The sequence below is a fragment of the Capsicum annuum genome, unplaced genomic scaffold, assembly GCF_002878395.1.
Source record: "Capsicum annuum cultivar UCD-10X-F1 unplaced genomic scaffold, UCD10Xv1.1 ctg4331, whole genome shotgun sequence".
Classification (NCBI taxonomy): Eukaryota; Viridiplantae; Streptophyta; class Magnoliopsida; order Solanales; family Solanaceae; genus Capsicum; species Capsicum annuum.
The window spans coordinates 525,242-597,330 of record NW_025850773.1 but is presented as its reverse complement, the minus strand read 5'-3'; the positions used below and the strand labels follow the sequence as shown (position 1 = coordinate 597,330).

The 72,089-nt window shown below is 32.8% G+C and overlaps 1 long non-coding RNA gene across 1 annotated transcript; it reads right to left on the bottom strand.

The window, feature by feature from the left end:
- Positions 1–39,594: 39,594 nt before the first annotated feature.
- Positions 39,595–51,506, bottom strand: LOC107874916. The gene is made up of 4 exons (XR_001675644.2): positions 51,411–51,506; positions 51,140–51,236; positions 40,617–40,718; positions 39,595–39,659 (listed from the first exon to the last, which is right to left on the bottom strand). It is a non-coding gene; the product is annotated as an uncharacterized LOC107874916 (long non-coding RNA).
- Between the last annotated feature and the right edge of the window lie 20,583 nt (positions 51,507–72,089).

The window sequence follows — 72,089 nt, the reverse complement described above, 5'->3', positions numbered from 1 at the left end:
TTGGCTTCTTTGATCCTTTGAAGTATGGACTTTACTAGTAATTAATTTGCTTTTCTACAAGTAAGAAAAGGTAGAATGAAAATTGAAGCTCAAGACTGAAGTCATATTTTTTTTCCCTCTTTCAGTTATAATTGTCGAGTGATATATAAGTTAAATAAAGTCGAAGTGTCATGATTTGAATTGAAATAAAATCAGCTTGTTGAGGAAGATGAATTGATGCAATGTATAAATATTGTATAAATAGTGTATATTGACATATATAAATCTTATACAAAGTTATATATCACATATACACAATTATATAGTATTTATACAATATTGATAAATTACATATAGGAAAAAGACATGGCTAACCTTTTTCAAAATAATTGGTCCATCTTTGGGTCACTGGACATTCATGAACAGTCGGTCCAAATAAATTTCATATTATGACCATTTCATAATTTTGGTCATTTTTGCCTATGTAGTTCAAATAGAGTTCATATACTATATTGAATACAATCTATATACCATACTAATACAGTTCGTGAAAAAATAGAGCAGTAAATTTATGGGTAAAAATTATATCATTGTTATATAGAATATGCATTTCTTAATATGATGTGCATAGAATTTGCATCATTGTTGTATAAAATTTATAGATACGTATAAGATGCATGAGTTAATAACTCAAATGGTCACTCAACTTATGACTTTTCTCTCAGAAAGTCACTCAACTTTGTTTCTTACTTCAAAACTCACTCAACTAATGGTTTATTCTCTCAGAAAGTCACTCAACTTTGATTTCTACTTTAAAAGTTACTTAACTATAGGTGTTTCACTTACAAAGTCACTCAACAAATTTAATTAATTTTTTCATTAAAATTTGCTAACATGAAATTTTATTTAAAACCAAAATTCTAAAAAAAGGAAATCATTTTTACCATATAATGACATATTCTCATGTTTACTTTACATTTAATCCTCTGAAAATTTAAAATATCCTAAATAGTTTATATCAATTCACTTACAATGTTAATACTAATTTTTAAGATTTTCAGAATCATATTCATTTAACTAATTATGTTTAATTAGCTTCCAATGTGACACTTATTTACTGAATGAATTTTTCTATCATAATGCAATTTTTTATATTACCACTTGCATAATATACACATGCATCACATAAATATAGTGAATTTTATTCCAAATAAGTTGATAAAAGGGAAAGTTAAAGATTTTAAACTAAAATGATATGGCACAAAACATTAGCAAATATTATTAAACATTAGTAACATTATAATATATATACTACAACGAGGTAAAATTAGTAGCAAAAATTATACAATCAAATAATTATGATTTTAGGATATTAATTGATAATCTATATGACTATATAGTATAATAATTGATGATCTATATGACTATATATACTTTAAATTATAGAGTAATCATTGGACAAGAAAAATTACAAAAAAAATAGTTGTTTAACCAAAATTTAAGAAATAAAAAAAAATATTTGTCTAAACCATTTAAATGAAATTTGGATATGGACGGGTCATTAAATTGATTTTTTAAATCAAAGTCTATTTTATTTCTTAAAATTTTTGTATTAAATAAAATTACATTTTAGCAATGCTTGAGTGACTTTGTAAGTAAGACACTCATTGTTGAGTGACTTTGTAAGTAAGACTCTCATAATTGAGTGAGTTGTGGAGTAAAAACTAAAGTTGAGTGACTTTCTGAGAAAAGAAATCTGTTGAGTGACTTTTGGAATAAAAATCAAAGTTGAGTGACTTTCTGAGAGAAAATCATAAGTTGAGTGACCATTTGGTTTATTAACTCTAAGATGCATATAGAAATTGTATCTTTATTGTATAGAATACATATTTGTGTAAGATATGTATCAAATTTGAATCAGTACTGTATAAAGTTATCAGTAAATGGCTAGAAAAGATAATTAAATTTAATGATCATTTTCATATCGATAGTTTCATCTAAAATATTATTTATGCCCTTCCCCTTACATATACATATGGTCATTCAGCTGAAATTCTTTTTGGTCACCTGCACAATTTTATAAGCATCCCTTAATTAAAGAAATGTCCCTACGCCCATTTAATTTAGAGAAATTAGCCTAATTTTCATTTTGTTACCCAAACTAGCCAAATCTACATATATTGGTGGCCTGATAAGTTTGGTAGTTGTTAGACTTCGCCTTTTTGCCATAATTTTAGAAACACCAAACCCCTCAACCCCCACCTCCACCTCCCCAAGGCCTATTCTTTTGATTTATTTATTTATTTATTTATTTTTTAAATGGGGGTTAGGAGAAGGAGAAATGAGGAGGAAACTATAAGGTGGAGAATTGAACCCTCAGTTCTTATAGGCAATTATACGTTATATAACAATTATACATTAGACTCCTTTGTCATCTTTTGCTACTGTCTGGTAGAATCCTTTGTCATCTAATTGGGAGTATATCTTACATAAACATTCTTATAATAATTATAGATTATATATACAATGCATCTACTTTGTCTAACTATGTATAATCAATGTATCTATTTGTATAACCATATATAAATAGGTTATTAAATAATGTAAATTGCATCTACTTTGTTTAACTATGTATAATCAATGTATCTATTTGTATAACCATATATAAATAGGTTATTATATAATGTGTTTATAAATAGGTTATTATATAATGTGTAATTGTTTATAAGAATTTGTATGTAATATATAACAGTGTTTTAAAAGGCAGTATTGGGATTTTCCCCGAGGCTAGGCACTGATAAAACGCCCCAGGGCTCATGTATGAGACATGATTCTGTGAGGCTTACACCTTAAGCGCCCGACTGTACACCCTAAACACGCCTAATGTCTAACGCTCGGGGCCCATCTAATAGCTCTTAAACAAATTGTGTGAAATTCCTTAGTCAATACTGTTGATCCTCTTAATTCTTTTCTAAATGAACGATGTTAAGTAGTTTTTCCATCCATAAAAATAAAAATATTGACTGTAACTAGCTTATTTTCTATTTGAGAACGTCATGAGGGTGAATATCACTTGTTGTATTCATGAAAGGGTGATGTTTCAGTTATAATATTAATAATTTATTAGATACCAAAAAAATATATTAGCAATTTAATGATAATTTCTTTTAGGAGGGGGAGGTGGTAAATTGAATAGTATGATAATCATATATTTTAAGAAATTGTGATTTTTTTTTTTGGCAAGTAAAAGATTTTATTTACCAAAAGTGATTAATTTGTACAGGGTCTGCGATGGTACAGCCACCAAATACAACAAGCATCAACACACACAACCATGCTACTAGTTCAAAGTATGACTGATTCTACCAGGCCTGTTGTCTTCAAGGATAGAAATTAAGCCTTGCAAGGTCACCTACTAGACGTGCATTTGACGAGCCTCTAAATACTACCTCTTGGATGATCCTCTTGACAATCTGCTGGGGTTCACTTTTCTTTGCCTTGAACACACTACTATTTCTTTCAATCCATGCGTAGTAGGCACAAGCCGCCAAGGTCATTTTATATATAGTATTCCTTGCTCCATTGCCTCGTATCTAATATTGTGCTCACTCCAATTCTTCTGTCCAAGTCAAAACCTGCATGTGGATATCTAACCACTGAAGGAGTTTGGACTAAATATTAGCAGCATATGGACACATAAAAAAAAGATGGTCCATACTTTCAGGGTTTTCAGTGCACAGGGGGCATGTTGAGTCATTTATAATCCTTCATTCCAATAGTCTATCCTCCTTAACGCAGCAAGCTTTGGAATAAAAAGACACTTTGCATATCCCATGTTATTTCTAAGCATATTCCACCAATCTACCACTTGAAAGTTTCCTATCAATTTAACATACATATCTTTAATAGAGAAAGCATCTAAAGCTTCAAGATCTACCTCCTGTATGCCAGCTTCCTCAAGATATTTTCTAGCTTGGAGTATCCTCTGCACCACCCCTGCTTGCTTAGGTGTCCATTTCCATATTGACCTGCCCTTAATGTAATAATAATGAACCTATTACACCAACAACTTGTCCTTCTTGCAACACAAGTTCTACTACAACTTACAGATTGTTATTTTTTTTTCTTCTAAAAATGCCACATCTAGAATATTCAATCCACCTGCTTCTCTGGGTAGGCAGACTTTGTCCCAGGCTAACAGAGCTTTCTTTGTGATTTCTACTCCCCCTATCCGTAAGAATCTTCTACGGGTAGCTTCTACGAGGCTAATCACCTTGAACGGTAGAATAAATATTTGGGACCAGTAGATTTGTATAGAACACAGGATAGACTGATTATTGTTGATTTTCGGGTTTAGTAATCTATATTTTCAACAATAACTTTAAAACATATATTAAATCTAACATATGAACTATCAAATGAAGTTTTAACTCTGTATTCACAACTTTTAATGTAATAAGTTCAACCTAGCTTATGAAGAACGAAAAATGAAGTTCAAACTATTTTCTTCAAAATAGCAAAATCAAATGATTAGAAAAAAATGGCGATTAAAAGATTCATGTCCACCTAATTCACGGTGTGTCATTTAGAAAATTATTTCCCTCAAGTACTTGAGGTTATGGAATATATCCTCCCATGATAAAATGAATCACATAAACAAAATAGCGGTACCTCAAAACTTTGTCGAACTACGAACGCACTCAACGGTAGCAAATCACAATAGAGTTTTTCAAGGAAAAAGCTTGAGGAAAAAAATAAGATATTTATAGCCATTAAGGTATTGCTTCATGAAGAAAAGCAATTTATGGTTCAAAAAGATGCACCTCTTCGGAACAAGTGCAAATCTTCAAAAAAATCACAACCCATTAGAAAAGTCATAACCATCCAAGTGATGCGATATCTTTTTAAACTTTCTATAAGTCACAACTAGCCTTTTGTCGTCTATGATTTTCACAATTTTATTTGTTTCATCCATGAAAACTTCTAGATTTCATGAGATCTTAGAGAATAGGTCTTTACTATCATTCTCCTAGAAGCGGCTTCTACTTCACCCTCACATAGGTGATTCCTAAATATTATCCTATAGATAAAACTTTTTGGTTAAATCTGTCAACTTAGAAATCATTAAAACAAACTTCAAATCACAAACTTTATCCTTATTTCCTGAACATTGTCTTCATCATGAGAATGAATTGAGTATGTTGACAGTGTTGAATTGTCAGTCACAACTTTGTTTGATCTTCTTGAACCTACCTCTTGGGATCTCCAGTCTGCTAGGTAGAGTTACCACCGTGATGACTTGTATGAGGCCTTAAACTCATTTCCTTCAATGATCTGTCAACTCCCTCTCTAGTTAGGTCTTTCATAAGTGGATCCAACACATTATACTTTGACCTTCCATAGTCAATTGTGATAATTCCACTAGAGAATAGTTCTCTAACGACACTATCTCTCCATCTTATATAACGAGATTTACTATTATCCATCATACTCCCGGCCCTACCTATTACAACTTGGCTATCACAGTGCATAGATATCAATGCCAAAGGTTTAGGTCAATAAGGAATATCTTCTAATAAATTACGGAGCCATTCAACTTCTTCACTAGCTTTATCTGATGCGATAAATTTAAATTTTATTATAGAGCAGGAAATTTATGTATATTCGGATGATTTCCAAGTGACTTCTCCTCCACATAGAGCAAATACGTATCCACTTATAAAATTTATTTCATTAGATTCAATGATCCACTTTACATCATTATATTATTTAATTACCGCAGGATATTTGTTATAATGCAAAACATAGTTTTGAGTATGTTTTAGATACCCCAAAGCTCTTATCATTGCCATCCAATAAGTTTAATTGCGATTACTCGTATGCCGACTCAATTTACTAATAGCACATGCTATGTATGATCGTGTACAATTCATGATATACATCAAACTATCCAACACTTTTGCATGCTCCAATTATGAGTCATTTTCACCTTCATTCTTTCGAAGTGTAAAACTCACATCCGATATTTTTTTTGCAAATTGAAATACCTGAACTTGTGAAGTACCTTTTTAATGCAATGATACTGATAATGCCAATCTTTATAAAGTCCTATAAATTCTTATATCTAAGATCACATCAACAACTCTAAGGTCTTTCATATCAAACTTGCACTCAAGCATTTGTTTCATAGCATTTATGTCAGAAATATCTCTACTGATGTTCAACATGTCATCCATATACAGATAACTAATGACTTTGTAATTTGTGAAATTTTTAATATAAACACATTTATCACGCTCATTTATCTTAAATTCATTTGTCAATATAGTTTGATCAAATTTTGCATATCACTGTTTGGGTGCTTGCTTCAGTCCATATAGTGACTTAAATAGTTTGCACATTTTTCTTTCCTTACTAGGCACCACAAAAGTCTCAGGTTGTTTCATGTAAATTTCTTCCTCCTTTTCATCATTTAAATGGGAAAAAACATGAATACCCCCTGAACTTGTCGCCATAACTTACTTTAGCACTTTAACTTTACGTATAATTCTTTTCCCCCTAAACTCGCTTCAGGTGAATTTAATGCCTCCATAAAAATAGAGAACCACATTTGTGGTGGGAGGTGTTCTACACGTACCTCCACCGGTTAAATCTTGTTTTTTAATTTTTTTTAACTTCTTAGCTTTTTTTCTTCCACAATTCGTGAAACTTAGTGAGTGAGAGTGCCTCACATATTCTCTATGTTCAAATACATTCATGGCAGCGTTTCTTTTACTTTGTTTAAGTACATCAAACTTAAACCTTCAATAGTCCACTGAAATAGAAAAATCCATAAAAGGGTTTACATTGAAATTTCAGCTCAAAAAAATTGAGATTTTTGTGAAGGGTTCCCACTTGTCTTTAACAGTGATTTCACCATTGATAATCGAAAAATCAAGCTTTTCCGCAAATTTTAGATTAATTTTATCTGTTACCAAAGATTTAATTTTTAACAATCTATTCGTATCTTTCTCACTTGTTGTTAAAGATCTGCACTTATGATCTTCTTCTCCACAAATTTCATAATCTTTTATTTACTGTATCATCACGTCCTTTCCTTGTGCTGCTAAAGATTTTATTTTTTCCGTAATAGAGGACAGAAAAATTGATGTAAGGTGGGAGAAATTTTTGAAAGATTAAGATGATATTAAATGGTGATTTGATTTTTAGAAGAAGAAAGCCTTCATTTTTATTTATTTTTGAAATTATGGATGAAAAAATCATAAGAAATAGAAAGCACATTAAAAACTGAGGGGTTAACCAGAAAAAATATCGGATAAAAATTTTAATCTCTGTCCATCATGAAAAACTGTTCATCGTGAAAAGTGATGCAACTCTGCACTTTGGATGAAAAGAAAGAAAGAAAATAAGGAAAAATAAAGAATGTCCCACTAAATATTAAGTTAATTAATTAATAACCTCCAATTAAATTATGACGCATGTATAGTTGAATTGATTTTTTTATAGTTACATAAACTTACTTTAAGAATAAGTCAAATAAAACTAAAATATCAAAAAAAATATTATAATTGGTGAATAAGATAGTGCCATGTGTGTGATTGAGTTAATTTATATTTTTCCTCCTCTTCTCACACACTTTTTGGAAAGTGAGTACACTCTCTCAGCTTAGGAAGATATTTAATACACTTTAAAGTTGTTAAGAGGGTATATAATTACCTGTGAAGTTAAGCCTGTAAAGTAAATTGTGCGAACAAATTTAGGGGTGAAATGATGTATTTTATCCATTTAAAAAGTTGTTTTCACATCCATTTGATGGATTTCAAGATCATATACTGCAGCTAATGCAACCAACGTCCGAATGGATGATACTGACAAGTATGTGTCAAAATAATTAAAGTTTTGTTTCTGTCTAAAACCTTTCACAACAATAATCGCCGTGTATTTGTCAATAGTACCATCAACTTTTATTTTTCTTTTGAAGATCCATTTAGAGCTTAAAGATTTATTTCCTAGAGGAAGATCAATCAACTCTTAAGTATGGTTGGTCAAGATTGAATCAATTTCACTACTGACTGACTCTTTTCAAAAGAATGAGTTTGAAGACGACACCACTTTCTTAAACGTTTGAGGCTCATTTCAAGAAGAAATGTTATAAAATTTGATCCGAAAGAAATCAACGTTCTTTGACATATACTACGCCTTGGATTCACATCATTAAGAACATTCTCCTTTGGTTCATCCGAGATCATTTAGACTCTCTACTAGACAGCTCATGTCCGACTTTATATGGATAAATGTGTTAAAAAAACTCAATATTATCTAATTTATGTACCATATTTTAATGAATATTAGGACGTTCTGATTTATGAACCAAAAATTGGAATGCTTTATGTCACGATAAAAAAATTGATATGTCATGATGACACTTGTCGCGGCGAACCTTGACAAGTAAGTCTTTCACCCAAACTGATATACACAGGAAAAAGACAGAAATGCCCCCAAGATAAGGCTACTAGAACGAAGCTGAACCACATAGATATAATAAAAGCGGAAAGAATAAAATCAACACATGTAGCCATAACTCCCAAAACCTGGTGTCAACAGTATAAGAACTACTAATACAATTTTGGATTCAAATACATCTGAAAAATAACCACACAAAAAAATATCTGTCTCCGAATACTAATAAAGACATAACTAATACAAAAAGAGAGAGGTGAACTCCGAACGCATAAATGTCCAACCGCTACCTTAGAATCTCCAACAATCGCCCGAGTCAAGCAAGTTGAGGTGCACTCAGGCTAGGACCTGGACCGAAAGAGCGCAGTAGGCATGAGTATGGTCCACTTGTACTCAATAGGCATTATAGGCCAACCGAGCAAAGTAGAAAATAAAACATACAAAATACGCACTAAGGACATGTCATCTGCAATAAAAAAATATCCCACAATGGTAGCTCACACCGCTTGCACTAATAGTCCTAATATATCACATATATTACAACAACACATAAATATAGAACACAAGTATGCATTATGCCACATATAAGTAGAACAAGAGAGAACATGCAGATACAAGATCATCAAATGGAAGCAAAGAAAGGTAAGAAAAATACATAAATAACAAGTCAATATGGAAATACATCACAACATAAACACAATAAAGTAAGTGCACTGTATATGATGTTGATGATGATGCATGAGGTCGTCGTACAACCTCCGAAATCGTCTTACAATCCCCATATATACCTACGAAAGCGAGCCTCCCAATGCAGGACCCATGGAGGACTTATCAACCTGTATACAATCCACATATATCATATCTTCTTTTTGGCACATTCCTCGAAATGGATTTTATAAAGTGTTACAATATCTCCTCCCTAGCACATCCCTTAGAGAGGGTTTTTAAAAAGGTGTTGACAGTGTTACTCAGGTGTTGCCATAATGGTACCAATATTTCATGAATGAGTATGATATGAGGGTGTAATGCTCACAAACAATCAAAATGAGTATTTCCACAAACATCCACATGATATATTTCCACAACTAACCACAATGATACATTTTCACAACCATGTGAGCAAATATCCACTCATTATTTTTTGTTTCAGCTACAAATTTCCAAATTTCTCATATGTCAATAAAGTATGAATATAATCACAATACACCTGCGGTATCATATTAAGTATTTTAATAACACAATACAATTATCCACCTGTGTTCAAGGCTATCAATATCACATAAGACCCTACACAGTCACATATATCACATAATATCTCAATTTTGATAATTACATTACATATAGGCCCCACACGGGAACAACACATAGATATCCATTTTTCATGATTAGTTCTCACCCTTAACATGCATTTTTGTATCATTATTTACTACCCAACCCAGTCTAAAAGTGTTAAGCTATAACCTACCTCAAAAGTTGAAACCGATTCGCTACACTTCGAATCATGACCTTACTTTTCATGAAAGACCCCGAACTCCTATAAAAATATTAAATATGGAATCTATGCATCAAAACAAAATCAACGACACCCATATTGACTACTTTTGGTTTAGGGTCAAAACGGACTCCCAAAATGGGTTTTCAAAAAAGAAAGGCAAAATCATAACTTTACTTCAAAAATATATTTCCTATATTTTTAGGAATCTACATCTGAAAACCTAACTCAAACTGAGTAAAAAATGAGGTCTAAGTGGAAGAAAAATTATTTTTAAGCTTTACCGGGTAAAATATTTAAAATCTGGGTTAAAATCAAGAATCGAAGTTGTTTTGAAGGTTAAATTGATGAAAAACTAGAAATTATAAGATAAAACATTATTCAAGGAAAATTGGAGTTTAAAAGCAAGCCCTAAGATTTTTGGGATTTTGAGAAATTAATCAAGAAATTATTAAGAAATGGGTGAATTCATATCTTAAATCCGTAATAGAATCAAGAAATAGATGTTAATCTAGCTTCCCAAGCTCCCACAAGCTTCACTTTTGATCTCTCGCACTATTTTGGGGTTTGACTTTCAAAAGGCAAGATGAAAAAATGAGCAAAATGGGCAAAAAGGAGGGAAAAACTGTTTTTATACCCAAAAAACTACAATTGCACCGGATTTTTCTATTTTTAAGTCCAACCCAGACTTTGATGGGGTTCCCGCAATTCGTTCGGAGTCCGATATATGCAAATAAATTATGTAACCACACTAAATTCAATGCTCCAAATCAATGACATTATCAATTTTTTTTAAAAAATATTTTCATAAAGTTGACCCCCGAAATCCGAAATCACAATTTTTTAAATCGAGTGTTGAAATGAGATTTTAAAGTCGTAAAAACACACTAAATACGTTACCACTCTAAAATCGACATTCTGAATCTGCTGGCGAAGTTGGATATTCCATCCAAGGTCGTTTCAAACAAATGTGGGTCCCAGACTCATATTTCTAATTTTTCCAACTTTTCGACCAATAAGTCAAAATGAGTTTGGGTGCACCGGAACCTGAAATAAAAGTCTACCTAGCCTAAAATCGATATTTTGAAGCTACTGGCGCATTCTATTTAGCCATCCGTCACACAGATCAAAAGATATCCACATAAGTCCAAAATAAGGCTCTCGAAGCCATAAAAAACTATAATATTGCATAAATGGTAACAAAATGCATTGAAAACTGTGTCAATCACCTCCACACTCCAAAAATACCATAATGCAGCTTCGGAGAGGGGTAAAATAGTCAAATAACATAGCTATACAAATTTCACATATTTTATCAAAAAGCTAATCGTTACATCATTCATCTCTAAAAATCTAGTTCGGCCTCAAACTAAAGGCAAAAGAAATACCTGAATCAATAAAGAGCTGGGGATAAGAACTACGCATATTATAATCAACCTCTAAAGTTGCCTTAGTTATAGGTCAATGTCACCACTTAACCTTAACCACGGGGATAACTCTAGAGCATAACCAACTAACTTCCCTAGCCAAAAATAAAGACTGGCTCCTCAACAACAGACAACCGCTCATCTAACTGAACTAACTCCCAACGAATGACATGATACTCATATGGAATATAACGGCAAAGCACAGAAACATGAATGAACAACTGATATATTAGGGGGCAAAGTTAACTCATAAGCCATATCAGCAACTTAACTCATAAGCCATATCAGCAACAGTCCAAAGAATCTCAAATAAACCAATATACCTGGGGCTAAGCTTACCCCTCCTCCCAAATCTCATCACACTCTTTATGGGTGAAACTCAAAGGAAAACACGATCCCTAACACCAAATCCCAGGCATGAAGTCTACAATCAACATAGCATTTTTTCCTATTTTGAGCTACTCTAAGTCTATCCTGAATGACTCAAACTCCATCCAAAGACTCACGAAGCAAGTCCGTACCTCGAGGTCTCACCTATGAAATACCAAACCAGCCCACAAGAGCGGCAATGCCTACTATACAATGCCTCAAAAGGAGCCATGTCGATATTGAAATGGTAGTTATTGTTATATGTAAACTCAGCTAAAGCCAAATGTTGATCCCACTGGATACCAAAATCCATCACGCATGCACGGAACATATCCTTCAAAACCTGGACAGTCCGCTCTGAATGACCATTAGTCTGGTGGTGAAGCACCATGCTAAGATCAACCCGAGTGCCCAAATAATCCTGAAAAGTCTTCTAAAAGTGAGATGTGAACACAGAACCTCGATTTGAAATAATGAACACCAGCACACCATGAAGACACACAATCTCACGAATGTAGATACGGACCAACCTCTCAACACTGAATGAGACTTGAACGGAATAAAATGAGCTGACTTGGTCAATGGATCCATGATAACACAAACACTGTCAAAACCAGGAGGTGTACGAGGAAAACCAGTCACAAAGTCTATGGTGATCCATTCCTACTTCCACTCAGGAATGGGTAGCCTCTATAGCAAACCACCAGGTCTCATATGCTCGGCCTTCACCTGCTGACAACATAGGGAAATAGCCATAAAATCCACTATATTTCGTCACATACCACCCCACCTGTAATGCTTCCTTAAATCACGATACATCTTAGTCACACCTGGATGGATGGAATACCTAGATCAACGGGCCTCCCCAAAGATTAACCTAATCTAGTCTCCCACTCTCAACACTCAAACTTGGCCTCCAATCCACAAAACTCCATCTTAGACTCCCCACTCAACACCTTATCACGAATAAACCTCTATCCAACATCATCAAACTAATAAACTCAAATCTGCTGTATCAAAGAATATCTAGCCTCCATAAATGTAAAAACATGCCCAGGTGTCAAAATATTAAGCCTAACCATCTGGTTAGCTAAAGAGTGAACTTCTAAGGCCAAAGGCCTCTCCTGGGTCAAAAAGTGTGCCAAGCTACCATGCTAGTCGACTTCCAGCTCAAGGCATCCATAACTACATTAGCCTTGCTTGGATGACAGAGAATAGTTAAGTCATAATTATTAAGTAGATTAAGCCAATGACATTGCCTTATGTTAAGATTATGCTGGGTGAAAAAATACTAAAGGCTGCGATGATCTGAGAAAATCTCACAACAGACTCCATACAAGTAGCGCCTTCACAACTTTAAAAAAAATGCAACTGCACATAACTTTAAATCATGGGTAGGATAATTCCTCTTATGAGGCTTCAACTGATGAGACGCATAGGCAATCACCTTGTTCTCCTGCATCAACATACTACCTAATCCAACACCCAAAGCATCACAAAACATGGTAAACCCCAAATCCTTCATGGGAAAAGTCAAGATAGGAGCTGAAGTCAACAAATCCTTGAGCTTTTGAAAGCTTGCCTCACAAGCATCGGACTGCTGAAAAGAAATCTTTTTCTAAGTCAACTTAGTCAAAGGAGCTTTAATAAAAGAGAAACCCTCAACAAATCATCGATAATAACTCGCCAAACCAATGAAACTTCGTTCTCGATGGGCGAAATAGGTCTAGCCCAGTTACAAACCACTGCAACCTTGGCTTGATTAACCATAATACCTTCCTTAGTCACCACAAGACCCAATAAAGAAACAAACTCCAACCAAAACCCGCACTTAGAGAACTTAGCATACAACTCCTCATCCTTCAATCTCTGAAGCACAGTCCATAAATTCTCCTCATGCTTAGCCTCACTCTTGGAATACACCAAGATATCATCTATAAATACAATAACAAATGAGTTAAGATATGGTTGAAACCCCGATTCATCAACTCCATAAACGCGACAGGGGCATTGGTCAACTAAAAAAACATGACCAAGAACTCATAATGACCATATCGAGTCCAAAAATCTATCTTTGGACTATCCAAAGATCTAATCCTCAATTGGTGATAACTGAAGCTCAAATCAATCTTTGAGAACACTGCAACACCCTGTAGCTGATTAAATAAATTATCGAAGTAAGAAAAAGGATACTTTTCTTAATCGCCACATTATTCAACTATCGATAATCAATACACATTAGTATAAACCCATCCTTTTTCTTCACAAACAAGACAGGCGTACCCAAGGTGAAATACTAGGTCAGATAAATCCCTTATCTGATAACTACTGCAACTGATCCTTCAGTTCTTTCAACTCTGTTGGGGCCATCCCATAAGGAGGAATAGAAATGGGCTTGGAGCTCGACTCAACATCAATATCAAAATCAATATCACGATCCAGAGGAATACTAGGCAAGTCATAGGGAACACATCTATAAACTTACTGAAAATGCAAACAAAATTTAGGGAAGAAAGCAAAACAACACTAGTGTCATGAATATGATCCAAGTAAGATAAACATCCCCTTATGAGCCTGAACATAAGATATAATCATCTTAGAACCCGAATCAAAGAATATTTAGTCGGGACATACCCCCGACTATAGCCAAAAACAAATGTCAAAGAAATAATAAAGTCATAAGATACACTATAACATGAAATGGGCCTTCCATAGAATGGAAACTCACCACTCCAGTTTGAATCAAGCTGTCCCTGAATCACCAAGTCACTGAGCAGGAGGTATGATAGTATAGACGGTTCCTGCATCGCATGGGGATACAACGCTCGAAAATAGTTAGCGGGTGAACGCTAACATGTACTCAGGAGTAAGGATAGAATAATGCCATTATTCAAAATCAAAGTAAATAACCATGCAATCATATACATATATACACATATACCATGCCAGGAAAGAGAATAATGTTTAGCATGCATTTAAACTATAACCTGGGTTGTGTAGCTTTACCGTCATAATGCACCTATGGGCTCTATGGGTCCAGTATTACCCCTTGAACGGGCCCTAGTACATGTAGCCACACAAACTGGAGATACCATAGGTGGAAGAGGATTTCTTTGTACCCTTTGCCCTCTATGATACATATGTACGAGTATATACTTGGGCGATTCCCTTGTACCCTATAAGTATGTGGTCATCAAGACCAATCCTTATGTCGGCAAACATGAATTTCCAGTGTCAACCTTTCATACTCACACCTTCACGGCTAGGTATCACAACCCCCATTAATGACCAATTAAAATATTTAACAGATAACCAAACCACCAATTCTTGGAGTCCATTATTAAGGCATATAATGTGGTATCCTTATACCGACTATAGCTTGAAAGCAATGTCATTAGCCAATACTTAAGGGATTTTCATGTACCCAAAACTTCATTATTAAAATCACTTAGGGGATTCTCGTGTACCCTATAAGGTTTTCATAGATTACTCACTTAGGGGATTTTATCGTACCACATAAGGTTTTCAAAACCATCTTTAACCAAAGACATGGCCACTAAGGCCTTTCCAAAAATCATTTAGAAACCATTTAAACCAATTTAGGTCCCATTACCATATTACGCAATGCAAGGTTTTCAATAATAGTCAAGCTATGTGGCAAAACCGTTCTCATGGGCATTTGAACAAACATATTGAGGGCATATAGTTTTCAAAACCAAAACCAAATATCAATTGACCATTTCCATGCAACCACATGTTCAAACCACCATTCTAACAGGAAAAACATAAGAAAAACATCGAAAAACATTATCCAACAAAGAAAAAACAAAACCCCCAACACATATTTTAAAACCCAAATATTATCAAAATAACACCACGAAAACCATCCAATAAAATATGCTTTTAGTTGACCTAACAATGAGGGAGGAGTAATATGCCTAGGTTATAAAAATTCATAGAGAGATTTTGATCTTTAAGCCTCGAGATGACTACCTTGAAGAAACCCTATCCCAATCATCTTGAGTGGTTGTTAGAGAGAGTTTAAAGAGTATTTTTAATCTTCTAAAATGAGTAATGAGAGGCCAAAATATGTTATAGGATGTGGGGTCTTAAGGGTTTAGGGTGGGAATTGTCCAGAATAACCTCAGCTTAAAAGCTGTAAAAATAACACAGGTAGGTACGGTTTGGACCCTTCACCCGTATCCAATAATATGAGTAGTACCCCTAACTCGTACCCTAGGCATAAAGTTAGACTACAATTTTGTCCAACATACGACTTCATGGTCTAACTCGTATCAATATCATACGATTGGTACTCTATAGTCATACACGAGGTAGTACATGATCAAGAATGCATACTGTTTAACATACAATTGGCCCTATTCTCTCATACTATCTCCATACTACTCGTATGGAGTCTTGGCTTACCTTGGACAAAAAATGGACTAAAACACACTGTTTATCATATGACTTGGGATCCTAAGTTGTTAGCACAATATATGACTTGTATGGTTGAGTCGTATGGTTCCCTGAGAGTTCAAAAACTCAGGAAATTTCTAAGGGTCAAAACTCAGGGTATTTCAAAACCCCCCTTCCCCCCCCCCCACATGGATCATTCGTCCTCGAATGATGGAACGAGGCATGACTAACATGATCTAAACCCCTAAAACCTCTACTGTGGCCTTTAATCAAGTTAGACAACAAGGATGCAAGAAAATCAATCTTTCCTTTAACTAAGTTAGAAAACAAAGATGTGATGAAGAACACCTACTTTAAGCAACATTATCCGGAATAAAGAGCAAAAATGGGTAGTTGGGCTCCATGTCCCCTCCAGCTCCCCAACAAAGCTCCTTTCTCCCTAACTAATGCATCTAATACCCATTAAATGCGTCTACATTATGTACCAAGCTTTCAACTATGAAAACAAAACCCCTCTATTTTAACCTCCCAACTCCCTTCCCACGATCACATAACTATGAGGGCTCGAGTATAGCCACATATCCCTCTCATGTTAAATACTAAATTTGAGGTAATGGTGCTAATGAAAGCCATGGGACCCTATACTTTACACTGCCCAGATAATACTACCTCGTCTATCACTATAATCAAGGAGCTATAGCCACATAAAACAATGGTTGGGTATTTATCAATCACCACACTCCAACCTATCTTCAATACACCCACTGTATGGATTTTCTCACCAAAACTAACACCCTTAATCACTATCACAAAGGTTTTCACCATACCTCTCCTCCGCAACTATTTCATATGACAACATTCATCTCATTCTTCCATCTACATTCATAACCTTAGCTCTAGTAGTCGCCCTCAAAATTTCACAACAAAGGACATTTACTTTCTCGTCCAACACATCACTATACTTTCAAGTATACACCATTCTAACATAAGAAGGGTCATTGGGGAACTAGAGCATAAATATCAAGAAAGGAGGGGGGGGTTACTTCCCAATTACAACTCCTATCTATCATACTACCCAAGGCAAGACTTAAAAAATGAGACACAGTACAATAGGTATGAGGTACTCCAAAGCAACCACCTAAGTTATAAATGAAGGATTAATCCGACATAAACACACCATAGTATGAGTCCTTAGGACTGGGCATCAAAAGAAACATGACTGCATATATTATCTAGTAGTGTAACGTAAAGCCGAGATTCATATTTAGGGAACAAAATGAGGATTGTCGCTTGAAACTACTATTTCTTGGAAACAGGCATAACGTGAGACCTGAATATATGGGTCATGAGTACCATGGCTTAGAGCTTGAACACTTGGAAGCTTGGATTTCTGAAGACCATTAATGCCTTTGATTCAGGGATTGGAGTATGGACATACTTCAACATATAGAATGTAGACCTTAGGCATAAGCACTATTAGAATACGTGCAACACTATTAAAGTTCCCTCTTATTTGAAATAGGAGGGAATCGCTAGAATATGAGTAAATTCACCCCGACTTTTCCTTAAAGTCCACCACTAGAAGAAAATTTATGATTAGCCCTTCGATCTCCATCTTACTACATCTACAAGCACAATATTCTGCTCTAAAGGGTATCACTATGGACCTGTACTAGGGACACTTGGCTCTTTTAAACTTAAAACCTTATCTATCCAGATTTTACCTAGGTTCCAGCATAGCCTCACAAACATCATGCCCTAACCCATTTAATAACTTAGCCCTAATCCATCAGTTCAACCTGGACCTCCGGCCTTTATATCGTAACTTTTCCCACCCCTGTATTCCCTAAGTCATCAACCGCATTTATCCGCACACCTCAGCAAGCCTGCCAATCAACCCCCATAAATTTTGTATTATTATCCTCGATCTAACATACTTAATTCACCAAAATCAATATCTAAGATTCAAACTTAGTGTCTATTAACCATCATGCACTACCTATCGAGTACCCCGTGTAAAATATATATAGAGTCTACCCTGTGAGGAGGTCACCCCAAATTCCTTATCCACCTGCCAGAAATCTATACATACCTAAAGGAAACCATCCCCTTATCCACAAACGAACGAAACCACCCCACGGGGACATACTAGGATGGATGAAACCCTTGTCTAAAAGAACCTTTAGCTTCTCCTTAAGCTCCTTAAAATCAGCTGAGGTCATTCTATATGAGGGAATAGAAATAGGACAAGTGTTCGAAATGAGATCGATCCCAAAATCAATCTCCCTATTAGGAGGGACATCGAAAAGATCATTAGGGAAGACCTCAGAAGATTCATTCACCACTGGGATGGAATACAAAGAAGGACCCTCTGAGTTAGAATCTTTAAATCGGACCATGTGATAGAGACACCCCTTGGAGATTAATCTCCAAGCTCTAAGATATTATATGAACCTCCATTTAGGAGCTAGGGAACCACCCTCCCCCTCAATAATCGGCTTATTTGGGAATTTAAAGGTAACCTTATGGGTCTGACAGTCTAGAGACACATAGCACGAGTGCAACCAATCCATCCCTAATATGACATCAAAATCCACCATATATAATTCAAAAAGATCCATTACAGTTTCTTTACTACCAATAGATACTATACACCCCCTATAGACTTGTTTAGCAATCACAGAGTCATCTATTGGGGTAGACCCAGAGACAGGATCAGAAATGAACCCAGGATTAAAACCAAAATACACAACTATAAATTGGGTTATATCAGAGAAAGTGAACCCCAGATTAAGTAATTAGTATATATCACGAAGTTTCAACATTCCAGTAACGACATCAGGTAATGTCTCAGACTCCAGTCAGGTAGTGAGGTATAATGACGATCCCGACCAGTACCTAAGCTAGAAATAGCACCCCTTGGTGTAGAAGCTAGGAAGGAGGCAATCGGGATTGTATTTGCCCAGTGACAATCATTGTGGGACACTCTCGCTGCATGTCACCGAGCTAACCATAACTAAAATACCAATTCCTCCCCTTATTAGCAATAACTATGGTGAAATAGACCACAACATCGATAGGGAGGATAGGGTGAGGCTGACTGAGCTCCACTAACCCAAAAACGATAATCACCAAAAAATTGAGGATAAGGGACACTGAAAACCACTTAGGAACTTCCTAGATTCCCTTTCTCAAACCACTTTCCACCACCTTTACCACTATTTTCCTGACCCCTCCTCCAGTCTAAATATTAGGACTTCTTGCTCCGCCTATTTCTAGATCTTGCCTTATTCTTTCTCCCACTAATAAGACTGGGTTGTCATGACAAATATGTCACTATCTGGGTCAAGAGTTGAATAGAACATCAAAACTTACGTGAGAAATGGATACAATGTCCGAAGATGAGTTAGCAAGTAAATGCTAACATGTACTCAGGAGTAAGGATAAAATAATGCTATTATTCAAAATCAAAGTAAATAACCATATGCAATCACATACATATATACACATATACCATGTTGAGAAAGGGAACTAGGTTTAGCATGTATTTAAAACTTTAACCTGGGTGGTGTATCTTTACCGTCACAATCGACCCACAGGCTATATAGGTCCAGTGTTACCCCCTGAACAAGCCCCAGTGCGTGTAGCTGCACGAACTGGAGATACCATAGGTGGCCAGGGATTTTCTTATACCATTTGCCCTCTATGATACATATGTACAAGTATATACTTGGGAGATTCCCTTGTACCCCATAAGTACATGGTCACCAAGACTAATCCTCATGTCGAAAAACATGAGTTTCCAGTGTCCACGTTGTGGACTCACACCTTCACGGTTAGCTATCACGACCCCCATTAATGCCCAATTAAAATATTTAACACATAACCAAACCACCAATTCTCGAAGTCAATTATTAAGGCATTATAATATGGTATCGTCATACCAACTATAGATTGAAAGCAATGTGATTAGCCAATACTTAGGGGATTTCCATGTACCAAAAACTTCATTATTAAAATCACTTAGGGGATTCCCGTGTACCCCACAAGGTTTACATAGACTATTCACTTAGGGGATTTCATTGTACCTTATAAGGTTTCAAAACCATTTTTAACCAAAGTCATGGGCCTTTCCAAAAATTATTTAAAAACCATTTAAACCAATTTAGTTCTCATTACCATATTATAAAATTCAAGGTTTTCAATAATAGTCAAGCTATGTGATAAAACTATTCTCATAGGCATTTTAACAAACATGTTGAGGGCATATAGTTTCCAAAACCAAGTATCAACTAACCATTCCCATGCAACTACATGTTCAATCCAACATCATAAAATAAAAATCAGAAGAAAAATATGGGAAAACATTATCCAACAAAGAACAACCAAAACCCCCAACATATATTTCAAAACCCAAACATTATTATAATAACACCATGAAAACCATCCATTAAAATATGCTATTACTTGAACTAACAATGTGGGAGGAGTAACATGCCTGGGTTACAAATATTATGGAGAGATTTTGATCCTTAAGCCTCTAGATGACCACTTTGAAGAAACCCTAGCCCAATCTTCTTGAGAAGTTGTTAGAGTGAGTTTAAAGAGTGTTTTTAATCTTCTAAAGTGAGTAATGAAATGCCAACAGTTGTTATCGGACATGGGGTCTTAAGGGTTTGGGGTGGGAAATATCCAGAATACCTTTATCTTAAAAACTATAAAAATAACACAGGTGGGTATAGTTTGGACACTTCACCCATATCCAATCATACGAGTAGTACCCCTAACTCGTACCTTAGACAGACAGTTAGACTATAATTCTGTCCAACATATGACTTCATTGTCTAACTCGTATAAATATCATACGATTGGTTCCCTATAATCAAACCCTAGGTAGTACATGATCAATAATGCACACTGTTTAACATACAATTGGCCCTACATACTATCTCTATACTACTCGTATGGAGTTTTGGCTTACCTTGGATAGAAAATGGACTAGAACACACTGTTTATCATATGACTTGGGCTCCTAAGTTGTTAGCATAATATACGACAGGTATGGTTGAGTCGTATGGTTCCCAGAGTTCAAAAACTTAGGAAATTTCTAAGGGTCAAAACTCAGGGTGTTTCCCAAAGAAACCTCTACGACCAATCTCAATAGAAGAAGGTACACCTTGTCCCTAATGGCCACCCTGAACTGCTGAACTAGAAGATTCATCACCTGAACTCTGCAAATACGCCTGCACTGGCCTCCCATGGTATCCACGAGAACCTCTAAAATTTCTACCTCAAGAGGTCTGACTTCAGAACTTACCAAAACACCATAGCTTCTTGGTGCCTCCCTAAGATGCACTAAGAATGCCCTCTATCTTCTTAGCATGATCCAAAATACTCTGGAAAGGAGCCCCAAGAACAACCATCTGAGACGTAGCCAACTGAAGGGAGATATCTAAACCCTTTACAAACTTTTGAATCTTCTCAGAATCAGTGGAAATGCTATCGTAGGAATATTTAGACAAGGCATGCAAGCATGCCTCATACTCAGTAACTGTCATGGAGCTCTACTCCAAATTATAAAATTCATCCTAAATACAGTCTCTCAAACTGAAAAGCACAAATCTCTCTAGAAAAACCTTAGAGAACTGATCCTAAGTCATCTTAGAAGAATCATGAGGTCTACAACTGACAAGAGACCTCTACCAATATCTCTCCACATCTCTCAACTGATAAGAAGTAGTATAAGCCACACCATCCAAGTAAAAAGAGCGAAACACAATTCAGAATACAAGGTATGAAAAAACTTCACTCGATAAAGAATAAAATGAGAGAAGTTTCCTAAAGACGTCCTATAGCCTCTTGAAGATAGATACAGACATCTATGTACCAATTAGCAAGACTCTATTAGACATCTCATTCTTACATTGTTGAGGATAATGAAACCTGGCTACTCTGATACAAATTTGTCATGATCCAAAAATAGATAGGCCATGATGGCACTTATCGTGACGAACCTTGACAAGTAAGCCTTTCACCCAAATTGATACACACGGAGAAAAAACAAAAATGCCCCCAAGGTAAGGCTTCTAAAACAAAGTTGAACCACATAGATATAATAAAAATGGAAAGAATAAAATCAACACAGGCAACCATAGTTCCCAAAACCTGGTATCAATAGTAAAAGAACTACTAATACAATCCCAGAGTCAAATACATCAAAAAAAATAACCATAAAGGAAAATATCTATCTCCGAACACTAATAAAGATAAAACTAATACCTAAAGATAGAGATAAACTCCAAATGCATGAATGTCTAACCGCTACCTTGGAAGCTCCAACAATCGCTCAAGTCAAGCAAGTTGAGGCACACTCGGGCTAGGACCTGCAACCAAAAGGCACAATAGTTATGAGTACGATTCACTTGTACTCAATAAGTATCATAAGTTGAATGAGAAAAATAGAAAATAAAGCATACAAATACACACTAAGGGCACATCATCTGCAATCAGAAAATGTCTGATAATGGTAGCCCACACCGCTTGCACTAATAGTTCTAATATATAACATATATTACAACAACACATAAAGATAGAAAAAAAGTATGCATTATGTCACTTATAAGTAGAACAAGGGAGAACATGTAGATATAAGATCATCAAATGGAAGCAAAGGAAGGTAAGACAAATACATAGATGACAAGTCAATATGGAAATATAACACAACATAAAAACAATAAAGTAAGTGCAATGTATATGATGATAACGATGATAATGATGCATTAGGTTGCCGCACAATCCCCGTATATACCTATGTAGGCAATCCTCCCAAAGCAGGACCCATGGGGGTTCGTCAACCTATATACAATCTATATATATCATATCTCCTTTTCAGCACATCCCTTGGAAAGGTTTTTATAAGGTTTTACAATATCTTCTCCCTAGCACATTCCTCGGGGAAGGTTCTTAAAAGATATTGCAAGTGTTACTCAGGTTTTGCCATGACGGTGCTAATGTTTCATGAATGAGTATGATATAAGTATGTAATTCTCATAACCAAATCATAATGAATATTTCCACAACCAACCACATGATATTTTTACATCCAACCACAATGATATATTTTCACAATCATGTGAGTCAATATCCACTCATTATTTTTGCTTTATCCACGAGTTTCCATATTTCTCATGTGTCAATAAAGTATGAATATAATCATAATACCCCAATGGCACTATATTAAGCATTTTAACAACACAATATAATTATTCACATGTATTTAAGGCTATCAGTATCACATAGTACCCCACACGGCCACAACACATAGATAGACATTTTTCATGATTAATTTTCACTTTTAACATGTATTTTGTATTATCATTTACTATCCATCCCAGTCTAAAAGAATTAAGCAATAACCTACCTCAAAAGCCGAAATCGGTCCACTACACTTCGAACTCATGATCTTACTTTCCACGAACGATCCCGAACTCAACTAAACATCAAATATGGAATTTATGCATCATAACAAAACCAATGACACCCATATTGACTACTTTTGGTTCGAGGCCAAAACGGATTTTTAAAAAAAGAGGACAAAATCATAACTTTACTTCAAAAATGTGTTCCCCATATTTTGTAGGAATCTACAGCTGTAAGCCCAATTCAAATTTTGTCAAAAATGAGGTTCAAATTGAAGAAAAATTATTTTTAAGCTTTATCGGATAAAGTCTTTGAAATTCGGGTTAAAATCAAGAATCAGAGTTGTTTTGAAGGTTAAATTAATGAAAAACTAGTAATTATAAGATAAAAACATTATTCAAGTGAAAAAAGGTGAAAATGAGATTTAAAATTAAGTTCAATTTATTTGGGGGTTTGAGAAATTAATTACTCCCTCATTCCCATTTTACTCGTCCCAAATTTTCTAATTTGATTTTACATTTTTTATTAATCAAGACAAGATAATTTTTTTTCTTTTTTACCCTTAGTATTAATTGTTTTATCTTCAAATTAAAATGTAAACATCATTTAATAAGGTTACTATGGTAAAGTAGTCATGTTATTAATTATTTTTCTTAATCAGTGTGCACTGTCAAATTGAGATAAGTAAAATGGGACGGAGGGAGTAAGAAATTATTAAAAAAGGGTAAATTCTTACCTTAAATTCGTAATAAAATCAAGAAATAGATGTTAATCTAGTTTTCCAAGATCCACTAGCTTCACTTTTAAACCCTCCACGATTTAACTCTTAAGAGGCAAAATAAAAAAATAGCAAAATGAACAAAAAGGAGGGAAAAAGCTATCTTTATACCCAAAAAACTACAATTGCACCTGATTTTTCTATCTTTAAGTTTAATCCGGACTTCGATAGGATGCCCGAAATTCATTTGGAGTCTGATATACACAGACGAACTATGTAACCATACTAAATTCGATGCTTCGAACTCAATGGCAATGTCAAATATTTTTAAAAACATCATTTTCACAAAGTTGACCCCCGAAATTCAAACCGAGGATCGAAATGAGATTTAAAAGATGTAAAATCACATCAAATATTTACCACCTAAAATCGATAATTCGGATCTGCTGGCGAAGTCGAATTTTTTACCTGAGGTTGTTTCGATCAAATGTGGGTTCCACACTCATAGTTCTAATTTTTTCAACTTTCTGACCAATAGGTCGAAATGAGCTCGGGTGTACTGAAGCCTGAACCAAAGGTCTACCTAGCCCAGAATCAATATTCTGGAGCTACTGGAGCAGTCCGTTCAGTCATCCGTCACACATATCAAAAGATATCTACATAAGACCAAAATAAGGCTCTCGAAGCCATCAAAAATCACAATATCACATAAATGGTACTAAAATGCATCAAACACTATGTAATCACCTCCACACCCTAGAAATACCATAATGAAACTACAGAGATCGGTAAAACAATCAAATAACACATATACACATATTTCACATATTTTATTAAAAAGTTGGTCGTTACACTTTACTTTTTGTGTCTTATCCGCTAAAAACACAGTCCACAGTCTTTAGTCCTATTTTTACCTTTTTAGGTATAGGAACTTGGAGTTTGTCTAGACATTCCCATACTTTGAAATCTTTCAAGTTCGGTTTCCTTCCTCTCTATTTTTCATATGAAATAGATTGTGTTTTATTATGAGGCACTCTATTGAGTATTCGGTTTGTTGTAAGGATAACTTCCTCCTCCTCCCCCTCCCCCTCGCAATAACTTTTGTGGTAAATATGAACTTATGAGTAACGCATTAATCGTTTATTTCAACGTTTGATTTTTTCTTTTCATAATTTCATTTGATTGAGGTGAATATAGAGCATTAGTTTGATGGACAATTATATTTTTCAAACATATCTCTGGAAAAGGAGATTCATAGTGTCCAACCCTATCACTCCTTATAAAAATAGTAAAAACATAAGATTCTTATTGTAATTAATTTTTTTCTTACCATTTAAAAACTTGATTTACACATATCACTAACTCTAAGATGTACCATCTTGTTTAAGCACACATCAAAATATTTTGTTGCTGTAGGATAATTGTTTTCCTAATTAATGTAAGCAATAAGTGTTGTTCAAAAGTATTTTTTTTTTTTTGATCAAACTCAAATTGCTAAAACTGCTTCTTACTAAAAATACTTTTTGAAAGCATTTCTAGAAAAAATACTTTTCAAAATAAATTAATTTTAGAAATCTGGTCAAACATGCTATTAATATTATTGTTCATTCCTTTCTCTTATCTCTTTTTCAATTTGGAAAATTAGAATATACCATAGTTAATGCAAAAAAAAAAGATAAAACAAAAGTATTGAACCACTTTCTATTTTATTGTGAAAAGAAAACAGAAACTCTCTAGCATCTCGCTGAATCAAAAGCTGAAGCAAAAGTTAAATATTATTTTATAGAATAAAAACGTAGTTATTTTTTATGCTATTATTTATTTCCCAATAGGTATTTATTTATTTTTAGTAATGATCTAAATATCGTCATAATTTTCTTAATGAATATGTAGTGATAATTATTTATTTATTTGGCGAAATATAATATCAAACCAAGTGCTTTAACGTCTCTTTCTCATAACATGAATTTAAAACCTTTATCAACAAGATTAATAAAACATACTAATAATTTTCTTTTGAAAATATTATCAAACATAAATTATTGTTCATTTGACAAAATATGCCTTCTCTGTAAAAGTAAAGAAAAAAAAATCAAATTTTGTCGTACATGATTGTATTTCTCAAAACACGAAGTCCGAGAAAAACCATTGAATACTATGTTGGTTGATCAAAGTATTAGGCATAAATGGTTAAGTTGAAAATTTTTAGCAACAATAGTTCGTTTCTCCTAATATATATATATATATATATATGGAAAAAAGGCATCGTTTACACCTCAAACTATATCCAAAAAGTCGAAATCACACCTAAACTATACTAGTGACCTATTACACACCTAAACTATAAAAAAGTGAAACTATTTACACCCTGTCAGGCTACCACCACTTGCATGTGGTGTAGTGTTTTACACGCGCTGCCACATCAGTACCACGTCAGTAAAAAGTATCATTTTTGTATAGTTAAGGTGCGTAATAGGTCACTTATATAATTTCGTTGTGAATTCGACTTTTTGACTATAGTTTGGGGTGAAAACGATGCCTTTTTCCTTAATATTTTTAGCCGTTTACTTTTGTTATTTAATAGGCTGGGTGCACCTAAAATAAGTGTAACACACGCGCCTTAGAATGGGGGTTCCGGGGAGGTAATAACATCACTTTTATATAGTTAAGGTGTGTAATAGATCACTTATATAATTTAGGTATGGCTTAGACTTTTCTTGTATAGTATGGGATGAAAATGGTGCCTTTTCCCTATATATATCATCAAAATAAAATTAACATCTCTTCAATCATCTTCATCAATATACATATTAAAAATATTCCTATAGACAAAATAAAATTAAATTACTAAAAGGACATGAAACAAACATAAGCATAAGCATTTGCAATCAAATTTAAATAGTAAATAAACTATCTATTTTTGCATTCAAATTATGTACAGAATCACATAGATATAATAAATATATATAAAGATCAATTGAATTTGGAAACAACAAAAAAATTTTGATTTTTCTTTTATCCTAAGTAGAATTTTTGAAGAGTCTTGTAGTACCAATCTATGTTCATGTACCTTGAATTGCACAAGTGAAATTAACATGCAAACATCTATTTTTCAAATTAAAAAAAAATCTAACTTTTCATTTCTCCTTCAAGGACTTTCCATAGTATTTTTTGAAAAAAAATTCTAAAAAACAAAAGAAGAGATTTCATATTGAATCATTAATTTAAAAATATGCATGTACATCAAATAAACTCGCTGGTTCTTGAAGAAAGAAGAGATCGATTTCATATAATCCGACATTGCATGCAAGTTTGAATCTATTTTCGTGTAGTCTATTCAACGTATTAATCTCATCATCTTCAAATGTAGTCGTAAATATATAGGAGATGTAACAAAATAAATTAACTTATCAAAATAAAATTAATTTTCTTAGAAAAGAGCTTGACAAGATAAGAATTAAAGAGATGAAATATACATAATCATCTTCCTATACCGAATAAAAGATGCAGATCGATTTCATATAATCCGACATTGCATGCAAGTTTGAATCTATTTTCGTGTAGTCTATTCAACGTATTAATCTCATCATCTTCAAATGTAGTCATAAATATATAGGAGATGTAACAAAATAAATTAACTTATCAAAATAAAATTAATTTTCTTAGAAAAGAGCTTGACAAGATAAGAATTAAAGAGATGAAATATACATAATCATCTTCCTATACCGAATAAAAGATGCAATCATCTACTATCCTACAAATAAAGTGAATGACAATACCTAAAAATCAATCGTGTCACACGTTATTTTATAATATCTTTCACTTATTGTAAAATTTGTTGGGATGTCTTGATTTTCGCAATAAGATGATTACTCTGCAAATAAAAGAAAATATTAAATATTAATATTGAGGATTCCACACAGGAACATGATTTTGGTGATACTGACTAAATATTTAACATGGAGTAGGACGAGAAGAAACCCACGAGAAGTTCACGAAAAATTGAGGTTTGTGAAGATAAATCGATTATTAGCACGAATAATTTAAAAATTATGTTTAATTTACAATAAAATCTAGGACATAAATGTTTGCAAACAAACAGAAAATTAACAAAGCAAGAAGCAAACAAAAAAGAGTAAAGCATCTAGTACCCCCTTGAATTATGATCAAATTTGTTACGACACACTCCAACTTCATAGGGATCCTATTACCCTCCTAAACTAAATTTTAGCATATTTTTGTTATCCTTTTTAGCTGACATGACACCTTTTGTCAACCTTTTTAGCTGACATGGTATCTTTAACGTGTGTCCCATTTTATGTAATAAAAGTATCACATCAGCATAAAAGAGTGACAAAAATACACTAAAATTGAATTCAGCGGTACTAGGACTCCTGTGAAGTTGGAGTGTGTTATAACAACTTTGATCATAGATCGAGGAGATACTGAATGCTTATCCCAACAAAAAAAATTGAAAGGTATTTTTCGAATTAGAAAAAGAAACGAAAGCCAAAAAGGGTTCAAGAAGAAGTGCAAATTACCCTCTTGACCAGCAGCGTCCAAAATTGACCCTGGAATAATCTTCTGATCGAAATCGCTTCCATATAATTTTGACATCTTGATGGAAAAAAAAAAACAAAGAATCCCAAAAAGAAATAAAACTGAAAAAAAATATTAGTAAAACCTGAATGATCAAACTTAAGAAAAGTCGAGTTATTAAACATATTAGTGTTATGCTTTTATTTTTATTTTTTAAACCAATTACTAATTAAAGAAGAAGAATTAAAGAATTTTATACATTTCCTGATGAAGAGTGTTGTGCAAAGAAGTTACGGACGTGGGGTGCAAGTTTACTCAAAATGTAACTTCTAAATTATCCCCAAACATAAACTTAAAGACGCATAAATACATAAAATCTCTTATATTTTAAAATTTCATAATATCTCATATTTCTCATTTTTCTCTTGACGCATATTCCCTCCGTTCCATTTTATTTGTCCCAAATTTTTTAATTTAATGTCTCATTTTACTTGTCCTTTTTTACTTATCAATATAAGATAAATTTTTTCCCCATTATACCCTTAGTGTAATTGATTACTCCTTGTTATTAGCCATCCATCAATATTGGAACTAATAACAAGACACAATTAAGAGAGGCAAAATGGTAAAGTTACATTACCAATTATTATTTTCTTAATAGTTGTGTCATCCCAATTTGGGACGGGTAAAATGGGACGGAGGGAGTATTAAATAAGAAAGTAACATATTTGCATTCATTTAGGAGAGCAAATAATGGAAGAGAATCTCTTAAATATCTTTAAAAAAAATCAAATTAGAAAATTTTCATTAGGTCTTATCATTTCCAATTTACAAATTGATTCAATTTTTTTTCATCTCTATTAATCTTTTTTTTTTCTTAAAATTTTGAAAGCTTTATTGTGTGCTTCATGTTGATAAATATTCATATTATTTTGAAGAATCTTCATATTGTAGAAGCTAAAAAATCTCATTTTTTTTGTGGAACCATGACAATGATGCTGACCACTGCAATGGTCCGTAGAATTAGATATCGAATTTAGCGTTGACACATATATTTTTGATTGATGCACTTGATACACATATAATGTTGTTAATTTATCGATATATTTTCGCATTATAAACGGTGATACATATGAGTGATAAATTTATTGTCAGTATATTGATGATAGATATGTGTGATACATTTGTTGTTAGAATACTGGTGATACATATGACAAATACTCCTTTATAGTGATTCATATTTTTGATTTATTTATAAATATTTGATACATTTAACATATATTTGACATATGTAAACTATTTATTTTTGTGTGAGATTGAATTTTGGATGGGATATTGAATAATTTAGCAGATGCATCGTTGTGATATATTTGAAACAAGATGTATCATTGTGATACATCTAAAAACAGATGTATTTATGCCACGCTTTGAGCGTGATTTACTCTCCATAATAATTAAAAATCAATTACTTTCTTATTTAACTAACCATTCAGTTACAAATGTATTGCAATGCATATGTATCAAGGCTAAAGATATGTATCACAAATACTAAAATCTGAAATATCTTGTAATTTAACAAAATTATAATAAAAAGTGTTACAACCCATTAAAAATCTAAAATTTATGCAAGTTACCCTAAATAGTTGTTATCTTTTGCATGACTTGTATATTGGTGGATTAAAGAATTTTTGTACATGTTATTGTAACTTGGAGTCACAAATATAAATCATTTAATCTATTGACATAAACGATTTGCCATCATGAAGATGTGCATATTGACTATTAGACATATGTTGAAGAAATAAAAGATTTTTCAAGAATTGTTTATGTTGCTTGTTCTCATGATAAGTTGGTTGGACCAACTAATATTGGGATTTGATCCCTTAAAATTTGAAAAGTATAAAAGGTGAGAATATAGGCCCGTTCACCAGTCATGTGATCTATTAAGATGCATCGATATAAGATGATCACATATACATTCATTGTCAACCTGCAGTTTGACATTCATAAAGTTGCTTGCTCAATAAAATTGAGTTAAGAGCATAACTTTCAGATTGTGTAATCAAGACAATCTTAATGATGATGGTTTGACATTGAATGCCTTTGATAAATAGCTAAACCATTACAAATGAAAACTAAGCTTCATGTGTTGGTCTAAAACATGATATGTTGCATACAATAACACTTGTATGCATTAGACCAATAAATTAAATTATGATTATTTCTTCCCTCTTAATTGATTCAAAGTCAAGAACCAACTATTCCATCTAATAGTTTTGATATGCGATATACAGTTAATAATATACCATGATGCACAAAGATGGACTCCTTAATGAAGATGGGTGATAAATGTTAGTTTTCCTATTATTATAAGAGGGAGATTGTAAGTAGCTATGAAATATGTTAGAAAGTATCATTAGATTCTCATTCAAAAGATAATTCAAGCCAAAATGCCGGAAGCATCTGTTGACTCAAATTTAGTATCATATTTAAGCTACAAGTGCTCTTATTTTGCATTCTTAAAGGACAAAATCTACGCATGCATGAAGTGTGGTAGACTAATCGGTTCCAAATGAAATAATCCTTGAAAAGGATAAAGAGCAAATAATCATCATAAGAAGGCAATGTGCTCTTGAAGAGCCTACGACATAACACTTCATAAAACCTTATGAAAGGTTCAGGTACCTGAAAATAATGAAGTAATGAGATCTCAAAATGTTGTGTCACACTGTGAACCGATATGAAATTATATATCATCAATGATATCTTTGATACAATATTGACGCAATATTATAAAAGATTATGAGGATCTAAATTCTATGTTTATTTAAGCATGCTGACATAGAAATATTTACCAAGTGACATGAAAGGATGCATCTTGATAAGTGTAAAACTTATTTGATTTGTAGTCCTGACACTTGAAGATGTAACATATGAAATGATGAATATTGTCACTTGACAAAATTTAAATGAAAACTTTCTAAGAATTCAAAATGTTTGAAGCATATAAAAGTTTTTGGGAAACTTATTTAGAATCCTTATATTGTATAAGCTTATAACTTGAAAATTATTGAAACTCTTGGAGAGTTTTCAAAACCAATAGAATATTTGCTTAAATAAGAAACATGTATAATTGAATGAGGAACTCCTTTGTTATGAAGTATCATATCTTAGTCAATTGATGCACTAATGTATCTTGCAAATACTACAAGGCGTGACATAGCCTTTTTCGATCAATTTGTTAGTAAGGTATAGTTTTTCTTCCACTAGGAGACATCAAAATGAGATCAAACATATGAGCTTATTTTACTCTAAATATTGTAGTCCTAATCTTGTTGGTTATACTGATGTTGGGTACTTATCTAAACCGTATAAAGCTTGATCTCAAATAAGCTATATATTTACATGTGGGGATACTACTGTATCTTGAAGATATACAAAGCAGTCTATCTATCCACTTCATTGAACCATGATGAGATAATAGTTATTCATGAAGCTAGCCGAGAATGTGTATGGTTGAGGTCCATGATACATCTCATTCGAGAAAAATATGGTTTGAAATGTGACAATGCACCCACAATTTTATACATAAATAATGCAACATGCATAGCACATTTTAATAGAGGATTCATCAAAGTAGATAGAACGACACACACTTCATCAAAGCTTTTCTATACATATGAGCTACAAAAGAAATAGTGATATTAACGTGCAACAGATTCATTCAAGTTATAATATGGCTGATTTATTCACCAAGTTTCTTCCGACTACAACTTTCAAGAAGATGGTACACAAGATCGGGATACAAAAACTCAAGGATGTTCTCATTAGGGGGAGTTAATATGCGTTGTACTCTTTTTCCCTTACGAAGTTTTATCCCACTAGATTTTTCTTGTAAGGTTTTTAATGAGGCAGCCTAAATGCGTATTTTTAGAGATGTGTACTCTTTTTCCTTCATTAGATTTTTTTTTTCACTGAATTTTTTCTATTAAGATTTTAACGAGGCACATTATCTATCAATTAGACATTCAAGGAGGAGTGTTATAAATATACCATATATAGTGAATGTTTATTTTACCATATATAGTGAATACCTACTTTACCATATATTATATATGTCTATTTATGGAAAAGTTACAAACCCCAAGGTTAGTTTTTTCCTATAAATAAAGGGGTTTTGCTTCATTGTAATTGATCCCTCAAAAGAAGAAATAAGAATTACTCTCTCTATTCTCTCTACTCTTCTTCTTTATTCTTTAGTTATTTCATAACAATAATCAAGTTTTTCTTTATTATACATTGTTCACTATCTAAAATAGTAGATTGTTAATATTCACTTTTACTAAATTAATCAACTAGTAATCAGTTGCTCCTCTTATTAATAGTGTATCCCCCCTCCCCCTCCCCTCTCCCCTCCTCAGGACAATCTAGTCATCAAATCTATATAAACAAAGATATTTATGCTCCATGTTTTTTTCATTATATTGTTCACCATCAATAATAATAAATTGTTACTATTGACTTATATTAATTTATCAACTAACGTAATTTAATTATCAATTGATCTTCTTATTAATAATATAAAATCGATATATTTAATTTGTTTAATCATATATTTTTTATTGTTGAACTTAATTTTTACCGTTCACATTAGTTCAATTTGTAATTTATGGATAGTAATACATTTATTATACAATTACTTAAGTATATTGTCAGAGTTAATTAGAAATTTTTATTCCTCACCTCCCTAACTCCCCTCCCCCCGTCCCCCGTCCCCCGTCCCCCATCCCCACGCTTTATTTGTACCTTTTTAAGTTGAACTTTAATTATTTTAATCTAATAATAGAACGTTAAATTAATTTCTTTTTGTGTAACACTTTATAAGTAATTAAATTTTCTTCTCTTATATCTCAAAGTATAAAATAGTAATTTAATTTAAGTCACATAGATTTTATATCTTAATGTTCATTTAATTCTTTATTAATCATGAATTTAATTACATGATATACAAAGTTTAAGATTTTAATCGTTATAATTAAAACAACACCTTCTCACCTAAAAGAAAATCTTGTCCCCGATTTTTTACAACATAATTTCTAACTTGTTACTTAATTATTATATTTCAATGCAATAAAAATAAATATGTATGTATTTATCTTACTCCTTAAATTTAAATTATTTCTAAACTTTTATTTCATTGCCTATAATTTTCTTAGGTTTTAAATTATTACTTCATATTAGTTATTACTACAAAATATAAATAATGAACTAGCTATTTACTTAAATTATAATTTTGTATAACTAAAAAATGAGATACTAATTTAGTATTTATCTATTACATTTTTATAATTAGTAAGTTTTGTATAATGTGAAATTAAAATTAAAATTCTTTTTTATGTCAACAGAAATAATAAGATGAAATATAGATTTAAGAAGACTCTAATATAATTAAATTTATTAGAAATGTTTATGGTTTAAAATTCAAGTTAAATATTTTCACCTCTATTGAATACACATTTATCTCATATTTCAGAACTTAATTTTTTATTTAAATTTCAAAGGATTATTAACTTTGTCCATAGAATTAAATAATGCACAAAAGTTTCTTGAATTCGAATTTAAAGAAAAATATAAAATATAAAATCCATTCTATACAAAAAAAAATGTTATGTAATATATGTACATCATGTTTAATTATACTCTAAGTTACTATTTAAAAAAGTACTTTTTTGGCAGTAATTTATATTTGTATTGGTTGATTTCTTTCATTATACTATAGAATTAAAGGACGTCCAAAATCACAAAATTAAAATAAAAGATTATAGATATAAATTTGCAAGCAAAACTGAAAAGAATAAATGGAATAAAGTGCTTGTAAATCTATTTAGAAATCTCCTATAAAGGTAAATATATGATTACAATATTAAAAACAGAAAAAATATGAAATAAAGCAACATTAAAAAGAAGAACAATAATATCAACGTAATTGAAAAACTTAAACCTATCAACTAAACGAATAATCTTCATACTTCCGCAATTATCTATTCTTCTCTTCTTTTCATTCTTTTTATCTCTTATGCAAGTCAACAATAGCAACAAAATCATCAGTAAAAAGTAAATATAACTCACAGAAAAAACTTCTCATAAATTAAATATTTGAAACAATATTAGTTTGAAACTAATTTATTTATGAATTTTTTACTTATCGAAAAACATCATTTCAATCATTACTGGATTCTTTTTTCTCCTTTTCTACCTGAAAGGTGTTACCATTGTAATGAGAGAGGAAGATACGCGAGAAGTAGATAGAGTTAACATTAATAGCCATGGATTGTTGTTCTTCTTTATCAATTTTAGCTGAGAAAGATGAAGATGAAAATGTCATATCCTTCTTGCATATAAAAAAAAATATAGAGTCTAAGAAGTCAGAACTCCATTTCAATTCAAATTTCATTAAAATTAAAATTAAAATTTAAATATCATATTAATTTGTTAAAAGAAGATTAGTTTATCTTATCCTCACTTTTTCAATTATAATGTATATTTATCTAATAAATAATATATTTGAATTAAGATAAATATTTGAAATAAATGAGATTATTATTGTTATTATTATTTGTTGGTGTAATATACCATAATTACAATAAATGATTACAGTTGAAAATAAAATGAATAAAAGTGAAGAAAATAAAATAATCTTCTTCTTGGCTGAGGAACGAATATCTCACTTTCTTTTAGGAGATTCAAGCCCACTGCAACATAATCTACACCGATCCAGCAGTATATCTCGTGACTTGTCCCTTCTAGGATACAACAACCCATCAATGATATACAACTCAAACGACTCCGGATTAGTTGAAGAGTCCAAAGCTCCACCATAAGAACACTTTCCTTCAATATATATTTACTCTCTTTGTATAGTGAATATAGTTAGATTTAGATTATTTTCTTTGTCTCAACTCTTTCTTTCACTAAATAATAACTCTCATTTGTAAAGTGAATATAGTTGTAGACTTAGAATATTTTCTTTGTCTCATTCTCTCTTTCACTACTACACACTATAATCTTTTTCACACTTATCATATATCCTAGTCCATGCAATAACATGCAAGACCACCTCTATTTATAGGTGAGGTATTCATCCTTGTATTGAATAGGAAGAATGTGGTGTAGTAAAGTGGTTACATGAATGGTTGGATGTTACATGAGTTACAAGTATAATTACATAGTATAATGGGCAAATAAAGATTTATTGGTTATAGGAGTTTCAAGAAACTCATGATCACATTCTTCCACTAACAAATGTAAGTACTCATAATACACAATGTATACCCACTAACATATGCACTTAATATATTTATTTAATAATAAAATGCATATACACCAATGTTTCCCCACTCATTTAAATATTAAATTATGAGAGTTCACCAATTTAGTTGAAGGTAGACTATTATGCATAATGAAGGTGTGATTTGCATTGAACCCCACTTAGTAAAACAATAACCTTTATTCAAGAGTCTGTAGTGGTCTCAGACTTGAACTATGGCTGCTTAAGGAAAATAAAGTATTACTGCCTACACACAATAATCAAGGTGTTGACATAAGCTTTAATAGCCAGCACATTACGACCATGTGTTATCCCAGTTTTTCATAAGCGTTTTTGAGAATACACCCCATTTTCATAGGAAGCGGCCTACTTCCCCACTCACATAGGTAAAATCTATCAAGGGTGGTCCTGTAATATTGTCACAATCAAAAAACAAGGGTCATGATGGCACTTGTCGCGGCGTACCTTGACAAGTAAGCCTATCACCCAAACTGATACGGATAGAAAAAAAGACAGAAATACCCCAAGGTAAGGCTTCTAGAATGAAGCTGAATCATATAAATAATCATAATAAGGCAGAAAGAACTTATCCAGAATACCAATCATGCCCAAAACCAGGTGTCAATAGTGTAAGAACTACTAATACAATCCAAGAGTCAAATACATTAGAAAAATAACCATAAAGGAATAATAACTGTCTCCGAATATTAATAAAGACATAGCTAGTATAGAAAGATAGAGGTGAACTTCGGACTCATGAATGTCCAACCGCTACCTTGGAAGCTCCAACAATCACCCGAATCAAGTAAGCTGAGGCGCACTCGAGCTAGGACTTGCACCGAAAGGGCGTAGTAGGCATGAGTACGGTCCACTTGTACTCAATAGGTATCATAGGCCGACCAAGCAAAGTGATAAATAAATCATATAAAATATACACTAAGGACACGTCACCTGCAATCAGAAAATATCCCACAATGGTAGCCCACACCGGTTGCACTAACAGTTCTAGTATATCTCACATATATTACAAAAATACATCAGGATATGAAACACAAATATACATTATGTCACATATAATAGAATAAGAGAGAACATGTAGATACAAGATCATCAAATACAAGTAAAGGAAAGTAAGACAAACACATAGATGACAAGTCAATAAGGTAATACAACACAATAAAAACACAATAAAGTAAGTGCAATGTATATTATAATGATGATGATCGTCGCACAACCTCCGGGATCGTCGCACAATCCCCGTATACACCTACGGACCTAAAGTTTCTCGACGTAGGATCCATGGGGGTTTCGTCAACCCATGTACAATCCACATTTCTCATATCTCTTTTTCGGCATATCTCTCGAAAAGGGTTTTATAAGGTGTTACAATTTAAAAAGGTGTTGCCAGTGTTTCTTAGATGTTGCCACAGTGGTACGAATGTTTCATGAATGAGTATGATATGAAGATGTAATTCTCACAACCCATCACAATAAGTATTTCCACAACCAACCACAATGATACATTTCCGCAACCACATGAGCTAATATCCACTCGTTATTTTCATTTTATCCATGAATTTCCACAAGTCTTATATGCCAATAAAGTATGAATATAATCACAATACACTACAATACAATTATTCGCATGTATTCAAGGCTATCAATATCACATAGGACTCCACACGGTCAAACATAACACATAATATTCCAATTTCGGCAATTACATCACATAGAGGCCCCCACACGGGCACAATACGTATATAGCCATTTTTCATGATTAGTTCTCACCCTTAACATGCATTTTGCACCATCATTTACTACCCAACCCAGTCTAAAAAGTTAAGCCATAACCTACCTCGAAAGCCGAAGCCGGTCCGCTATACTTGAACCCACAACCTTACCTTTTATGAACAATCCCGAACTTCATTAGAAACATCAAATATGAAATTTATGCATCAAAATAAAACCAACGACACCCATATTGACTACTTTTGGTTCGGGGTCAAAATGGACCCCAAAATGGGTTTCCAAAAAAGAAGGGAAAAATTAGAATTTTACTTCAAAAATATGTTCCCATATTTTTAGGAACCTACAGTTGAAAATCCAAGTTGAATCGAGTGAAAAATAAGATTCAAATCGAAGAAAAATCATTTTTGAGTTTTACCGGGTAAAATATTTGAAATCAGGGTTAAAATCCAGAATCAGAGTTGTTTTGAAGATTAAATTGATGAAAAACTAGTAATTATAAGATAAAAGTATAATTCAAGTGAAAATGAGTGAAATTTGGGTTTAAAATCATGCCCTAAGATTTTTGGGGTTTTGAGAAATTAATGAAGAAATTACTAAGAAAAGGGTGAATTCTTACCTTAAATCCGTAATATAATAAAGAAATATGTGTTAATCTAGTTTCCCAAACTCCCACAAACTTCATTTTTAAGCTCCCAAAATATTTAGGATTTAACTCTCAAGAGACAAGATGAAAAATGAGCAAAATGGGCCAAAAAGGGTGAAAAATCTGTTATATATTGCAGATTTTTCTGCAATAACTGGTGTTGTCTTTTTTTCTAAGTCGAAATGGACTTCGATGGGGTGCCCGGGATTTGTTCGGAGTCTGATTTATGTAAACGAACTATGCAACCACACTAAATTCAACGTTTCGGACATGATGGCGCTACCAGATTTTCCAGAAAAATTCGTAGTCACAAAATTGACCCCCGAAATCATAATTTTTTCAAACTGAGGGTCGAAATGAGATTTAAAAGCCGTAAAATCATACCAAACATGCTAACACACTAAGATAAATATTCCGGATCTTTTGGAAAAGTCAAATTTTCCATACGAGGTTGTTTCAACTAAAAGTGGGTCCCACACCCAACTTTCCAATTTTTCAACTTTTCGACCAATAGGTCGAAATGAACTCGGGTGCACCAGGACCCGAACCCACGGTCTACCTAGCCTAAAATCGATATTCCGGAGCTGATGGCGTAGTTAGTTCGTCCATCCATCGGACGGATAAAAGAATATTCATATAAGTCCAAAATAAGACTCTTAAAGCCATAAAAAACTATAATATTGCATAAATGATACTAAAATGCATCAAAAATCATGTCAATCACTCCCACATCCCAGAAATACCATAATGCAACTACGTGGAGGGGTAAAATAGTCAAATCACACAAAATTATAAATTTCACATATTTTATCAAATTTTTAGGTCGTTACAAATGTCGACACCCCACTCATACGAGATACATAATTTCATTAAGAGTTTTTGGACTCAACCTTCACAATCATTATAGGAAGAAAATGCACTCATACCATAGGGAGGGGTAAAATAATAGTGCATTCACAACAAGTCAACATATGATTCGTTCTTGCCATTGAATTAGGTTATAGGATCTCTAATCCCCAGATTGGGTTTCCTCATATATGACTTAGATTTTTGCGCTTCAATTCCTTCTCCCTCAATGTGATTCAGACCATTTTCTTGCTAATACCTTAGTTGTGAATCTGCAAGATTATCACAAAGTTAACACAATTAATATTGATATACCATTGATCAATATGATTTCACAATATTATATTTTTCTCCTTATGGTCTGGATTTACCATTATAAAAATGGTTTAAACTCTATCAATAAATTTTTGGTGCTATCACATAACTCAAAATTGGAAAAATCAATTTCTCAACATAAAGTGGTTGATCAATTCACCTTTTCACCAGTTGAAGCTAAAATAGTTAGTTCAACTTCTATAATGAGTTAGCAAATCATAATTTATTTCTGATTAGTAAATAACACCAAGTTATTTTTTTTCTCATTTTGCATCAAAAACATTTTTAAGTACAACAAGCTCTAAGTTTTTTTTTAACTGAGTAAATATACTTGATTTGCTTGTGTAACCTGTTTAAGTACTTTTACATAATTTCATGCCAAGTGCAATTAGCCGTATATTTTTTTTTTTATTAGGCTAGTAAACTCCTATTTTTTCACCTCACTTTGATATATTTGAATCAAAAAAGGTTGCATGACTCATAAAATGTATTTCACAATTCTTCTTTTTCACCATAATATGACATGTCAAGGAAAAGTTCATCACATAATTTAGGTATTTTTCATTCCAAGAATGAAATTCATCTCACCAAAATATTTAATGTCAAATTGGCTATTCAATTTATCATTTATTTGATAACATGCATGTTAAAGTCAAAAGACATCAATAAATATACAAATAATAACATGTGATTTATCCCAAGACAAATATATGCACTTGTTAACTTTTTTCAAAGTATTCTCAAAAATTCAAAATCACATTTTTCATGGTGATTTTTTCTCATTTCATTAGTCTCCACTATTTTGAGACTTTAAGAAAATAAACTTTCATGAAAAGTATAATTTTATTCATGAAAAATCATAGGTAACTTTTTATCTTGCCTCCGCAAAAAGTAAAACTTTTTTTTTTTTTTACCTTTTTTCCACGTAAGTTGAGGAGTAGAAAGATATTTTACATGACTATCTCTTGCCATTCATCTTTTGAGATCTCTCATCTTGATATCCGTGATTTTTCAAACTGTATCAAAACATGAATCTCCTTAAAATTATTGGTGTAATATACCACAATTACAATAAATAATTACAATTGAAAATAAAATGAATAAAAGTGAAGAAAATAAAATAATCTTCTTCTTGTCTGAGGTGCGAATATCTCACTTTCTTTAAGGAGATTCAAGCCCACTGCGGCATAATCTACACCGATCCAGTAGTATACTCATGACTTGTCTCCTTCAGGATACAACAACCCATCAACAATATACAACTTAAATAACTCCGGATTAGTTGAAGAATCCAAAACTCCACCATAAGAACACCTTCCTTCAACATATATTTACTCTCTTTATATTATAAAGAGAATATAGTTAAAGATTTAGATTATTTTCTTTGTCTCAACTCTTTCTTTCACTAATATAATAACTCTCTTTTGTAAAGTGACTATAGTTGTAGACTTAGAATATTTTCTTTGCCTCAATTCTCTCTTTCACTACTACACACTATAATCTTTTTCACACTTATCATATATCCTAGTCCATGCAATAACATGCATGACCACCTCTATTTATAGGCGAGGTATTCATCCTTGTATTGAATAGGAAGAATGTGGTGTAGTAAAGTGGGTACATGAATGATTGGATATTACATGAGTTACAAGCATAATTACATAGTATAATAGACAAATAAAGACTTAGTGGTTATAGGAGTTTCAAGAAACTCATGACCATATTCTTCCACTAACAAATGTAAGTAATAATACTCATAATACACAATTTTTACTCATTAACACATGAACTTAATATATTAATTTAATAATAAAATACATATACACCAACATTATTATTATTTATTTTAAGAGGAAATAGTAAATCTAAATATATTAAAATATTATTATTATATAATAAATATTTTATTTAAAATAATTTTTTATTAATTATAATATATTCAAAATATTATATTTATTTCATCACATACCTATGCAATATCCAAGTATGTATATAATGAGATAAAGGTATTAGTCCACTTCACTTCCACGTGGAAGTGGATGGAGTGTACCTCGTCTTAATATTGTTATTAGAGTGACATATGTTAGTGTTTTAAGTTAATAACCAAATGACTAACCTACTAGTTCTGAAACTATGCATCTATATATATATATATATATATTGAAAGGCATAAGTTATGAATACTTAAACTTCATTTAGAATTTTTCAATATAAGGTTCCTAATATCAATTTAATAATAAATTTTTAATTACAAAATTTAATATTTTTAAATTTAAATATTTAAATATATCTAATCATTTAATTCAAAAATTTTAGTTCAATATTTATAAACTTGCCCTAAAAACTGCTTCATGACTTTCTATTATAGTATCACTTGGCTTCTTCTTGTGCTTTCACTTTTACATTTATATATAATAGTATACCTACTAGTGCGATGCACGAATAACATTAAACTATTATAATAATAATAATAATAATAATAATAATAATTATTATTATTATTATTATTATTATTATTTCATATTGAAATGTCTCACTAAACATGTTAAATCATATTATCTTTTTAAAAATAAAATCAACCACCATATTCTCAAGAAAATGAAAAAAACCTCTGCCCCTCACTCACCCCTACCCCGCTTCCATCATCCCCTCCCCAAAAAAAAACAAATAAATAAATAAATAAATTGTTAATTGTGCCCCCCTCCCCCAACATCTCTAACCCAATTTATATGAATATAAACAAAATTAGAATTAGCAAAAAAATTGTGTTTCATATGATTTATAATTCTAAATACATAATAAATAAATTAAAATATCTAAATGTTAATAAATCTATCTTATAATTCAACTAAAAGATAAATGTTTTTCAAAAAAAAATTATAACCCCTCCCCTCCACTCTTACCCCACACGCCTCCAACCTCACTCAATCCCTCTAATTCTAATTAAATCTATACAAAGAAAACAATCAGGTTAGCCTTAAAGATATTAGATTGTTAGTATTTCCTTTGCCCTCTAACAAAGTCTATATAATAAAAGGTTATATAACAAAAGCAAAATAATTATTAGCAAAATAATTTTTATGCTTCGTATTTTTGTAATTTGAATTACATAGTAAATAAAATGTCTATAAATCTATTTTATAATCGACCTAAAAAGTTAATATGTGAATGTAATCTTAATTTATGAACTCGAACAATTATGAATTGCATTTAATTGAATTAATACAAAAAAAAAAAAAAGAAATAAAATAATATTAAAAGGAAGAACAAAAATCAAACACATATTTTAAATAACTTAAGCTTATCAACCATATCAGTAAAACTCCTAATTCCGCAATTATCTATTATCTTTTCTCTTCATTCTTCTTTATCTCTTTTGCAAGTCAACAATAGCAACAAAATTATCACTATAAAAAATAAGAATGAACTCTCAAAAATACTTTCATAAATTAAATAATAGAAATAATATTAATCTAAAATTGATTTACTTATAAATCTTTTACTTATCGAAATTGTCGTTTCAATCAATATCTTTTTTTATTCTTCTTATCTTATTGGAAGTTGTTACCATTTATAGTGATAGGTGAAAAACCGCGTGAAGTAGATGGAGATAACATCAGTGGATGTGGAGCTGTTCCTCTTCGTTTATGTTAACCAAGAAAGATGAAGATAAAAAAGTCACATTGTTCCCGCATATAAAAAATGTTAGATTAAAAAAAAATTATAAAATAAAAAATATAAAGAATGTAGTATATAAATTTACAAATAAAGCTAATGTGATAATAATATATATAAGAGAAGTTAAGAATCTAGAACTCCATTTCAGTTCAAATTTCAAATACCATATTAATTTAATAAAAGAGGGTTACTTTATTATTCTTTCTTATCTTAATTTTTTTTCAAATATAATCTATATTTACCTACTAATTTATATAATTTGAATTCATTGAGATAATGATAATTCTTATTACTTCTGTTGCTACTTCTATTTTAAATTTAGATTTCTAATCTTTATCTTGCAGTAATAATACAATTTGTTAATAATAATTATCCACATTTTGTGGGCAGCAAATCGTGTCATAAAGGAATACATACTGTTGACACCTATTTTTGCCCTCCACAACTAAGTCTAATTTCGAGTTTCTTTGATTTTAAATAAAACTACAACATTTATTCTATCCAGATAAAAATTTTCTAAAGTATTTATCTGGCTAATTTTTATCATTTTAAGTAACGATTATATATTTTCATATTTGTGTATACAAAATCGTATAATTTTATTACTATAATTATTTTATAGAAAATCAAATTTTAATCGAAGGTTATCTTGAAAATTTATTCAAATGGGTGAAATCTTGATTTAAAAATAATTTGTCCTCAAAAATAATTTATTTGGATAAATATGTGTTTGATTTTATTAAATCAAGAAGCTCGGGATTAAATGATGTATTAATTCGTATCGAATTTTCATTTAATTTAGTTAATCTATTAGATTTGGCCATAATTGAAATCAAATTGGTCGCAATTGCAATACAATTGACCAATTGATTTTCAATGTGGCCAAAACTTAGATGAAATTGGGTGAATCCTAATTCAATTGAGGTTAATTTTTAAATAACCCCAAAAATCTTCTAATTTCCTCCCCCCCCCCCTTCTGAAAGTGACTCTAATTCAAGCCCCAAAATAATTTTAGCCCAAAACAACCCATTCAACAGCCTAATACCAACCAAATGATCCAGTCCATGTCTCAACCAATGACCCGACCCAAACTCCCTAATCTTTCTCTTGTAACCCATTTACCTGATAGCCATAACTTTCAATTAACAAAATAACAACAACAAAAACCAAAGCCCCACTATATAACCCGACAGCAAAATGCGTGCAATAACTTCAACTCATCAACCAGCTCTAACCGTAGCGTCAACCCGACCTGACATCAACCCGAATCACCCTCAAACGTACAACTCAAACAACCGCAACACCAACAATTTCAACACAACAATCCAGTGATACCCAACAATAATAAATCCAAACAATAGTAACTCCGACTCGAAAACCCTACATCAACAATCCCGATAACATCCAAAATTTAAATTTTAAATTGTTCGTACCAAAATGGTACAATCCCATCTCACCCCTCAAAAAAAATCCCTAAAACGCCCCTCAAATTTTTATCCCACTCGTAAAAAATTAGTAATACCATCCCCATTCCATTTCTATAAATAAGTGACCTATCTTTTATTGAACGAGGTTAAAGAGTTCGGATAGCAAGAACCTTAAAAAAACAGTGACCCCTTATGTTGCTATTAATTTTGGTAGTGGTCCTGAGTTTATGCCAAATCCTTTTTCTGTGTCCACCTAGGTTAGTGACTTTATTGTGGCCCAGAAGTCTATAGGGGTTATATGGTATCTATTTGTAGTAGAGATATATTAGCGAATTTGATAGAGTTGGACATGCTAGACTTCGATGTGATTTTGAGGATAGATTGGCTGCACTCATGCTATGCTTTCCTTGATTATCGGACCAGAAGAGTCAGTTTCTATTTATCGAATGAGCTGGTGATTGAATGGGAATGTAGTTCCCTAGTGCCCAAGAGAAGGTTTATATCTTATCTTAGAGTCTGAAAATTAATTTTCAAGGGATGTCTCAACCATTTAGTGCATGTTAAGGATTTTCCTTCATTTTAATCTGTCCCTGTGGTCTGTAAGTTCCTCGAGGTAGTTTTTGATGATCTTTCTGGTGTTCTTTCCGATAAGGAAATTGATTTTGGGATTGATCTTCTTTCGGACACTCATACTATCTATGTCCCTACTCATATAATGGCTCTGGATAAGTTGAAAGAACTCAAAGAGCAGTTGAAAGGTCTTTTGGATAAGGGTTTTATCCGCCCTAGTGTTTCTTCTTGGGGCACTCCGAGTCTATTCGTGCGTAAGAATGATGGGTACTTTCGGATATGCATACATTGCCACCAATTGAATAAGGTGACCGTGAAGAATAAGTATCCCCTTTCGAGGATTAATGATCTATTTGTCAGCTCAGGATGCTAAGTTCTTTTCTAAGATCGACCTTTGATCAGGTTATCATCAATTGAAGATTAGGGAGGTGGATGTCCCTAAGACCGTCTTCCGAACCCGATATGGTCACTTTGAGTTTTTGGTGATGCCTTTTGATTTAACTAATGCCCCAGTGGTATTCATGGATCTTATAAAATGGGTATTTTGTCAGTTCTTGAATTTATTCATGGTTGTATCTATTGATGATATTTTGGTGTATTCGAAGAGTGAGGCGAATCATGTTGATCACTTCCGTTTAGTGTTACAGACCCTTAAAGAGTAACGATTGTTTGCTAAATTCTCTAAGTGTGAGTTCTGATTAAATGCTGTGACTTATCCGGGTCATATTTTTTTTAGTGAAGGGATCATGTTGGATCCACAGAAGATTGTGGGGGTTAAGAAATGGCCTAAACCCACGACTTCAACCGATATTCGGAGCTTCTTGGGTTTAGCCGATTATTATAGTAGATTTGTGGTGAGCTTCTCTTCTATTGCTGCCCCATTGACTAAGTTAACTTAGAAAAAAGCAAAGTTCTTGTGGTCGGAGGCTTATGAGGGTAGTTTTGAGAAGTTGAAGGATAAGTTGACTTCGGCTCCTGTTTTGACCCTACTCAAGGGAACGAATAGTTTTGTGGTTTATTGTGATGCGTACCATGTGGGATTAGGTTGTTTGTTGATGCAAAATGGCAAGTTGGTTGTATATTTTTCTAGACAGTTGAAAGTTCATGAGAAGAACTATCTGACACATGATTTGGAGTTATTGGTTGTGGGTTTCGCCCTAAAGATCTAGCGTCATTACTTGTATGGGGTTCATATTGATATTTTTTTAGACCATAAGAGTTTTTAATATGTGTTCACCCAGAAACAGTTGAATCTTAGGTAAATGAGATGACTTGAGTTGCTCAAAGATTACGACATAAGTCTCCATTATCATCCAGGTAAAGCTAACATGTTTGCTGATGCTCTTAGCAGGTTGTTCATGGGAAGCTTATCTCATGTTGATGGGGATAAACAAGAATCGGTAAAAGATATTCACCGTTTGTGTAATCTTGGGGTTCATCTCTTGGACTCCAAAGATGGTAGTGTGATAGTTCAAGAAGTGGCAAAGTCATCTCTAGGTGGTGAGGTGAAGGAAAAACATATTTGAGATCTTATTTTGATGCAGATCAAGGATGATGTTGCTCGCCAGAACGTGATGGCTTTTGAGATTGGTGGTGATGGCATCTTAAGGTACCAAGGTAGGTTTTGTATTGGGATGGTTTATTTTGAAGCGTTGTATGGTAGGAGGTATAGGTCTCCTATTGGGTAGTTTGAGGTTGGCAAAAGTAGATTGTTTGGACCGGACTTGGTTCACCAAGCCTTCGAGAAGGTGAAAGTTATTTGAGATAGTCTTAAGACCGCCCAAAGTCGCCAAAATTCCTATATAGGTGTAAGGCGGAGAGATTTTGAGTTTGATATGAATGGTTTGGTATTTTTCAAGGTGTCTCCCATTAAGGGAATGAAGCGGTTTGGAAGGAAGGGAAAGCTCAGCCCCGTTATGTTGGCCCATATCTTGTTTTGAAGAAAGTTAGGAAGGTTGCTCATGAGTTAGAGTTGCCTTCTAGTTTGAATTCTACTAATTCGGTCTTCCATGTGTCAATGTTGAAGAAGTGCGTCGGTGATCCTTCCTTGCTCGTTCCTTTGGAAAGTGTTAGTGTTTTAGATTCCTTATCATACGAAGAAGTCCTAGTGAGAATTTTGGATCGGCAAGTCCGTCAGATGCGGACTAAGGATGTGGCTTTGGTAAATGCTCTATGGAGGAACCAAAAGCGTGAAGAAGCTACTTGGAAAGCCGAAGAGGACAAAAAGTCCAAATACCCATTCTTGTTTTCTGCTTCAGATAATCGTACTTTAGGTATGTGTATTCCTTAATATCTTTGTTTTCTGTCTTTGTTAAAGGAAAGTGTGGATGTATTGGGAGTCAAATCGTGATAATAAATTCCTTGTCCTGTCATTCGGGGAAGAATGATCCAAAGGAGGTTAGAATGTAACACCCCAAATTTTTGGTCCTTGGAAATTTCTGAAATTTTATCCTCACTGTCCTGACTACGACTTACCATATGAATCGTAGAGAGTCTTGATGAGTAGTTGGACCCAAATCATATCCTGACCACTGTGTGTGGCCAAGCCTTCTGCTCTGAGTACGTGTGTCTTACTACAATCCGTAAGGACTCTTTATGGGTCATTATGTACAAATCGTAGGATGTCTAGTATATACCCAAATGGATATTGTGTTGATTACTACTGAAAGCTATAATTCGTAGTGTACCATGAAAAGTTGTATTAGGTAAGTTAGTGGGTCAACAGTGTGTGTGTGCCCTAGAAATTATCTTGGCTACGACTCATGGTAATGAGTCGTAATGGATCCCTATGTGTCGTATAGTGACCCGTAGTCATTGATGATTAAATTTCAGCTTTTAATTTAAGGGCACTTTGGACAATTACCTTCGTACCCAATTAAAACCTCACATTCATAAAGCACTCAAAGGGGTTATTTCTTATTCATAACGTAATTAAACACTCTCAAAACTCTCTCCAGTTCTCTCAAGCAAGAAACTGAGGGTTTCAAAGATGTAGGTCATCCAAGGGCTCAAAGGTTGAATTCTTTCCGTAAAACTTAGTATTTCAAGCATGTTACTCTTACCTAATTATTATTTTGTGAAAGGCATGAATTTATTACATGGTTCAATTGAATAGTTTTGAATGTGGGTTTCCAACATGGTTGAGGGTTTTGACATGATTCCTCCTTGAATTACTTTTTCATGATTTATTTTACATTGTTTATGCTTTATTAATGGTTTGAAATTTATGGGGTGCATGAGAATGGTGAATAAACTAAGGGTCATAGTTTTCCCCAGATTTATGTTTTAAAAAGAATGGAATTGGCTTCAAATAACGGTTTTCCCTCAACCTACTTGTGTGAATGATTTTGAATTATAAAGATTGTCACTTGGTTTGACTTGCTCACCTATATTATTGCATTGCATAAATGGTAAACCAATGAACTTAGATTTTAAAGGCCTTGTTGTCTATCATATTAATGAACAAAGGGGGCGAGGCGTTCCCCCAAGATTTTGATATTAATGAACAAAGGGGGCGAGACGTTCCCCCAAGATTTTGATATTAATGAACAAAGGGGGCGAGACGTTCCCCCGAGTTTTAATGTGATTGTTATGACATAAAGATAAGCTTGCAAGTGTTTGGGTATGATGATGCCCACGCTGTGCCTTAACGCTTAGTTCATTGATTAATAAATAGGTTATGTAAAACTTGATTTAAATTGGCCTTAGTGGGGATTATGTAGTGAAGCCATGAAGGTGTGGGTATTGAATGACATATACTGGAAACTTGTGTTTACCGACATGAGGTTTGGACTTGATGACCTATGTGCACAAGTCACACTTGATATACATATATATTTTGGGATGGCTAGTTTCCTTGATGGATTAGTTTTTTCTCAAATTTTCTCCTGTTCATACTGCTAACACGCACTTGGGCCCTTTCAGCAGGGGGAACTGAACCCATATAGCCCGTAGGTGCCTATTATGACGGTTGCGCTATATAGTCCAGGATAATATTTTAGTTCATGCTAAACCTTGTTTCCTATCCTGGCATACTATTTATATATGTATTATGATGTGGTTCATATGGTATTTGAAATGGTTTGACTTGACATTATTTTGTCCCCTGTCCCCGAGTTACATGCTAGTGCATACCCCACTAACTATCTCTGGATGTTGTATCCCCAGTTGATGCAGACATCGAAGATACTGCTACTTTTTATGTGTAGAGTTAGGTGGATCAGATCGATTCGTTGATTCATTGTGGTAAAGTGGTGAGCTTCCATTCTCCTAAAGTCTTAGACATTTCATCAGTTTCTTTCATAGACTGAAATTAAGACTTTACATTTTCATTTTCATTATCAGTCAGAGTTGGGAATATATCTCGACCAAGATTGGTTTTAGTTTTTCTTACGTAGAGGCTTTGTTGGATTACTATGGACTTGAGTGGTGTTGGTTGGTTATTTCATGGTCGGTTGTCGGTTATCGGTTACAGACATATCCTTTATTCTTTGAGTTTATTTCATGCTATTTTGTTATATATTTGGAGTTCATCCATTGTTTGGCAGTGTGTGGTGTTTGCGTTAAGTTCAGGGGTAGTCTCCGATCCATGATGGACTTGGGATACCCGTCACGATCAGGCTTTAGTTCGGGTTGCGAGATTCTCGATAATACTTTTGGTAATTTTGATCATTAAGATGCATCCTTGCAAAAGCTTTTCAAATTTCAAAGCTTTATCTAACATTGTATACGTCGGGTTTCATCTCGTTTCAACATTGAGACTCACAAGACCACAAGTATCTATCTTAACTTTCTTAACAGATGACTTTAAAATAGCAAATCTTGAAGTGGAAGATCTGAAATATTTCACTGCATTTCTTAAACGAGAAACAGGCTCAATTTTTTCTTTTAATCCCTCTTTTACAGTTAAGTTCAAAACGAGAGAATTACATCTAACATGTAAGAATCCATTTTTAAACATTACCCCTTTCCAATCTTTAATACGTAACTTCAAAATCTTAATGGTAACATCATTTACAATTGCATTATCCAAAGTAATTATAAATGAGTTCTCAAAGCCCCAACTTAATAAGTACTCCTCAATTCCTTTGGCAATAGTCTCGGCTTTGTGATCTAGTGCTTGAAGAAAATTAAGTATTCTCTTTGGTAGATTCCATTGATCATCAATCTAATGTGCAGTAACAACCATATAATTAAAATTCTGAAGTGATATCCATGTGTCGCTAGTAATACAAACATGTTGGTTCTTGATAAGCTCTTTAAGCTTTTCTTTCTCTTCATGATAAATCTATAAACAATGTGTAGCAATAGTTTCACGAGAAGGTACTTCAAAGTTGGGCAAGACTTTAGCCATTAATTTCTTAAATCCTTCTCCCTCAACAACTCTAAACGGTTGCTCATCAATGATCACAAATTCAACAATTGTTCTTTTAACTTCATCCACATTATACACCACCAGCTTCTAGCGGGCTTCTTTTGACAGATTTATTGTGGTTTGCCTCTTATCGACGGACCTAAATGGGGGGTTGTGACATTTGTCATTTAAATGTGTCCATAATATAGTTTCATTAACAACGTCGACAGTAAAAGTTTTAAGGCAATAACTGCCTTCTTTCCTACATTTACCCCATTTGACAATAAACTTGAAGAAATGATCCCAATCCGAGACATTTCTCTACTTGTATTTTCAGATTTAGAAGGTATTAGAGGAGTTGTTCATTTTTTATTTTTAGGAGGGATGCGTTGATGAGGAGTGACTTTACCTTGTTGTTGAGATGCCATTGGCATAGTTGGAGAAATGTTGGTAATCACCTCAACATCTACTTCAGAAGATGTAGATTTTGCCCGAAAAGAAAATTACTGCACATGCATAGAAATTATTGTTATTCTTTTTATACAAAACTTAATTCAAGATTTCTTTATAAATACCCAAATAACATAATTTTTTTGATAAATATAATCAAATTTTTGGCGTTGTTAGCAATGAAAACAAAACAAGAATCTCTATGAGACTTGTTGAAAGAAGCTACTTACCCATATAAAGATAAATTGAAGAAGATGATCGAAATTTTTGGTATTGTTAATTCAAGATGACGTTTGGAATTTGGAAAGTTGAAGAGTTTACCTGAAATTACTAAAGTGAAATAATGATTTGTTAGTATCTGAACTTTGAAAAGTGACCTGACTTATTAGTAGTAGTATCATTTGGGCTTTAGGGGCATTGACAATAGCTAGTGGGTTTGAATTTCTAGTCCAAGACTGGTAATAAAATGGGTATTCCTGAGAAGCTAAAGAACATATATAATTATATTTATAATAAATACTGCTACTTTTTATGTATAGAAAATTTTCCAAAAGTTGGTTTAATATTTTTTAGTCAAAATCAAACAAAATCAATTTATAGTCAAATTTTTTTTCAATACCAAATCAAATCACTAGTCGATTTTTTTTTTTTGATTTGATTTGATTTTGTTCACCCCTAATTTCTACATAGGAGCAAAACATGAAAGTATATAACGTCGAATGGAGTAAAATGCAAGTTTGTAAAATTTTTAAATCTAAATTAAGATGGATAATTATTTCAAAATTTACATTCAGAAATGGTAAAAACTAATGTGATGTTGCTTAAGGAAAAACAGTTTCACATCACAATTGGATAAGTGATAGTAGATTTTTCTTTTCTAGATTTAGTGATTTTTTGCGATTTTGTTTTGTATTGCTTTGAATAGTCTGAAACTAAAAGGGGCACTTTCTCAATCCTAGGAGTCAAATTGGACAGTACTTTCTTTTATGTTACAAAACAGACAATTTACCCAAAAATGGGCAAACTACAACTAACAACATATGTGAACATTTGGGAGGAAAAAAATTGTTAATAGGGTTTGCCCAAAAATTCATAAATCTATTATTAATAGTTTACCCATTTGTGGGCAAACTATAATCCTTTCACTGAGAGATTCGACTGATAACTGATTAAACATCACACTGTTAATATCCCTGAAAAGATTATTGTGAATGTTTGGTCACTTTAATTTTTTAAAAATGGTATAACTTTTTCACTTATAAATATGCATTGTTATTTAATCCATTTTACCTCATTCATCACAAAAATAATTTTACTAATATCATTTATTTTGGACTTTCAGAATTGATAATTGTGTCTCAACAATTCTAAATGTTTTCATATTCAATTGAATCGGATGTATGTAAATGTAATCAATTGTAAAATGAAAATATAAAGGACTCAAAGAAATTTTGGTTATAAGTTTTGGAGCTTTGCACGTTCAAAAGGTAAAATTTTGAAGTTGTTCAACTAAAAATATATGTATGTTAACTTTTTCTTTATTTTGTTATTTTAAGAAAATGGTGAATGTGATTATTTTTGGTGGATAGAAAATATGTCAACAAATGAAACGAACACCATTCTGTCATGATTGAAGAGACCCACATTCGATGGTTATACCGTGACTTCGCAGAACACTATGAAGTTTGACATGCTATTTAATCTTAATGAAGTCGTAGAAGAAAGAAATTTTCTTAGGACATTGCTAAAAGAATCCGAAGAAAAACAAAATCATTTGAAGGACATGCTTGATAAAACTGAGTAGGAGAATCGTGTTTTGGAAAGGAAATGAATGAAGAACAGAAAAAAAAGAAACTATTGGAAGTTTTTTTGTGTTATGTTGATTTATTGTTCGATTTTGAATTTTTTTATTGATTAGTTATCATGTAGTCTCTCAGTAAATTTAATATTTATGCAGTATATTTTTATAATTTTAGTACTTCGAATCTATCATGTAATATGTTCCTCAATTTAAATTCGAATAAAATCGGTTCCTATGTTACAATTGTTGTTCATTTTACTTCATCTAAGTAATTATTGCTATTTATTTTTTATTACAAGTTTTAATTTTTGTAAATTATATTTTGTTATCTATAATTTTAAAACCATAACTTAAAATTAGAGATGTTGATGTTTAACACTGCGAAAAAAAATTCTTTGAATTCAAAAAAGAATTTAAGAAAATGTAGTTTGCCCAATTTTGGGCAAACCCTATTAACATTTTTTCCCTCCCCAAACATTCATAGATGGTGTTAGTTTTAGTTTGCCTACTTTGGGATAAACTATTCATTTTATAGCATAAAAAAAAGTACTGTCCATTCCGACTCCTAATATTGAAAAAGTGTCTCTTTTAGCTTCAAACTCCTTTGAATAAGGTGATTTCAAAAGATCTTGGATAAAACTGATTAATATCTTTTTCAATCTTAAATGTCCAATACAAATGTTTGATTCAATAGGAGTCTACATGAGAAAAATATCATTAATTAATGATTATTTTATTTCGAGGGCAAAAGTTTTTTATACCATATGTTTGACTGACTTGCATCTTTGGAGAAAACATTCGTTGTTGAAGTGCATTCTTAAATTCAAATTAGCTAACTTTATTAAGAGAGGAGAACAAAAGTAATTCAAAAACATAATGCAAAGAAAAAAAATCATGATAAGGCATAATAACCATAATTTGAAGTTGTAAATGTATGAATAAGTATTAAAAACTAAAAATATGGGAAGGAAGTGAGATAGATATACATTACATCAAAGGCTAAAGAAACTAACACCCCCAAATCCTAATGATATAAAACTCCACAGCTTGGATATATTTTCAAAGTTGTTCTTGTAACTATGAAAAATCTAAATGTTTGTCCATATATAGCACTTTCTGCAGGAATGACCATGAATTAAGAATTTCAACTTAGAAATGGACAAAATGGCCAGACGTGTAAATATTAATGATTTTGTCAATCAACAACAACTTACACAATACATTCCAAGAAAATATTAATAATTTAAACAAGTACACATTAATTTTCTTTTGATTAATGCTTCATATTGCATGTATATTAACTTGAAATTATTTGAACTGAAACTAGAAGTAAGCAGAATCTATCCAATCTCTTTTCTTTGTCATGTGAAGTATTTTTCTTTTTGGTAGTAGACAATCTAGATCTCCTTATCTTTATTGATGGTGACAATGTCCCTGAAATTAAATAACAAAAAAGAGAAGTAGAAAATGAATTTATTTAGAGGAAAAACGACTAATTTCAAAAGATGCCTGTAATAGCCCGGGTTTTGAACTCTAAAATTTTTATGTGATTGTGCTTACTGTCTGGAGTATGGCTCAGGTGATGAATCATAGGCCCTCTTCATGAGTCGTATAGTTCCAGTCGTAGCCAAACCAGTGAGGTGGCCTAATGTTTCTATTTGGATCACGACTTGGCCCTCACGAGTTGTAAGGTCTAGTCACGAGTTGTAGGGTGTAACTTGTAACCATTTTAGCGAGGTGGCCCTGAGTTTTTGCCTGGGCTATTAGTCGTGGTGATGAATCATGACTAGTGACCATGAGTCGTTACCCGACCCATAGAGACTAGTGATAGTTTTCGGCATATTTTAAGTGGATTTATTTTGGTCTATTCCTTCCACCCCATTATTTTAAATGACTTAAAACACTCTAAAGGACCCCATAATTCTTCATTACTCAATCATAAACATCATTCTCTCTTCTCAAACTTCAAAAGCAAAGGAAAGGCTAGGATTTCTAAGGATTAAGCACCTAAAATTCAATCAGTGGTTTTCTCTTCAAATTTCTTCGGTATCCATACATGTATCTCTTCGTTAAATTTATTTTTACAAGCATTTATTTAATTATTGTCCATGTGGATTTAATTGTTGGTTTTGAATGGTTTTGAATGTGGGTTGAGGGATTTGGAATGGTTATGGTGCAAATTGATTTTCCATGGTTTTAAATTGGTCATTCATGGTTATTCTCATGGTTTTGAACTCAATATATGCAGGGGTATGGGAATTGGAATAGGAAATATGTTTTTTCGCAAATTTTATGGTTTAATGGTTTGAAATTGACTTTACCCTCAATTCAACTTACGAAATTTGTTTTGGACATGAAAATACACATGGTTTAACTCACTTTTGGAACCATGCATTACGTAAAAGGTTAATGAAACTTAAAAATAATTTTTGGAAGGCCTTGGTGGTTATGGATTGGTTCTTAATTAGAAACTTTGGAGTCAAATTTGGATATCTGGTTTCAGAATGGCATAGTGAAATTAGCTTACAAGCTTAACTTTGTTTGATATGATGATACCAACGGTAAAGGCCTAAATAAAAAATTCCTTGGTTAATGGATGAGAATGTATAAATGGTTTTAATTTGGACTTAAAGGGGATTGTGTAGCTCGCTGTGGATGGTGGAGGGGGATCGATACTGAAACCACATTTGCTGGCGTGGGAGTCTTTATGACCGTATGCTTAGTTCATACTTTATATATATTTTGAAATGGATGGGGTCGTGGATTCCCTGGATATTCCTCAAATTTCCTTGGTTTGTGTGACTAACACGCATTGGGGCTCTTTCAGTAGGGGGAGGTGAACCCATATAGCCCGTGGGTACCCTTAGGACAGTTAGAGCTACACAATCCAGGTTAATGATTTTAAAATTCATGCTTAAACCTTGTTCCTATCCCGACATCTTATATATTATATATATGAATGTGTGCATATGGTTTTTGAATGGTTTTTGACTGATTTGATTATGGCATTATTTTATCCCTTCCATGAGTTACATATTAGTGCTCATCCCACTAACTTTTCCCAAATGTTGCATTATTTTATGATGTAGGGTCCTAGAGGTTCTTTGATTAACTTATGTAGAGTTAGGTGATTCTAGTTTATCCGCTGGTCATCTTGAAGTGGTAAGTCCCCTTATTTTGGAAGCCATGTTACTTCTTGGTTTTATTATGTTGTCTTAGACTATCACTTTTGGATTCATTTTGGCTATAGTTGAGGGCGTATGTCTCGACCTATGTTGATGTTTGATTTTGTTAGAAGCTTTTGTGGACAAAGTATGGGTGGTTATTGTCTATTGACTCTTAGTTCCTATTTAGTTGCCTATCTATCTTTCACATTCTGTTTGGGTTACTTCCACTATTATATTTATTGTGCTTATGTGACTAGGCAAAGTGGGTGGTCTCCGGCCCTTGGTGGGCTTGAGATACCCATCGCGACTAAGCCCGAGTTCAGGTTATAAAAAGCTTAGTATCAGAGTATAGTTTCAGGATCATTGGGTGTCCACAAAGCCATGTCAAGTAGAATCTCTTTTATAGGTATGTAGCATGCCACACTTATAAGGGGGATGCTATAAGGAATTTAGGAATGTTTCCCTTTCTTATGTTCTATTTCGGGCTACAAAGTCTGGTGTCTTGAAATTTCTCTAATCTTTAACTTACTCATTTTCAAATCATGCCTCCCCAAAGATCTGATGGTTGTAGAAATCCTTTGGAACCTTTGTCCTACCTGAGGATGATGTGAATGGAACTCACCCTGTTTATGAAGTGCAGAATTGATCTAGGGTCCCTGCTCATAATTGTATTACCTCGCGTAAAGTTCCACTAGTTTCTACTATTCCTCCTCAATATTTTTAGGCTAATGATACTTATGCCTTGACGCCTCAGGGTGATGTTTCAAATGTAGAGTTTTGTCAATCTATTCATTTTCTTATACAGTTGGTGGCCTCTCAGTCCTATCAGTCTAACCGTGTTAGTTTTGTTGCTCCTTCTTCTGAGGTCACTCAGTTGGCTAATTTATAAGGTTGAACCCCTTAACCTTTATAGGCTCTAGGGTTGAGAAGGATTATAAAGAGTTTGTTGATGAAATAGAAAAGATATTCAAGGTGATGCATGATACTAATTCTGAGGGTGTAGAGTTTGCTGCATACTAGTTAAAGTATGCAGCTTATTAGTGGTATGAGGTGTGGGAGCATTTAAGAGGTGATGATGTGGATCCAGCTTTATGGGATGAGTTTTCGGGTGCCTTTCTTGATCATTTCTTTCCTTAGGAGTTGAGGAAAGCTAAGTCTAAGAAGTTTTTGAATCTGAAGTAAGGAAAGATGAGTGTAAAGGAGTATGATTTGAAATTTTAGCAGTTGACTCGTTATACTCCAGAGTTGGTGTCTTCTATGAGGGTGAAGATGAGAAAATTTGCTTTTGGTTTGTCCCGTGACTTAGTATTGGAGTGTAAGGCTATGGTTTTGAATAATGAAATAGATATCTCTAGGCTTATGGTTTATATGCTATAGGTAGAGGATGAAAATATGAGATAGGCAGAGATGGAGGAGAGGTCGAATAAAAAATTCAGGTATTTTGAGCAGAGTAGAGGTGAGCAAGTTAGTGGGAAAGATGGTAGATAGTGGAGTAAGAAAAAGACTTGGGGAGATTCTGGTTCATATTCTTTAGCTAGTGCTCATTATCCAAAGCTATCTGGTGATCATCGTTTTGAGGGTAGTAATGATCCTAAGGAATAGGGTGCCCAGTCTTAGGCTAGTGGAGCTCAGTCAACCCCACCTTATCCTCCTTGTAGATTTTGTGGACAACTTCATCATGGTTATTGTGATGTGGGAAGGAACATGTGCTTCAATTATGGTCAGTCTGGACATATAGAAAGGAACTATCCCACAACTAAGGTAGCCTCTAGGGCTAATAAGGTTCCGATCGCTACTTCTTCGGCTCCGGCGCCAAAGGGTGATACTTCTGGCACCGACACTGGACAAAATTATCTCTATGCTCTTGCTACACATCAAGAATTTGAGGCATCTCCTAATATTATTACTAGTACATTACATCTTTTCTCTCGAGATGTGTATTATTTGCTTAATTTAGGGCCTATCTTTTTTATATAGCCCCTTATCTAGCTGTGCATTTTGGTTTTTGTACCAAAAAGTATTTCCATCCCCTTTTTATGTTTACTTCGGTGTGTGATTCTGTAGTTTGTAGAAGGATCTATAGGGGTTGTCTGGTGTCTATCTTTCATAGGAAGACATTGGTGGATTTGGTAGAGCTTAAAATAGTAGATTTTGAGATAATTTTAGGGATGGGTTGGTTCATTAGTGCTATGCTCTCTGGATTGTAGGACCCAAAAGGTCAATTTCAAATTTCTTAGTGAACCAGTAATTGAATATGAAGGAAGTTCTTTAGTGCCTAAAAAGAGGTTTATCTCTTATCTTAGAGCCTGAAAGTTGATCTCTAAGGGGTGTCTGTATTACCTGGTTGGGGTTAAGGATTCTAGTTTTGAGGGGCCCTCTATGGAATCTATCCCTGTTGTCAATGGGTTTCCTGAATTATTTCCCGAGAATCTTCCTGGCATTCCTCCCGATAGGGAAATAGACTTTGGATTGATCTTTTATCGGATACCCATCCTATTTATATTCCTCCTTATAGAATGGCCCCGGCTGAATTAAAAGAGCTAAAAGAGCAATTAAATAATCTCCTTGATAAGGGCTTTATTCATTATAGTGTATCTCCTTGGGTGCTTTCGTGCTTTTCATGTGTAACAAAGATGGGTCTCTTCGGATGTGTATAGATTATCGATAGTTAAATAAGGTTACAGTGAAGAATAAGTACCCTATCCCTAGGACTGATGATCTCTTTGACCAGCTTCAGGGTTCTAGATGATTCTCTAAGATTGACCTTTATTCGGGTTTTCATCAGTTGAAGATTCATGAAATTAATATTCCCAAGACTACTTTTCAAACTCGATATGGTCATTATGAATTCCTGGGTATGTCATTTGGGTTGACTAACACTCCGACGACTTTTATGGATCTTATGAACCAGATGTTTAGATAATTTTTAGATTTATTTGTGATAGTGTTTATTGATGATATCTTGGTGTATTTTAAGAGTAAGGGGGATCATGCCATTTACCTCTGAATTATGTTGCAGACTGTTTAGAATCAAAGGTTTTATGCTAAACTTTCTAAGTATGAGTTTTGGTTGAATGCCGTGACTTTTCTTGGGCATGTCATTTCAAGTGAAGGGATCAAGGTGGATCCACAGAAAGTGAAAACGGTTAAGAAATATCCTAGACCCACGATTCCAACCAAGATTCAGAGATTTTTAGGCTTGGATAGGAATTATAGGAGGTATCTATAGAGCTTCTCTTCTATTGCTTCTCTATTGACAAGATTAACTCAAAAAAGATAAAGTTTTTGTGGTCCGATGCTTGTGAGGGTAATTTTAAGAAGTTGAAGGATAAGTTGACCTCTAATCCAATTTTGACCCTGCCTGATGGTACTAAGGGTTTTTTTGTATGTTGTGATACGTCTCATGTGGGACTGGATTGTGTATTGATGCAATATGGTAAGGTGGTGGCCTATGCTTCCAGACAACTTAAAGTTAATGAAAGAAATTATTTGACTCATGATTTAGAGTTAGCGGTAGTGGGTTTTTCTTTAAAGATCTAGCGTCATTATATGTATCTAGTGCATGTAGACTTATTTTTAGTTAATAAGAGCTTACAATATGTCCTTACTCAGAAGAAATTGAATCTCAGACAAATGCGGTGGCTTGAATTATTTAAGAATTATGACATAAGTTTGCACTACCATTCAGGTAAAGGTAATGTTGATGTTGATGCTCTTAGTAGGTTGTCTATGTGGAGATTATCTCATGTGGAAGAGGATAAGAGAGGAACAGTGAAGGAAATTCACCAGTTGGTTAATTTGGGAGTTCGTCTTCTGGACTCTGAGGATAGAGGAGTGTTTGTTTAAAAAGTAGTTAAATCATCTCTTGTTGTTGAGGTGAAGGAGAAACAGGCTTTGGATCCTATTCTGTTGCAAATTAAGTATGATGTGGGTCAGTAACTATCATGGAATTCGATATTGGTAGAGATGGTATCTTGAGGTATTAAGGTAGGTTGTGTGTTCCTAATGCTGAGGGGCTACGGGAAAGGATTTTGGCTGAGGCTCATAAGTCTAAGTATATAGTTCATCCGTGTTCGACAGAGATGTACCATAACTTAAAGATGATCTATTGGTGGAGCAATAAAAAGAAGGATGTGGCAAATTTTGTGACCAAGTGTATGGTCTGTCAGCAGGTGAAGGTTGAACACTTGAGTCTTGGAAGGATATCTCAAGAGATAGAGTTGCCTATGTTAAAGTGGGAGATGATCAACATAGATTTCATGACGGGTCCTCCGCGGTCTCACAATCAGTATGATTTAATTTTGGACATTGTGGATAGGATGACTAAGTGTTCTCACTTTTTTCCTGTGAGGACTAACTACTCTGGGGAGGATTAAGCTAAGTTGTTTATTTAGGAGATTGTCAAGCTGCATGAAGAGCCGATTTCCATCATTTCAGACCGAAGTACACAATTCTCTTATCATTTTTGGAATTCATATTAGAAAGGTTTGAGGTCTAAGTTGAACCTTAGCACGCTTTCCATCCTTAAATAGATAGACAAGTGGAATGGACTATTTCGACTATGGAGGATATGCAAAGGTTTTGTGTAATTGATTTTGGAGGTAGTTGGGTTGATCACTTGTCTCTTATTGAGTTTGCATATAACATTAGTTATCATTCGACTATTACAATAGTTTTTTTTTGAGGCTCTATATGGTAGGAGGTGTAGATCTCCTATTGGGTGGTTCGAGGTTGGTGAGACTAGGTTGTTTGGTCTTGATTTGGTTTACCAAGTCATGGACCAGTTGAAAGTGATTAGAGAAAGACTTGATACTGCTCAGAGTCGCCAAAATTCTTATGTGGATATGAGACATAAAAAGTTAGAGTTTGAAGTAGGTGATTGGGTATTCTTAAAAGTTTCTCCTATGAAAGAAGTGATGAGGTTTGGGAAGAAAGGGAAGCTCAGTCCCTATTATGTTGGTCTGTATCAGATTTAGAGAAGAGTTGGGAATGTTGCTTATGAGTTGGATTTACCTACGAGTTTGGGTTCCTTTCAATCGGGTTTCTATGTGTCGATGTTGAATAAGTATGTGGGTGATCCTTCTTTGATTATCCATGTGGAGAATGTTGTTATTTTAGATTCCTTGTCTTATGAGAAAGTCCCGATCAAGATCTTCGATAGGCAAGTCCATAGGTTAAGGACTAAGGATATAGCTTTGTTGAAAGTCCTTTGGAGGAATCAAAAGGTGAAAAAAGCTACTTTTGAAGTTGAAAAGGACATGAAGTCCAAATATCCATTCCTATTCCCTGCAATGGATGAAAATGCTTGAGGTATGGTTTTCGCTCTCTCTTTTGTGGCCGTTCGAATTTGTCGTTTAGGCATGTGTGCATTCTTTCTTGTTATTGTGCTAATAGGTGCCTAGACTCCTCAGTAGGGGATGAATAACACGGAGGTGGGGGGGGGGGGTAATGTTATACCCCAGATTTTAGACTTTGAAATATTTCATGTGATTGTGCTCACTATCCAGAGTACGGTTCGGGTAACGAGTGGTATGCCCTCTTCACGAGTCATAAAGTTCCAATCGTAGCCAAACTAGTAAGGTGGCCTAGTATTTCTATTAGAAATACAAATTAGCCCTCACGAGTCATAAGGTATGGTCACGAGTCGTAGGGTGTACTCGTGATCATTCCAGTGAGGTGGCCCTGAGTTTCGTCCTGGGCTATGAGTCGTGGTGACAACTCGTGATCAGTGACCACGAGTCGTTACCAAACCTATAGCGACTAGCGACAGTTTTCTACACCTTTTAAATAGGGTTATTTTGGTCTTTTCCTACCATCCCATTATTTCCCACGACTTAAAACACTTTTAAAACCCCATAATACTTCATTACTCAATCATAAACATTATTCTCTCTTCTCAAATTTCTAAAGCATGGAAAAGGCTAGGTTTTTAAGGATTAAGCACCTAGGGTTCAATCAGTGGTTTTCTTTCAAAATATTTTTGGAATCCAGGCATGTATCTCTTTCCTAAATATTTCATACAGGCATGAGTTTAATTATTGTTTATGTGGATTTAGTTATTAATTTTGAATGTAGGTTGAGGAATTTGGAATGGTTATGGTGTAAATTGATTGTCCATGGTGTTAAATTGGCCATTCATAGTTATTATCATGGTTTTGAACTCAATATATGCAGGAGTATGAGAATTGGAATGGGGAACATGTGTTTCTCTAATTTTATAGTTTAATAGTTTGGAATTGGATTTATCCTCAACCCAACTTGTGAAATTGGTTTTGAACATAGAAATACACATGGTTTAACTCACTTTTGAAACCTTGCATAGCGTAAAAATTTAATGAAACTTAAAAATGATTTTTGAAAAGCCTTGGTGGCCATAGAATGGTTTTTAATTGGAAACTTTGGAGTCAAATTTGGATATTTAGTTTCAGAATAGCATAATGGAATTGGCTCGCAAGCTTAACTTTATTTGGTATAACGATACCAATGGTAAATGACTAACTGAAAGACTCATTGGTTAATGGATGAGAATGTATAAATGGTTTTAATTTGGGCTTAAAGGGGGTTGTGTAGCCCGTCGTAAAAGGTGGAGTTCCCGGAGGGATAGATACCGTAAATCATATTTGTCGGTGTATGGGTATTTATGATCGTGTGCATATTCCACACTTTATATATATTTTGAAATAGCTGGGGTCGTGGATTCCCTAGAACTTCCTCATATTTCCTCAGTTCGTGTGGCTAACACATGTTGGGTCCCTTTTAGCAAGGAAAGTTGAACCCATATAGCCCGTGGGTGCCTTTAAGATGGTTAGAGCTACACAATTCAAGTTAATAATTGTAAAATCCATGCTTAAACCTTGTTCCCTATCCCGACATATTATATATATGTATATATGTATGTGTGCATATGGTTTTTGAATGGTTGTGGACTAATTTGATAATGGCATTATTTTTTCTCTTTCCTGAATTACATGCTAGTGCTCATCCCACTAACTGTCCCCGGATGCTGCATCATTTCATGATGTAAGGTCCTAGGGATTCTTCGATTTCCTTGTGCAGAATTAGGTCATTCTAGTTCATTCGCCAGTCATCTTGAAGTGGTGAGCCTCCTTCTTCCAGAAGGCATGTTACTCACTACAAGACAATATATCTATAACTACAAAATCTAAGTTATGAATTTAAATATAGTAACTATTATCTAATAAAAGCCACAAAAATTTAAATTCCGTAGCTATTTATTAATTTGTAAAATTTCTCAGCCATGCAAATTTAATTTCTTATGTTTACTACCAGTACTATTAATCGTGGTAATATTGCCTAATTAGCTACAAATTTATTGCTATAGTAAAATTTTGTAGCTAATCATAAGTTTTTGACACACCATACAAGTTATCATAGTAACTCTTGTAGCCACAAGAAACTATTTAAAATAAAATATGTAGCTAAATAAATTTTTTGCTTCAAGTTATAAAACTTGTGGCAATAATTCAATGATATAGCCAATTTTTTTTCTATGATAAAATTTTATAGCTAGTTATTAATATTTGCCACAAGTTGAAATGTATTGTAGTAATAGAATTTTTTAGCCACAAAAAATATATAAAATAAAATACTATGGCTAAATAAATATTTTTTACTTCAATTTTCAATAAAATTATTGCAATAGTTAAAATGATATATCCATAATATTTTGCTACGGTAAAATTCGTAGATAATTATTTATTTTTGTCTTGTGTCAAATCTTGTTGTAGAAATAATGACTTTTTAGTAATGAAAAGGATTATTTAAAATCAAATATTATAACTAAACGAATATTTTTGCTTTGGGTACTAAAAAAAATCATGCATGGCGATAGTTGGCTTAATAATAGCTATGATTATTTGTCATGACAAGTGATTTAGCCGCAAATTTAATATTGTGGAAAAATTTGGTGGCTAATTATTATTTTTTACTACGAAATGAGCTTTGTCTATTTATATAATTTCAAAAAAATAAGTGATCATATTTAATTAATTTTGATAAACTAATTATATCAAGATTAAATATAATTTCATCAAATTTTTCTAAAGTTTCATCTTGATTATGTGCTTCTGGAATTATTATTTGACTCAAACTTGTATTGTTACAATAATATATTTATTGATCTGATGCGACTAGAGGCATTAATCATTAATTTAATTCAATTTTATAGCTGATAAGTTTTAAATACATATTTAATTATATTTATTTTAACTAACTAATCATGTTAAATTTAGGAAAACTTTAATAGGTCTTGTTCAAACTTCATCCTCACCAAGTATTATCGAAATTGTTATTTGGTTCATAAATAATTTTATTGAGATAATACTTTTAAAAATTTAGTAATTACACTGATACTTCATCATCTTGATTCAACTTTATTTGATCTTACCTCTAAGCTTTAAATATAATTTAAATAAATAGTTAATATATATGCACGCACACACATACACGAGCCATTTAGCTAAAAGTGACAAAACAGTTTGAAAATAAGGTGTAGGTGCCTAAAGTTTTAATAATTGAGTGTAGGTGAAAATTACTTTATTAGTGACTAAGAAAGTTGAGAAAGTTTGAGAATATCCTTCAAGTTTTTTAATTTACACTTTGATCAAAATGTTGACTTAATAGAACTACAAACGGAGAAAATAAAAACGCACATTTTCTCTCTCTCTTCTCATTATTGTCATTTACTCTCGCTTCGCCATTTTTGTTGTTTATTGTTGCTGCTGCTTTATTCATCACCTTTTTCTTTATTATGATCATCATCTTCTTCTTCATTATGATCATCATCTTCTTCTTGTTTACCATTATTGTTGTTATTATCGCTACTCCTGCTACTTGACCAATTTTTAGGTCAAATTTAGTTTCGTACATCACTTTGGCATTACCTCATAGGCGACATTGATAAGTAAAATTATGATTTTTAGTTGAATTTCTCATCTGGGTACACTACTACTGCTATTTTTAAAACAATGAATCCATAAATATGAACCCAACAACAGATTCATTTGTTTCAACAGATGACTCATTTGTTGTGATGATGAGTCATCTGTCGCAACAGACGACATATATATTGGATTCATGTTTATGGTTCTTAGAAATGTAATATGAATCGAACTTATGAGTCATCTGCTGCAATAGACGAGTTATCTGTTGCAACAAAGAAGTCATCTGTTGACTCTAATTACTCACCTTTGTAATAAAACCTGAACTCGATTCTAACAGATGAGATGTCTGTTGCAACAGGTAACTAATCTGTTGCACCAGGTTATTTATCTGTTGCAACATGTCACTTATCTATTGGAATCAACTTCAAAAATTCTGTAGTACATCCTAACAGGTGATTCATCTGTTGCAACAGATGGATAATCTGCTGTAATATATGAGTCAACTTTTCCAATGAATGAGTCATCTGTTGGAATCAACTTTAGGTTCTATAGTATTGTAACATAAATTACCAACAGGTGATTCATCTGTTGTAATATATAGCTAACATATTGCAATATATTATTCACCAGTTACAACAGATTACTCATCTATTGGGGTTCATGTTACGGCACTATAAAATCAGTATTAATTTTATTATGATTTCATTATTAATTTTTTTTAACAAATATCTTTATTTAGGTACCATTAATGAAGGGATCAATAACAAATATCTTTATTTAGGTACCACAAGTTGTAATAGCAAAACTTATGTTGTTGTTTGTTATGAACTTTGATATTTTAACTCATTGTTGTGAACATAAATGTTATTATTTAATATATAAAATATCTTTTTTATTAACTTGTGAATCAATAAAAAGAGGTAAAACAGGAACTAAATACAACAAACCACAAAATTATTTTTAGCAGACCACCATCTATTGCAAAAGATGGGCATTTTCCAGAAGAACACAACATAATTCATCAAACTAGAATGTGTTCCTCCAATAGATGATCAATCTATTGTAATAGATGCGTAATCTATTGGAGAAACACAATACAGTTCTTACCACAAACCCAACATATGACCAATCTGTTTAACAGATGGTCCATCTATTGAAAGAACTCAACACTTCTGCTATTGCTACTAGATTTAAAATTGTTCCTTACTTTCAACCATCGAAATCCTTATTAAGAAGAAGAAATAGACAGAATGAAAATTAAATAAGAATTAAAAGTCAAACTTGACCAAACATAAATTTTTTATTAAACAAAAACAAAATATATTAGGTCGGTACATCCGATGTAGAAAAATAAAAATACATACGCTAAAATAAAAAATGTCACCTAATTATTATTATTATTCTTATTCTCAGCCGATCAATCGTCAACCGGCAGCAGCAGGCACTTCTCAACCTATGAATCTCTTGGAGCATCCTTGAACTCACGGTGACCAACTCCCGCTGGAGTTCATTAACCTACCTCTAAAGTTCGTGCATGATGTCGTGCAGAATAGTAATGTCCCAAACAGGAGTAGCCATATCTAGAATACGCATGAATTGACAAAAAATGTAAGCACAAAAATAAAGAAAGGAGTGTGAATGTAATACAATGTATACTACCAACTGGTAGATTTACACACACACAAAAAAAACTTACTAAACGAGAAAGGAATCTAGTCTTTGAAGTGAAGTGGTTGAAGATATAATACGAAAGATAAAATGCAAGAAATAAATAAAGTGGAGTAGAATGAATGAGTATTGAGGGACCTATTTATAGAGGATTGAATTTGAATGTGATAGGCAAAAAGTCATGACTATTCACTTCCTTCATTAAATATAACTGGTGATGTTTCGATTATTGTTAAATTCATCATTAAATCTAACTGATGACTTTTTGATTATTGTGAAAACTCACATCTTCTAAGATTTTCAATAATATAACCATTTTTATTAAATTATTGCAACTCTTGAATCCATCTGTTGCAACATATAGTTTGTCTGTTGCAATAGATTAACTATATGTTTCAACATATATTCTATCTGTCGCAATAGATTAACCATCTGTTGCAACATATGGTCCATCCGTTGCAACGAACGCTCAATCCCTACCTCCAACCACCAACATGTTGAGAATAAAAAATAGACAGAATGAAAAATAAATAAGAATTAAAAGTCAAAGTCGACCAAACATGCATAGATTTTTGAATCCATTATATACAAATATACAATAAAAAATAAAACATACATTAGGTTCCCCCCTTAGGTTGATCCGATATAATAAAATAAAATACATACGCTAAAAGAAAAAACATAACCTAATTATTATTATTATCATCATTATCATTATTATTATTATTATTATTATTATTATTATTATTGTTGTTGTTGTTGTTGTTGTTGTTATTATTATTATTGTCAACTGACCAATTGTCATCTGGCAGCAGTAGGGCCCTCCTCAGCCTTGCTCTCATGGCGCCCGAATCCCACCGGAGTTCATGAATATGCCTTTCAAGTTCCTGAAAGAAGTCGCACAGAATTGCCTTACACAAATTCGGATCAGCCATATCTAGAAGTGGAATAGACTAAAGGAGTAAGGAGGGATCTATTTATAGAGGATTGAATTTGAATGGGTTAATAAAAAATCCATGACTGTTCACCTCTTTTTTAATAATTACATCTCTTAATTAAATAAAACTGGTGACTTTTCAATTATGTAAATTAAAAAAACATATTTAAATACAATATTTTATTTTTATTTTATTTCAAAAAAAATTACTTTAAAATAAATAAAACAGATGGGTAATCTGTTGTAAAATATATTCTATCTGTTTGATAATTTACAACAAATTGGCAATCTGTTGCAACAGATGTATATATATATATATATATCTGTTTGATTATTTCCAACAGATAAGTCATCTGTTGCAACATATTTATCAACTATTATAACAGATGTCTATAATTGTGTGATAATTTTAATAGATATGTCATCTGTTGCAACAGGTTAGTCATCTATTTATTCAAATTAAGCCATAAATGGTCTAGGAAGAATAAGGTACGTGAATATGGATGGATCCATTTTCATGTGTGGGAGTTATCTATTACTGATAAGGTCATCATGACAACACACACAAAGTACAGTGAATTTGTTATGCAATTTTTAACTAATTAGGAATTGATCATTCAAACAAGATCCTGCATTGTACAGTTAAATTTGATAGGTTCAAATTGATAAGCCCGAGGGACCATCATTATTTGGTGTCATTTCAGAGATCCAATAGCGATTGGACTAACTTTGAGGGTGCATTGGACTTTCAAAAGGCCTTTTAAGACTCCCACTGCAACAAATAAGAACAAAAAATCAATAGAAATTCTCCTGGCCCAAATTTATATGGATGGGTTGTTTGAGAAGATGATTATACTCCAGAAGAAGCCGCGGAAGAATATCTACGAGGGAAAGGGGAGTTAATAAAATACTATATCATCTGAGACCTAATTGAAGAGAAAACATAAGGTAGCAAGCAAGAAACTTCCAACAAATCTGGATGATGAAATTGACTTAAAACATGAGAAATCTGAATCAAGTTCAAATTTGAAAATGTATGAAGAAATAAAAATCTATCAGTCGTCTCTCTAAAAAAAATACAACAACTGGACACTTTTCTAGGGAACTGTGACTAGTTAGTGTGGTCAGAATGATCACCTACAGAGAAAATAATAGAACAACAAGAAAGCAGTTTTGCGGGCACCGAGGGTTGAAATGATATACATTAAAGAATGAAAACTTGTGCCAAGAACTTCTGAAGTTAAAATAAGGAATCATGTTAAGGTAACAATTTATGAATTTTAAATTGCATCCCATGCCTTCTGTTTGTTGTTCCAATTAGGGAAATAACAGTCGAAACAAAAAAGGTATAAAGTTGGACAAAAATCATAGGCCTTTTTTTATTGCGACTGACGTGACCAAAACCACAAATTGAAGGCCTAGGATGAAAGTGTAACTTCTAAAATTGCTGGCTTGGCTTGGTTCTTTATTTCAACTCTAGAAGTCCTTGGTGCAAGTTTCATTCTTTAATGTACATCATTTTAACCCTCGGTGCCAGCAAAACTTCTTTCTCAATGTTCTGTTATTTTTTCTGGGGTGATCATTATGACCATGCTAACTAGTCCTAATTCCTAGCAAAGTGGTTAGCTACACTATTTTTCTTTGAGAGAGATGATTGGCGGTTTTTCATTTTTTGATACACTTTAATATTTGCATTTGATTCAGATTTCTCATGTTTTAAGTCAATTTCATCAGTCAAATTCGCTACACGTTCCTTGGTACCCTATGTTTCTTCTTTAATACGATCTGAGATGATATAATCTTCATCAACTACCCTTTTTCCTCACAGGTATTCTGTTACTGCACCTTTATTGTATAATCATCACCCCGAGCAACCCAACCATATAAATTTAGGCTAGGATGATAACTATATTGATATTCATTCTTCATTGCAGCAGTTTGAAGCTTCAGAGGCCTTTCAAAAGTCCATTAAATCCTAAAAACCAGTCCAATCACTATTGAATCTTTTTAAAATACCACCAAAAAGTGATCTGTTTACTAAACTTGACACATACACATTTTCAAAACCATCACTAAACCATAATAGGATATCGACATCACCAACAAGGTCCCTCAGCCTTATCAGTTCGGACCTATCAAAACTAATTATAAAATTATAGATACCTTATTTGAATGATAAATGCCTAATCGGTAAAAAATAACATTCATAAAATCAGTGTACTCCATGTGTGTTTTCATGATAACATGATTAGTAATACATACCTCCCACATATGAAGTGGTTCCATCTACAAGCAGCTTATTTCTCCGAACTTATCTTTACTCTAGCCTTTTATGTTGGTCGGGCAAAAGTTGATCAACTTTCACTTCCTTATATCTACAAACAAGAGAAAAATAATTGATGTCAAACAAGACAAGAACAAAAAGAACCTTACAATTGATGTCTCCATAATTTTAAAAAAGGATAACACAAAATTGAATAAATACAACACTTTACAACAAGCGTTCTAACAGATAACCCATCTATTGTAATAATTCCCTATTTTGTTCAATAGATGAGAAATCTGTTGTAACAAGCTAAATATCTATTAGAATAGATGGCCGACATGTTACAATAGATGGGTCATTTATTTGAATAAATCAAACCATCCTTGCTAGTGGTTTGATTTGTTCCAACAGTTTATCTGTCTGTTGCAATATATGGGTTATCTCTTGAAAGAGCTGTTGGATTTATTCCAATAGCTAATTCATCAGTTGCAATAGTTTTGGAATCTGTTACAACACCACTAGCACCAACAAAAACATCAACAACAAATAAACAACTCTATATATTCCAACACCATCAACAACACCAACACCACATGTTCCAACAACACCAACACCACCAATAATATCAATAATAGCATCAAGAACAAAGAAAAAAACAAAAGAGATACAAAGAAAATGAGACTGCCAACAAAGCTTTTTAATTTCTCCCAACAGATGACTTATTCACATATTTTAATAAAAACAACCGTTCGTTCATTCAAGACTTACAAGTCACCTTTCCTTCAATTTTCTCAATAAATAGGATATGGGTAATGTGTAAATAAATAAAAATAATAGATGTAAATAACTAATTTAAATAATATGCAAAGAAGAAGATGAGAAAGAAAGAGCAACAATGAATTATACCAGCAATATCAAAAGCAAAGGGATCAAAACATCAATTTCAATCGAGAAAACATATAGATCGGTTGAGATTCAAAAGGATCATCATACAAAAGAGTAGCTAAAATAGAGAAAAGAGAAAAAAGGAGACTGTTGTGATTACCCTAAAGAGGAGAGAAAGAAAAAGAAGAGAGATGAATTAATTTATGGCTAAAGGAGAGATAATTCTAGATATAGGTTTAAATATTCATTAATAACTTTGAGGGGTACGAGAGATGGGTGACATTGAAAACACAAGATATGACAACTCAAGGAGGAGATTTTTGAGTTATCCAAGAAATATTTTTTACCGCCTTAGTATTTTATCTTTTTTAATCCAGACAAAAAAATAATTTAAAATTTAAAAAGATTTTAAAATAGATAAGTCATTTATTGCAACAGATATAAATATCTATTTGAAAATTTCCAACAGATTAGTCATCTATCACAACAGATGGAAATATCTATTTGATAATTTACAATAGATAAGTAATCTGTTACAACATATTTCTTTATCTGTTTGAAAATTTTCAATAGATAAGTTATCTGTTGTAATGGGTATGTTTATCTATTTGATATTTTCCAATAGATAAGTCATCTATTGCAACAGTTTAAACTTTTATTTTAATATAATTTCAATTGAGCTCATAGGTTCAACTTCATACCTAAATTTATTTTGCTAGAACTAGGGATGAATTCATAGGGTCAACTATAATTTCAATTGAGTTGTGTAATTGCATGATGTTGGTATTGCATCTTTCCTAACTTGAGTCATTAATCGATCAATTTGAGTTGAAATAATTCATATCAAGTCATTATTTGAAATACCTAAATTAATTGTGCTAGAACTAGGGATGAGTTCATAGGGTCAACTATAATTTCAATTAAGTCATTGCAATTGCATGATGTTGGTATTGCTTTTCTCCTAGCCTGAGTCGTCAATTGATCAATTTGAGTTAAAATAATTTATATCAAGCCATAGTTTGAAATACCTAAATTTATTTTGCTAGAAAGAGGGATGAGTTCATAGGGGTCAATTATAATTTCAATTGAGTCATTGCAATTACGTGATGTTGATATTGCGTTCCTCCTAACCTAAGTCATCAATTGATCAATTTGAGTTGAAATGATTCATATCAAGCCATTGTTTGAAATACCTAAATTAATTTTTCTAGAAGTAGGGATGAGTTCAGGGTCAACTATAATTTTAATTGAGTTGTTGCAATTACATACTGTTAGTATTGCA